Below are 60,948 nucleotides of genomic sequence, written 5' to 3'. Positions count from 1 at the left end.
TGCACTTAATTCTTGGGAAAAGTTGTCCCTTTCTCTAGTTGATCAGTGTCTTCTCGCCCTGCCCCGCCCCCCACCCCTACACCTAAATATGAGGCCTGATAACTCTTGTAATGTTGAATCATGTACTATGAATGCAGGTACTAGTATTCAAATAACTGTCAAATCTCTTGGTGGTTTTTTAATTTAACTGCAAACCTCAGTACTGAGTTGCACACACGATGTAGAAAAATGTTATTAAATGCATTGCCTTTTGGCCTCAACTGTCTTCGACTTGTCTTCTTCCTAGGATCTGGGCTAAAAAATGAAGAAAATGCAGAAGAAAAGATTTGAAAAGAGCATGCCATGTAAATGCAATAATGGTCAGTTTTATATTATGAAAAATGAAGCAAATGCCAGTGTCTCCATGTGGGAGTTGGGGTTGTGAGATCCTGTATTTTTTCAGTCTATTTATTTATTCTTAAACAAAACCCAGAGAAAATCTGCCCTGGTAGGAACCAGACACCAGATGAAGTCTATGTCTACACTTAATGCTACAGCAGCATAGATGTAGCACTTCATTGTATACACTCACTATAGTGACAGGAGGGGTGCTCTTGTCACTGTAGTTAATCCACCTCCGCAAGAGGCAGGTCAATAGAAGACTTCTCAACCTAGTTACTAACATGATCTTCTCTGGGGTTTAGGTCATCTTAACTATGTTACTTGGGGTGTGGATTTTTCATACCGCTGAACAACATAGCTGGGTCAAACTAACTTTTCAGGGTAGACCAGCCCTTTAGCCCAGAACTGAAACCTACATGGTAATTATAACTGCCTAAATTAATACAAATGCCTACAACTATTGCTATTCCTTAAAAAAACCTAGGAAATCAACAGAGAAAAACCTTTAATAAAGAATTAACGTTGCTTGGTGGTATATCATGCACTTCCAGAATGTCAAATTCAGTTAAACTCAAACCTCTGACAGCTAGGAAATACATAGTTAAGGTACATGCCAACACAACCTCAATTGTTCCTTCTGTAACCCACAAGGAGATTACCTAGATTCCTGGAGCTCTGTCTGCTGGTAGCTCAGGGAGGGGGAGCCAAGGCAAACTCAGAGTCTGCCCAGCAACCAATAGGGAGTGAGATGCCCCTCCCAGTGAGTTCAGGAAAGGGGAGAAGCCACTTTGGAGTCAGTCTGGAGCCAGCCAGGGCAAAGGCAAGGGCAGGACTGGCTGTGTGGGGAGCTGGTGAGTTCCAAGCCTGCATGCAGGGTTCCCCCTGAGAACTGGCCTCTAGGGACCTGAAAACAAGATCCCTCAGCTGGGTTTTTACTTCTCCACTGGTGATTCCCAGTTTGTAGAGTTTTGCTGGGAAACTTCCCTAGCCAGGCTGAGTTAGCCCTCCAGCTCCCTAGGTGAGACCAGTCACCACATGGTCAGCTCTACTCTGTCTGCTAGTTCAGGGCTGCTGCCTGCTGTATGTGTGTCTGGACGTTGGGCTAGGAGACTACAGTTTGGATTTTAGTACAGATTTTAGTACACCTTGAGCCCTTCACCCCTTTGTGGTGAGGGGAAATCCTGGGTCCGAAGCAGCCTGATTCCTGCCTGAAGAGGATCCCTGCCCGCAGAGATCAGCCCCTCTGCAGTGACTGAGGAGTCCAGAGTAATCTCTGAACCTGAGGATCATTCATGAAGTTTGTGAATGCACCATCTTTGAGTTAGTCAGGGAATTTGTTTTGGGGACTTCCTACTCCCTGAACTGTGTCCTCAAGCCAGGGAGTAAGGGTTTGGGGATTTTATAAACAGCTGCATATTAAACCTGTGGAGGGATTTACCACCTTCTCCCATTTGTGAGTCCTTTGGGCTGTACTGAACCCAGTCAGCCACACTGCTAAACCACTGCAGATAAGAATTTTGTGGTTATAGGTCATCAAGGGCCCCAACAAATTACACGTACCAACGGGACACTAATCTTACATTTGCTACCTCAAGTCACGTGACTGGGGAAAGTCACAGGCATTAGCAGCGTGGGCAGTGGTGAACCTAACAATAGTGTTACCCTGTTATGTTATATTTGTCTCTTGTTTAATATAATTGTGTTCGAATATATTGTGTGTGTTTGTGTTATTTCTTGGAAGTCTGCAACTAGCTGGCAAGTAAGTGGGGATTACCCTGTGGTTAGAACTTTCCTCCCAAGCTGCTCTGGTGACCCTGCCAGGAAGGAGCGAGGGGGATGGAAGCACCACCAAATAAATTAATTGGAAAACATAAAGAAGATACACCCTGCTGAGTGGGTGGCGGGATCCAGAAGAACCCAGACCTGTCCATCAAAACCTGTAAACAGATTGGCATTAAAGAAGGTAACCAGGTGGAGAGGGGGCGCTACACCTCTTTAGGCAATGTCCTAATACACACAAACACATACTTGCACTCTGCCCTTGCAGATCATGGACATCACTTAGGACTCATGACCACCCTAGGTCAGAGTATAAACTGTTGTTTAGGTGAGCTGTAGTGAACAGAAGCTACCTATGCTCAAACACTTAAGGCATGGCTACATTTGCGAGTTAGAGCACATTAAAGCAGCCCAGTGCACTCTAACTCACGACATGTTCACACTGGCAAGACACGGAGAGCGCTTCGACTCTGCGGCTAGAGCGCTCCTGGTACTCCACCTCAGCGAGTGGAATAACGTTTGCGCCCCCGGTGGAGCGCTGCAGTGCCAGTGTGGATGCCCTGGTCTGTTAATGCGCTCTGATCAGCCTCCAGAAGTGTCCCACAATGCCTGTTCTAGCCACTCTGGTCATCACTTTGAACTCTACTGCCCTGCCCTCAGGTGACCAACTGTCAGACCTGGCCTTTAAATTCTCTGGGAATTTTGAAAATCCCCTTCCTGTTTGCTCAACCAGGTGTGGAGTGCTCTCAGCAAATCTTTCCAGGTGACTGTGCCGCCACGCACCAGGCAATCCCCAGTATGGAGCAATGGCAAGGTGCTGGACCTCATCAGTGTTTGGGAGGAGGAAGCTGTCCAGTCACAGCTGCGCTCCAGCCATAGGAATTACGATGCCTTCGGACAGATATTAAGGGACATGATGGAAAGGGGCCATGACCGGGACACTCTGCAGTGCAGGGTTAAAGTGAAGGAGCTGCAGAACACCTACCACAAAGCCCACAAGGCAAACAGCCGCTCTGGTGCTGCCCCTGCGACCTGCCGTTTCTACAAAGAGCTGGACGCGATTCTTGGGGGTGACCCCACCTCCACTTCGAGTACCACTATGGACACTTCAGAGCCCAGTCCAAGAAGGCGGGAGTGAGGGTGCTGAGGAGGAGGAAGACACCCTGGCATCCCTAGATGCATGCAGCCAGGAGCTGCTCTCAAGCGAGGAGGAAGGTAACCAGTCACAGCAGCCGCTGTTTGGGGAAGGACAAACACCAGAGGAGGTTCCCGGTAAGTGGCTTTTATTTTGGGAAGGAAGTTATTCGGTGCAGGCTCTTGAGGCAAGGAGGGTTAGAGCTGCATGCAGGCCTAGATGCGGAATAGGGCGTTGATGTGCTCTCTCACATTGCGGTAATCTGCCTCAGTGATCTCTTCAAAGGTCTCATCCAGAACTTGGGCAATGCGCTTGTGTAGGTTTCGTGGGAGAGCCACTATGGTCCTTGTCCCAGTCAGGCTAACATGTCCGCACCACTGTGCCGTGAGGGGCAGGGGAACCATTGCTGTACACAGGCAAGCTGCATGTGGGCTAGGGTGAAAGCCGCATTGTAGTAGAAGACCCTCCCTTGCTTCCCAGGTCACCCTCAGCAGCGAGATATCTTCCAGAACGAACTCCTGTGGAAAATGTGGGGACAGTGTTCAGTATAGGGACCCCCTGCAGCTGTTGGCTCTCCCCAAGGCACAGAAACTCAGAGGACAGTACAGTCATGAAAGAATCAGTCCCCCTTGACCTGTGCTTACTCACCATTTTGGAGCGCTCGCTTTGGGACAGGCAAATTATGCTATTGTGTAGACCGTGCTTGCCCTCCTTAAGTACAGGGGAATCATTGCTCTGACTGGTGTGAACAAAGCTACCTCTCTTAAGTGTTGCATTTTGCCTTTACAGATGCAACCTTGAGATCTCAGCCGTCGGTGTTTTCACCGGCTGAGAGGCTGCAAAGAATCAGGAAGAGGCCATGTAGAAGCAAAGAGGACATGCATGCAGCACTCCCTTAATGAAAATCGAAAAGTGCAGGAGTGGCGGGAGAGTGAAAGGAGGGTCCGCCAGCAGAATGTTTCGCTGGCACCAAAGCACAGAGCAGCTGATAAGCATCATGGCGCACCAAGCGGATTCGATCCAGGTGTTTGTAGCCATGCAGGCGGAGCACTACTGTGCCCTCCCCGCCCTGCAGCCCTTGTCCCAAAACTTTTTCCCTTGTGCTCCCATGTCACCTCCAACCCACTTTCCCCAGCATCCAGGTTCTTATTGCTACCAGCTGCCTCCAACACCTGTAGCTTCACCACCCAACCCTGAAAACTATGACTCTTACCCACTGCACTCAACCCCCATCACCATGCAGTATAGCCATCCTGAAGTGCAGCATTCATTGCACAGCATTCCAAACAGGAAGGCTGAGTATGATAACAGGACATACATAACTCTGTGATTGTACCATTCCCCACTCCTTTGCCCTTTCTGTTTTCCAAGCAGTTGTGTTTCTTTTCAATAAATGGACTTTTTTTTGCTTTGAAAACATTCTTTATTATTGCATAAAATAAAAGATACCTTAGCCCAGGAAAGCAACAGGCACTGCAAGTCAGTGTATCATATGTAGCAAACACAGATTACTACTCACATAAGAAAACAGCATGAAGAATCAGGGCCTTCATCTGTGCTACCGTGACTTTTTTTTCTTCCAGATTATCTTAAAATTACCAGCTCTCAGTGAGAGGTTGTTCCTGCAAGAATCCTATGGAAGACAGTGGGCGTTACACAGACACAGTGCTTGCACAATTTGGTTTTGAATTGCATGTTCTATGCATTCAATTATTGAATTCAGCTATTCATTGCTTAAACTACCCTCTGTTTTATTCTCTTCTTATCCCCTAAAACAGCTGGACCACAATCAACTGTGTTTCAGGAAGTTATCATTTGCTGCTTCCATTCCTGTCAACGCTTGTGCTGATAATAGAATGTCACAATGTCCTGTGCCCATCTCCAGTATGAGACGCTATATTGACCCCCACATTGGTCATCAGCAGGGTTTAAACCCAGAGCCTCTAGAATCACAGAAAAGACTTTTGCCGCTTGAGCTAACAGAATAACTGATAGTAGCTATCAGCAGTTATCCTCTGTGTGGACCAGCCACTAAAGGTAATGCAACAAGCAATTTGCTAAGTACACAACTATTGCTGCTTCTGCCCAGCAAGAAGTTTGAGAATCTGTATTTCTGGGTTTTATGCCTGCCTTTTAGGGCCATGGTGCAAGGCCTTGCACTGTAAGAGCTGTGAAGTGAACAAACTTATCCACACAAGACAGTGGAATAGCTGAGACTAGAATTCATGATATCCTGGCTCAAGTCCAGCACAATTTTCCTTATTTCAAAGGATATGATAGTTGCAGCAGTTCTCTGCACGGGGTTAGTGCATGCTCAATTGAGTTGGCATATTTGCAGATCTTTAGCCGCAAACCTCTAACAAGTTCTAATGAGCATGTGTGAAGAGCAACTTTTCAGACCCTGAGCAAATGGAGATGGATGTGCAAAATTACCCCAAAATTATCCTCTTGCTCCAAAGCATGGAGGCACTAGAACTCTTCAAAAAAAGACTGTTTGGAAAAAATATTAACACAGGGAAGATTCCAAGAATGACATTAAGGAAAAATAATAAACTGATGAAACCCTTTTGCTGATGCTTAAAAACATTGAAGCAGCCAGCTGGCATGAAAAATATCAATCCAAAGGGTTACAGTTTTTGGCAAAATTATAAACAACTGAAAATGTGGACTTATAATGGAAAATGTTAGGCAATGTTATCTGTAGGCAGTGCTTCACTGATACACATCACTAATTCTTTACTGCAGCATGTAAAGACTTCCCTCTCTTTGTATGTCCAATACATATTATTACATGTGATAAATGAAGGTGGGGAGGGATAGCTCCCTTTTATGGACATCCAGCCAGCAAGCAGCTGTAAAAGTAGCTGTTCTCTAATTGCTCTACCTGTAAAGGGTTAAAAAGTAGCACTGCTATGCATAGGTAAAAGGAAGTGAGTGGGCACCTGGCCAAAAGAGGCAATGGGAAGGCTAGAACTTGTTTAAATTGAGAAAAGATTCCCCTTTTGTCTGTCTGTCTGTCTCTCTGTTCTCGGGGGGAGAGGTGGACAGGGCAGCAGCTATGCTGTAAGAAGCTTGGGCCAGGTATGAAAAAATCTTCAGTATCATACCTAGAAACTACTCATTTAAAACCCCAGATATGTAAGTAGATCAGGAAATGTCTAGGAAGACACAATTAGGTTTATCCCTTTCATTTCTTTATGGCTTGTGGATTCCTCTGTGCTAACTCCAGGTGCTTTTGTTTTGCTTGTAACCTTTAAACTAGACTTCAAGAAAGCTATTCTTGGTGCTTAATCCTTGAAGCTGCTCTTTTAAAACCTAGCAATAGCCAGAATTCGCAGATGTATTTTTTTTCTCTTTTTTAATAAAATTTACCTTTTTTAATAACAGAATTGGATTTTTGTGTCTTAAGAGGTTTGTGCACATGTTGTTTAATTAGCTGGTAGCAACAGCTGATTTCCTTTTTTTTTTTTTTCCCCCCCATTCAGCTTTTCCCCAGAGGGTTGGGATGAAAGGGCTTGAGGATACCCCACAGGAAGGAATTCCCAAGTGCGCCTTCCTGGGCTCTCAAAGGGGTTCTGCACTTGGGTGGTGGCAGCATCTACCAACCCAAGGTCAGAGAAAAGTTGTAACCTTGGGAATAATACAGGCCTGGAATGGCCAGTATTAATTTTTAGAGGCCTTGTGGGGCCCCCACTTTCTGCACTCGAAGTGCCAGAGTGGGGAATTAGTGTCCAATACATGTGATAAATGAAGGTGGGGAGGGATAGCTTGAAGTGACAGAGTGGGGAATTAGCCTTGAAAATACATCTGAAGAACGTTGACAACACAAAGCACTTTACACCTTGGGACAGTTGGGCCATGATTGTCTACACACAAGGACTTGGGATTTTTTGTTTATTTTCCCCCCAAACATGTCCTATAGTTATGTCACCGCCATCATTAGTTTTAGTTTGTGCAATGTCTTCTAAAAATCATAGTTATCTTATTGGATTTAATCATTTGATTCTTGCAGATGCTAGTGAGTTGGGGTGGTGATAAACAAGTATATGTCCTGAAGGGTGAAAAGAAAAACGACGTTGGAAACTTTGGGCTTGTCTACACTGGGGGGGGGGGGGATCGATCTAAGATACGCAACTTTCACGTAGCTGAAGTCTAAGTATCTTAGATCAAATTACCTGGGGTCCAGACAGCGTGGGATCGACGGCTGCGGCTCCCCTGTTGACTCCGCTACCGCCGCTTGCTCCGGTGGAGTTCCAGAGTCGACGGGGAGCGCGTTTGGGGATCAATATATCGCGTCTTAACTAGACGCGATATATCGATCCCCGATAGATCGATTACTATCCGGCGAGTAGTGAAGACGTACCCTTTGGATTGAAGGAAACAAATTGCATGTGGTAAAAGTTGATTTGCAGGGATACAGCATAGCATACAGTTTCCAGGTTTTGTTGGGTTTTTGTTCCAGATTTACCATCGTCTTTCTTGCATAGCTGTTAAATGCTAATAACCGCTTTCATTACACTCACCGGGCTTAATTTATGTCCACCTTCGTCCCTGTTAAGCCACACATCTTCAGTGGATTTTGCTTCAGTCTACTGCACTGCAGCCATTAACTCTTCCCATTTAATAGTACCTCAAATGAATTTGGGTTCTGAAATAAACACTCAACAATCAACCACAGTATTCACCTGATGGAAAAAGCTTCTATAGGAAAGTGTTTGCTTATTCCACAAAACAAAACTCGAGCTAGAATTATGCAATAATTCAGATCACAAAATAATTGCAAGATTTCTCAGGGGAATCTAGCAAACAGTCAACAAGCTAATGGCAAAGTAGCTATTTAAAACAACAACAACAACAAAACTGAACAGCTGACTTAATACTGGGATCCAAAGAGAAATGCAGTGAGCCTGAGAAGCCATATGGGCCTGTAGAGAAAATAAGGCAGTCAGTGAAGTTTAGAAAAATAAATGAGTTTACATAATACTGGACTCCTGGAAAGACAGTCCCAGGTAGGGAAACATTGGGCCCTCAGGACTCAAATACCTTCTGAAATAGGCAGCAGAACACTGTATATTTATGTCACCAGATTTGGGTCTAGATAGATAATTTGTACAATATGAATTTCTCCAACTGGAACTGGAGTGTTGGCTATAATACAGACTTCTAAATTAACTATCCTTACTTGATTAAACTGCACTGTTTTCTTTTTTTAGCATTTCCCCTTTTTCACATTGTCTTGTTAGAATTAATTCTATGCAATTACATAAACTTACCAGAAGCTATATGTTTACACTGTAGATGCTTGTGATAGGCATCTTAAACTGCCTTAACCTGGTATAATTGGAAGGTCAATAACCTGTGTGTGTGCATGTATATAATATACATCAAAATACAATATCCCAGTCAGCTGATAGGCAGACTCTTATTATCCTATTACAATATCAATTTCACTGACAAGTTCTAATTATTCGCACCAGGATTCAAGTTGGAAACCCCTTGGAGGACCTAATGGACATGCTGTCGTGGGAGGCAACAGCTTCGGAGGGTGGAAGCCATCAGCTGCTGAAACACTATTGTAGTTAGCAACAAAGAGTCCTGTGGCACCTTATAGACTAACAGACGTATTGGAGCATAAGCTTTTGTGGGTGAATACGAAGTGGGTATTCACCCATGAAAGCTTATTCTCCAATACGTCTGTTAGTCTATAAGATGCCACAGGACTCTTTGTTGCTTTTTACAGATCCAGACTAACAGGGCTACCACTCTGATACTATTTTAGTTGTTTCCTACTAACTACTGTTTTTAGTTATACCCTCTTTTTGTAATTCCCTTGTTACTTCAGTGCATCTAATCAATAATAGGATGTTTTAATAATAAAGTGTGCAAAATTCCACCACTATAGAGAAATTGTAATGCATTTATATTTTCATACATTACTTTTTAAAGTTTAATGCAAGTGTCAAAATCTAATTACTGAAACCTGCAGGAAGCAAAACCCTTTTTTAATGTGGTCGCTCAGCTGGTCTTTCAGTGTGGGTTTTTTTTATGGGAAGCAGCTAAATATAGGAAATGTAGCTTACAACACTATATACTTACCAATTGTTTTACTGCTATAGGATTTAATGTGTGAAGATCAGGTGTGCCACCAAGTATTTAAGAAAAAGTAAGCTGACCAGAAAACTCAGATAGATTCATATCATGCAGTTAATCTGTTTTTTGCTTCATTTAAAATGCTATGGAATGCCAACTTGATACTGCCATGTCAATGCATTTCTGTGCATTTTTAATGAGACAAACATCCTGTAACAAATAAGCAAGCAGTTATGCATATTATTTCTGTATTGACTTTGTTGCTGAATGGGAGTGCAGGTGTAGGGAAACATGGGGAGGGTGCAGGGACACACAGGGACAGATGTGCCTGATTAAATGGAAAAGGCTAGGGGTCTGCCTTGGGGGGAGGCTCTCTAACTCCCTAACAATCTCTCCCTGCCCCAAAAAACCCTGTTCCATAGTTCTCCCTCCCACACCCAACAACTGTCCAAGTTCACACCCAGACCCCTTCCCCGCAATTACTTCTCTCTCTTTCAGCTGCTCCGTTACCCCTACTCCCCCCAAACCCTTGCACTGCTTCTGAGATGTGCAGGAAATATACTTCTGTATTGTTGTTTAAATGAATTATTACCCAAAGTTCTGTATTAATATGCTCAGTAACTAATCTATTTGTCAAATATTTCCTGAATCATTTTGTTCTCTGTATTGCTACAGACATACTTGCTGGCAGGTATTTTGAAATAATTACCAAAATAATTGGAACTGGCATGATTATTTTGTGTTTATTTTGACAAAATATGCAGAATTTTAAAATATTGGGTGCAGAATTTTTATTTTTTTGGTACAGAATCCCCCCAGGAGTATTCCATGGAATCCTATACTCATTCACTCACCTGGCAGGGGAGAGACTATGATTACAAGGTGGTTTTCCCAGGGTGAGGCTTATCCATTGTACTCCAAGTGTGGTGACCCCTGCCATATCCCCACTTGCAGGAAACATGACTGCATAAGTTGTGGTGGTGGTTGAGGAAATTGTGTCTAGACTTTCCCCGAAGGGCGGGAGTTGAGGGAACCCAACAACCACCAGCTGCCTCTGACTCCCTCTTTAAACCCTCTTCTCTCTCTGTGCAGGATCTTAAGTTTCCCCAAAGAAAAAAATCCAATAGGTCTTCCCCTCTACCCCCTCCCGCCAGGTTTCTTAGCACACTCCTTCTCTTCTTTCTCCAACACTGATTTTTCTGCTAGCTCTCTTCCTTCAATCTCTCCTTCTGCTCCCATGACCTATAGTATTACAAACACTGAAGTGTTTAAATGTCAGGTCCCAAAACTGTGACTGGACTTGGGTTTTTTATTGGCCTTTTAGTTTCTGAGAGATTAGGGTACATGTGGTGATTCAGGGAAAGTATGTACAACTTATTAATTCTGTCTGACATTATACTACTATGAAAATGCTGTATCAGTAATACCCCTCTATGTGTACCTACTATGAGCTGACTAGGTTGTCAGATCTCTGCCAGAGCAGGGACAATAATGGGTCATGACAACTTGACAACTCTAACCACAATGGTTATGCTAAGGAGGGTGTGAGAGTTGGGAAACCAGTTCTCTCCTACTTCCCTCAACAGGGGATGCGGTTTGGAGCAGTGGAAAGTTACCAAGCAGGCCAAAGCGACAAGTGATTAAGAAGGTTATAAAAAGGACTGGGGTGGGGGGAAGAGATAGAGAGGAGCCATGCAGACAGGAGGGGAAGGGGATTGACAGCCACCGTAATGGAAGGCAAGCTGAGGAGAGAAAGCTCCATGTTTCAGGATACAGGCCATATACTGGAGCAGACTTGCGGTTTAACCAAGGACTCTGACCCCAGTCCCAAGAATGCTGTGGAGCAGTGAGGAAACTGAGGCAGGAAAATGAGTAGTTTATTATTTTGTATAGGTCTGTATATTTCTCATGCTATTAAAGAGAAATGTTGTATGCAAGTCCTGTGCAAGATTTATGTGGGTTATGTGCTACACCTTATGTGGGCCCTTGAAGAGGTAAACCAGAGAGCTCACACCTTCAGCTGAAGCTCTGGGAGGGGGGGTGTTGATACTAAGTGGGGAGTCTGAGGAGTTAGCATTGGTTCCAAGGATTTGGCAGAGGGACTGCATGGGCTAAGATCTCAGGCTGGGATGCTAGGCAGAGGATCTGCACTCTGAGAGCATGCTGAGAGGCCCCAAGCTGGGATCAGTGCCTGGGCTCTGTTCAAACTCCAGAGGCTGGATTCCTTCACAAGATTCTGGTGAATGGCCAAGAGACGGTGCTTGAGTGGACTTGTGACAGAACACTCAGGTCATGTTTTCAAGCATGTGTCTCAACTATGAGGTCTAGAAACAGTGTTCTTTTTAATGAAAGCTGAGATTCCCATCATCACATGCCTCCAGGAGCTTGGTGTTTAAGAAACACCAAATATCATACAGGATGGCAACACTGACTTTTTATGCTCCTGCCCACGCTTGTTTTCTCTTTCATCAGGATTACAGTAACTCCTCACTTAATGCTGTAGTTAAGTTCCTGAAAAATGTGACTTTATGTGAAACGATGTTAAGCGAATCCAATTTCCCCATAAGAATTAATGTAAATGTGGGGGGTGTTAAGTTCCAGGGAAATGTTTTTTGCCAGTCAAAAGACATTATATACATATACAGCATAAGTTTTAAACAATTTTAAACAAACAGTTTAATATTGTACACAGCAATGATTGTGAAGCTTGGTTGAGATGGTGGAGTAAGAGGGGGGAATATTTCCCAGGGAATGCCTTGCTGCTGAATGATGAACTAGCACTTGGCTGAGCCCTCAAGGGTTAATATGCTGTTATTAATGTAGCCTCACACTCTACAAGGCAGCATGGACTGAGGCAGGAGGGAGGAAACACAATAAATGCAGAGCAGTAGCTACAAACACTTCCCTGCAAAAACTGAACATGATGATGAGCCCACGCTATGCTGGAGCGCACCACTCCCTCCTCCTGACAGCACATGCACGGCTGCACAGGTGCTGACCAATACCGGATTTATAATGGCGCCGGTGGCTTCAAAGATCTTATTTTGTTTTTGAATAAATGTTTTCATTCCCATCCCGGCAATACCACATTTACTATGGCATCAATGGTGCTGTCACGCTAGGACCATATCTGGAAGGGGTTCATCACAACCACATGGGGGCCCACCAATATGTTTGGGGCCGGGCCCACAAAAAGTTAATCCGGCCCTGGTGCTGACTTTCCAAAATGCTGGTGGGTGCATGCATGAGTGAGAGAGAGAGAAGTGCATTGCCCCTTTAAGTATGCTGACCCCACTTCAAGTATGTTGCCCTTTTAAGCAAATCAGCCTGTTCAGACAGGAAGCAACAGCTTCCTGCAAGCTCCCTCCTTTCTGTCTCTGAACCCTGTCCCCCCCTCAACCTGCTTTGTGGAGAGGGGATATGGAGTGGGAGGCAGGCGCAGGGGGACATCCTGATATCAGAACTTCTCCCCCTCCCACCCCTCCAGGAAGCTCCGGGAGCAGCTCCAAGACAGAGTTCAGGGCAGGAGCAGCACGGCAGTGGGGGGAGGGACAGCCGAACTGCTGCTGGGCAGCTGCCGAGCCATATACCTTACAGGGAATTTAGGGGAGCTGATGGGGGGGACTGCTGCCCCTCTCCTCCCCCCCCCCCATTCTAATCCCCACAAGGAGGGGCTGCTCTTCCAGAGAATCCTGCAAGCAGTGGACAAAGCAGGCAGCTGCCAAACTACGTTATAAGGAAGCATTGTGCAACTTTAAATGAGCTTGTTCCCTAATTGATCAGCAACAAAATTATGTTAACCGGGACAACATGAAGTGAGGAGTTACTGTATATCCTAACCAGTAAAAACACAAGACTGTTTTGATTTCTCTTATTTTTGGGTAAAAAGCAGGCTGGGGAAAAGTCAGCCTACCAACCCAGCCTCGACATGATCCCAGGCATTCTTGTGGCTTTCAGACTGTAAATGCTCTAAAGCAGGTACTGTTTTTCTTCTGTGTTTGTACAGTGTCCAGCACAGTGGGATTCCAATCCTGATTTGGGTATTTGAGCAGTATCCATAAGAGAAATAATTGTGAAATTAGAGCTAAAAATGGTCAGTCTTGTAATTATTTCCTTCATTGCTAGACTCAAATGATCTTTGTAATTTACTAGAGACAGGGTTGTAAGTCCTCTGGCAACAGTGTGGGTGGAAATGAACAGTGACGATTTATCACACAGTGGTGTTGTGTTTGAGTAGAAATCTGACGTTGATTGTACCGTTTCTATTTAATTTTGTTCTGGGTTGCCATGGGCATAGTATTAAGCCACAAGATGACACAACAACCTTTTGCATTTTGGTTGCTAATTTGAATTTGGCCCAGCTCTGTAGCAATTTAAAGTACATGAATATTGAAGTATCTATGCAAGACTTTCGTGAAATGGGTTGAAAGCCTTTCAGTGCAGTGTAAGTGGACAGTTCCTTACAGCACATAAAACGCCATCACATTTAGCTCGCGTTAACAGTCTCTCACTGGAGAAGCAAAAAACTGCATGGGCAAAGAGACTCATTTACCCTCTCGGGTTTGTGAATGGAGGCACAATGAGAGGGCTAGCATGGCATTGCTATTCTGAGCCTGATTCATAGTGGCACCAGTTCACAGGTGTAGGCCTGACTTGAGATAAGTAAGTGGACCTGGATGAGGCCCCATTTCTTGGGAGACAGGATAAGGGAGATAAATGGATCAGCAGGCTGGAAACATAATATTTGTACTAGCTAAGATGGGGTGAACACTCAGGGAACCATTTATAGTGGACAAGATAACAATGGATAAAATAAGCCTGGAACATAAGATGAGGTACAAGATATGCAGGGACAGCGCATTGTGTATGGAGATTGGTTCCTACAAAGTGATCAAAGTGAAACAAATGGAATGTAAAGTTATAAAGGAAGAGATTTGCTGTGTGACTTTGAGTGTGTGTTACGCCCTATACCGGGATGGGCAAACTTTTCGGCCTGAGGGCCACATCGGGGTTCCGAAACTGTATGGAGGGGTGGGTAGGGAAGGCTGTGCCTCCCCAAACAGCCTGGCCCCCGCCCCCTATCAGCCCCCTCCAACTTCCTGCCCACCTCAGAACCTCCGACCCATCCAGGCCCCGCTGCTCCTTGTCCCCTGACTACCCCCTCCCAGGACCGCCTGCCCTAACTGCCCTCCCGGGACCCCACCCCCTATCCAATCCCCCCTGTCCCCTGACTGCCCTGACCTCTATCCACACCCCTGTCCCCGACAGGCCCCCCGGGACTCCCACACCTATCCACCCCCCCCGCTCCCTGTCCCGTGACCCCCTGCCCCTTATCCAACCCCCTCGCTTCCCACCCCTTTACCATGCCACTCAGAGCACCAGGGCTGGCAGCCGTGCTGCCCGGCCAGAGCCAGTCACACCACTGCACAGTCTAGAACACCGGGGCAGGCCGGCATCTCTCACAGCCCTGCCACCCAGAGCGCTGGTGGCACAGCGAGCTGAGGCAGCAGGGGAGGAGCTGGGGGCTAGCCTCCCTGGCCGGGAGCTCAAGGGCTGGGCAGGATGGTCCCACGGGCCGGATGTGGCCTGCGGGTTGTAGTTTGCCCACCTCTGCCCTATACCCACCCCTTGTGTTTGAGTCTGATCAACTTAGCATCACTATGCTGTCTGCTAAATAGAGGAACCTGAGTGATGAGACTGGACCCAAACTAAGGTCCTTGGGGAAGTGGGTGGACAAGGTCTCAGAGGCACCTCAACAAGGGATGAAAGGTGAGGGAGCTTGCATGACCTTGGCTCTGGGGGCAGCCTGAGGCACCATGGCCTGTGCAGGGTTGCCAGGTGTCCGGTTTTCAACTGTAATGCCCAGTTGAAAAGGGACCCTGGTGGTTCCGCTCAGCACTGCAGACTGGGCTGTTAAAAGTCTGGTCGGCGGTGCTGTGGGTCTAAGGCAGGCAAGTCCCTACCTGTCCTGGCTCTGCGTTGCATCCTGGAAGCGGCGAGCACGTCTGGTTCCTAGGCAGGGGGGGCACGGAGAGCTCCACGTGCTGCCCCTGCTCTGAACACCAGCTCCGCACTCCCATTGGCCGGGAAGGTGGGGGGTGCCTCTGGGTGAGAGCAGCACGTGGAGCCTCCTGGTCCCCCCCGCTGCCCCCCCAGCTGGACCTGCTGGCCGCTTGCGGTGCCAGGACAGGCAGGGAGCCTGCCTTAGCCTCGCTGATCAGGAGCTGCCTGAGGTAAGCCTGCGCTCCAACCCCCTGCCCTAGCCCTGAGCCCCCCAAACCTGGAGCCCCCTCCTGCACCTCAAACCTCTTATCCCCAGCCCAGAACCCATACCCCCTCCTGCACCCCAACCCCCTGCCTCAACCTGCAGCCTCCTCCCACACTCTGAATCCCTCTGCCCCAGCCTGGTGCCCCCTCCTGCACCCCAAACACCTCATCCCTAGCCCCACCCTAGAGCTTGTACCCCCCCAGCCCAGAGCCCTCACCCCTTCCTATGCTCCAACCCCCTGCCTCAACCTGCAGCCCCCACCCACAGTCTGAATCTCTAGGCCCCACTCCCCAGCCTGGAGCCCTCTTCTGCACCCCAAACCTCTCATCCTCAGTCCCCCTGCCCCCCCGAGCCTGCACCCCCTCCCACCTCCCTGTCCCAGCTTAGAGCCTCCTCTCATACATGGAACCCCTCATTTTTGGCCCCACCCTGGAGTCTATACCCTCAGTTAGAGCCCTCACCAACTCCCACCTCAACCCCCTGCCCCAGCGCAGTGAGAGTGGAGGACAGCGAGCCACTAAGGGAGGGAGAATGTAGAGAGCGGGGGCGGGGCCTCTGAGAAGAGGTGGAGCTAAGGTGTTCAGTTTTACCTGATTAGTGAAAGCTGCCAACCCCCGGCCTGTGGGAACACACGGGCACGTCCTGCCTGCCATAGGCATGCCCCAGCCTATCTCCAGTGCCAGGGACTCTGGGGAACATCAGTGCAGGGCAGAGGGTCGCGCTCACTATGTGAACAAACAGGCCACGGCTTCTGTAGCAGGGATGATGAAGGGAGGCCCTAATCCTTATCAGGCAGGCAGGCAGCGGCGGCCATGACAACTCCTCGTTTCCCTCCCTTATGGAAACTACAGTTCCCAGCATGCACCGCGACGCACCGGACCTATGCAGCTGTTCTCGATTCATGGTGCAAAGACTACATGTCCCAGCATGCTTCTCCAACGAACTCTAGTTCCTACTAGGCCCCGCTCCTGGGGTTTGATAGCCGCACCCCCTCCCTCCGGGAGAAGCTGATCCTGCGTCGTACATTGATTTAAGTACTGTAGGTACGTGCGTCCGGCCCCCACAGACGCCATGGGACCAAGCAGTCTTGTTCCCGCGATGTTTGAGATGCGGAAACGCTTGTGTACGGTGTTCTCGTTTTCGTTCTACATGTCGCGAGAGCTGCAGAGCCGGAAGCTCCACGTCGGTCAGTTGGGCTCAGAGAGTGACGTCTCAGCTACTGCTGAGTTGGGGGCTGTGGAGCCATGGTGAGTCTGGCCGCGGGGCCAGCCTGGGTCGGGCCTTGTCTCCCCGGGGCTGGCGGGGGCAGAGGAGCTGGCCGCCGGGCTGGGGGTGGGCCGGGACAGACAGGTGGTGAAGGGCGTGCAGGGGTCCCGTCTCTGGGGGCTGGAAAGGAACCAGATCCCCCCACCCCCAGGCGCTCCCCGCTCCGGCAGGTCAGCGCTGTCCCCGAGGCTGTGCGGACGGTGCGTGGCAGGAATTAATCCCCGCTGAGATGCTGGGAGCGGATGTGCTGAGGGGACCAGGTCAGGGTGTCAGACCAGTGGTTCTCAGCCGGGGGTACGTGCACCCCTGGAGGTACACAGAGGTCTTCTAGGGAATACATCAACTCACCTACCTATTTGCCTGGTTTTATAATAGGCTACATGAAAAGCACTAGCAAAATCAGGACACATTAAAACTTCATACAAATGATGACTTGTTTATGTTGCGCTACATACTATATCACTGTTTCTCAACTGGGGTGAGGGGAGGTTGCGATTTATTTTATAATTGGTAAAAAATGAGAAAGCAATTTCTCAGTAATAGTGTGGCTGTGACACTTGCTTAAAATATCAGACATAAAAATACAAGTAGTTTTCAAATGAGGTGAAACTTGGGGTATGCAAGACCAATCAGTCTCCTGAAAGGTGTATAGTAGTCAGACAGTTAAAGGTGTAGCTCATTGGTACTAGAGAGACAAAGTGGGTGAGGTAATAGCTGTTATTGGACCAACTTCTGTTAGTGAGAGAGACCAGCTTTTGAGCCACACAAAGCTTCAGATCTGCTCTGTGTGACTTGAAAGCTTGTGTCGGTCACCAGCAGAAGTAGGTGTTATTAAGCAGTAAATAAGGTCATCATTTTTAGAGCTTCCACATTATGAAATGCCTCATTCTAGAAAAATTACCTCGGCATGAATTCAACCAGTGAAATTTTAGGTAGTTTGGTTTTGTATTGCCAGAGTTATAGGTGAAATCAAAATCTGGGTAGAATGGAAGGTTTAAAGTTCTTTTTTACTTTGTAGTGCTTCTTTTAAAACTATCATTGGCTTCTGTGTTTGTCTGATTTTTTTAAAGGAGTTGTTAGACTCGCTTCAGTTCCTAATGGACAGGTGTCTCCATTACACGTCACAGTCTGTGATAACTGGCTTCCTCACTACATTCACAACAGAAGTACAAAGGAGAGAATGGACCTTAAAACTTGCCAACTCTTTTGCGTTTGAGGTGGCTTTGTCTATTCCCTATCCGCTCAGTATAGGTTTATGGGCATACTGGGCAGGATGTTGTCTGGAAGCATGCACTGCCCTTCCTTTTCTTGAGCTTATTCTGTAGATACATTTTCCAGTTGTGCAGATCAGGACCTTTTCACAAGCAATATATTCATGTGGATTAAAGAAAAAATGCACAAGAACAATCCTCTACACTAACAACAAGGAGTCTGGTGGCACCTTAAAGACTAACAGATTTATTTGGGCATAAGCTTTCGTGAGTAAAAACCTCACTTCTTCGGATGCTATGCCACCAGACTCCTTGTTGTTTTTGTAGATACAGACTAACACGGCTACCCCCTGATACTTGATACCCTCTACACTAGTGGTCCCCAACCTTTTTCGTCTGGTGGGCGCCGGACGACAAGCCACCGAGGACCGTGGCCGGCGGACAAGCATCCCCCGACAAGTAGCGTCATCAAGAGGCGTCGCCACCAAAATGCCACTGAAAATCAGCGGCATTTCGGCGGTGACAGCTCTTGATGACCCTGCTTCCCGGCGGCATTTCGGCGGATGCTTGTCTGTCGGCCAGTACGCGGGCGCCGTGTTTGGGACCACTGCTCTATACTCTACTGGGACTCTGTCCTGCTCCAGAGAACTCAGTGGGAATGATGCCACTCAGAGCCAGTATTTGTTTATATTCCAAAGACTCTCTTACAAGAACTAAGTAAACAAGTAGATAGGATGAGGAGCGTGTGAGATGTGTGTGCCTGCAAAACAGAGCTGGCTGGTTTTATTTTAGGTCTAACCTTCAGTTTTTTTCTTATTTACACTGCAGATATGTTAAAACAGTTCCATAGCATTTTTATGTTGAAGAATAATTTAGCATTCTTAATTTTTCTGATCTCTAGCCTCTCCGACTCGATATTAAGCGAAAACTAACAGCTCGGTCTGACCGAGTAAAGAGTGTGGACTTGCACCCCACCGAGCCATGGATGTTAGCTAGCCTGTACAATGGCAGTGTCTGTGTTTGGAATCATGAAACACAGGTAAACTTTTTCTGCTGTATTCTATTTCTAATTAGAAACAGGAGTGTGCTCAGTGTAGCAATATGGTAATTCATTGATATGTGTATCCTGATGATAGTGATATGGGAAGTGCATTTTTCTGCAGCAAATGTATGGAAAGAACTTTTAATAATAATAATATAATAAAATCACTGTTTTTTGTTTTAGAAGGCAAAACAAAATACTATAAGTTGCTGAGTCACCAAGTGTCCTCAAGAAACTCATGGGTTTCATGCCACTTACAGTTGAGTGCCGCCATTAAAGATCAATGTACCGAAGGGCGGTGCATTTTCAAATTGTAGCCTCCGAGACAAATCAATACCGTGATATAAAGCAGATAGATTAGGATGTTAACCCAGCACTGAGCTTTCTGTTTACATGCTAAATGCCTTGAATATTAAGAGTAGTAGGGATGGGAAGCACAAAATTGATCTTAAACTTATTTTTTCCTGTTCAGTCTCCCTGAACTTGAGGCTCATTTGTTTGCAATCTGTGTGATGCCTCAGCATATATTGTTCAGGTGATATCACAAACATTAAGAAACAGTCTAAAGAAAGATATAAAGGTCTATGGCAGGGGTCGGCAACCTACGGCATGCGAGCCGATTTTGAGTGGCACGCTGCCTGCCTGGTGAGAGGAGGAGGAGGAGGCGGAGGGGCCGGAAAGCGCCACGCTGGGGGAAGAAGGGGAAGGAGGGAAGCTTGGCTGCCACAGGACCAAGCTTCTACCTCCTGCCCCTGCAGAACCCCCACCCACCGCTCTCCCCTGCAGGGGCAGGAGGCAGAAGCTTGGTCCTGCGGCAGTCACGCTCCCCCCTCCCCTGTTTCTTCCCACAACGTGGTGCATTCCGGCCCCTCGTCCTCCCCCCTCTCCCTGCCGGCGACGGCCCTTGTGAGGGGGAGAGGAGCAGAGCAGAGCCGAGCGGCAGCGTGCTCGCTGCTCCGTAGAGCAGGCAGAGAGAGGTAGGGACGGGCCTTGGGGAAGAGGGTGGAACAGGGCATATCCCTTCCAACCCCCCTGCCATGAACCGCTCAGGGCAGGGGGCTGGGAGCAACCCCACGAGCTGAGCACCCCAGCCTTCTGCCCTGCACCCCCCCCAGCCTTGTGCCCTGCACCTCCACACCCCCCCCAGCCCTCTGCCCTGAACCCCCCCACACCCAGCCTTGTGCCCTGCACCTCCACACACACCCCAGCCTTCTGCCCTGCACCTCCACACACACCCCAGCCCTCTGCCCTGCACCCCCACAGCCCTCTGCCCTGCACCTCCCCCCAACACCCAGCCTTCTGCCCTGCACCTCCACACCCCCCCAGCCCTCTGCCCTGACCTCCCCCCAACACCCAGTCCTCTGCCCTGCACCTCCATACACCCCCCCAGCCCTCTGCCCTGACCTTGAGTCGCCCCGCTCAGCCCGCTGCAGGCCTAGGTAAACAGAACCCCAGGCTGGAAGTGGGCTGAGCAGGCTGGCGGCATAAGATCAGCATTTTAAATTTAATTTTAAAGGAAGCTTCTTAAACATTTTGAAAACCTTGTTTACTTTACATACAACAATAGTTTAGTTATATAATATAGACTTATAGAAAGAGACCTTCTAAAAAACGTTAACATGTATTACCGGCACGCAAAACCTTAAATTAAAGTGAATAAATGAAGACTCGGCACACCACTTCTGAAAGGTTGCCGACCCCTGGTCTATGGAGATCACATAAATTCCAGGGTTTATTGACTATATACAGTGTGATTTATTTTTTGCAAATTATTTTCATTTTAGTTTATTCCAGAAGGTATTAAATGTTTTAAGACTATGCAAAGCTGCACCAGAGTGTAAATACCTCCCCTTACCTGACTTTCTTATGTTTACACTTGCATCTGTTAAAAAGGAGGACAGATCCCTTTGTCTAGGAGCTCCTTGACCATTCTTAAACTTGCAACTATTCAAAAGTGGTCTGTTTTAAGAAATGCTGAACAGATTTTGAAACTGACATTTTCTCAGTAATATATCCCAATATTTCTAATTTTAGACTCTAGTGAAGACCTTTGAAGTATGTGACCTGCCAGTCAGAGCTGCAAAATTTGTGGCAAGAAAAAACTGGGTTGTGACAGGAGCTGTAAGTTGTCATTTTTTTTGTCGGTTTCATATACATTCCCCCACTTTTCTCTTTACTTCATTGCACTCTTACACACCATCCAGAAGTGTGGTTCAATGTTAACTTGTACACTGGAAGAAGATAACAGTTTATAGCTGTTCGTTTCCCCCAAAACATTCTCCTAAAATCCATTGTATAGAATGGCACTTTAAAGCTCAAACTTTCATTTTAAAAACAGAAAAATATAAATTGGTGGTTTACTTTATATTTTGGCCCGATCTATATTACCAACTCAAATAATTTCTGGTTTCAGAGTAGCAGCCGTGTTAGTCTGTATCCGCAAAAAGAACAGGAGTACTTGTGGCACCTTAGAGACTAACAAATTTATTAGAGCATAAGATTTCGTGGACTACAGCCCACTTCTTCGGATGCATACAGAGTGGAATAAATATTAAAATAAATAATTTCTGACACTTGTTTAAAAGATGTATTATGCACAGTACCTTAACAATGTCCCTGTAATTAGGCTAAAGGACTTGGACTATTCAAGGTAATACGATTTTAAAAGTTTACCTGTTGTTTTCTATGCTTTTTCCTCAATTATGTTTAATACAGAATCTTTAGAGAAATTTTTGTTCACTTTTAGAACATTAAGCCACTTTTATCCATTGAATGTACTTCTGTCTCCATACTAAAACGTTCTTAATAAATCCATCCTAGTCTTGCAGTTATGAAAAGTCAGCAAAGTGTAACAGTTGACGTCACAAAGTATATACCTTACAGGCTGTAAAATATGTGTGTGTGTTTATCTATCTTGTATATAATCATAGTTTTTTTTATATTTTCAACCCTAACATTGCATTACTAAAGAAGAAAGTCTGAATTAGTTTTGTATGCATATTTCTGTCAGCCTTTTTAATATTTACAGAAGCAGAGTTGCAGATACAAGCATGTGTCAATGTACTTATCTCTGTTTGTAACCACTGAAATAAACATTATTTCCATGTTACATTTTTAATCTGTCATATAAATCATATTGCCCTCGTATCCAATCACTGAAACGAAGTTCTATTTTAATATGCATCCAGATGTGCATGCAATGTGTGTGTCTGAATTGATAATTAAAGTAGATATTGTGTATGCCCAGCATGTTTTCAGTCTGTTACAATTTCTGAATAAGTCTTCAAATGGGTCAAATGCCCATTGAAAATTGTCCATGATGCATTCATATTTTTAAAATAAATTTATTAACTGGACAGTCAACTTGAAAATCACTTTTTTTTTTTTTGCCTGACAATTTTGTATCTACTATAGAAAAAAGTAAAAGCTAAGATTTCCATAAAAGAAAATTTAGTAGAAAAATTAGTACTCTTACTTTGCTATCAAATTCTTCGAGTTTCTTGTCACTTTTCGTTGTCTTGTTCATTGTCTATGCTCTCTGTTCTATGCATTGGCAAGGCGGGAGGGATAGCTCAGTGGTTTGAGCATTGGCCTGCTAAACCCAGGGTTGTGAGTTCAATCCTTGAGGGGGCCACTTAGGGATCTGGGGCAAAAATCAGTACTTGGTCCTGCTAGTGAAGGTAGGGGGCTGGACTCAATGACCTTTCAAGGTCCCTTCCAGTTCTAGGAGATAGGATATCTCCATTAATTTATTTATTTATAATGACACTTCTACATGTCTCTGGGGGGAAGCTCACGTGCAAGCTTTTTTCTAGCTTTGAAAGATGTTGCCTGCTAGTGACAGACGTTAGAAAGCTGATACTGAAGAGGTAACAAATAGGCATATACATGGAAGGAGAAGGGAGTAGGCCCAACCCAGCATATATCATGTTGCTTCCTTCAAAACATTTAGGATAAAGTTTTTAAAAGTACCTAGTCCCAGTGACTTTCAGTGAGACTTAGGACTTGTCTACCTAGAGCAGCAATGTCACTAGAGGGGTGTGATTTCTGAGCTGCACCAATGTGTTGCGCACTAACTGGCCCATGCAGACTTAGTTTTTGCCAGCAGAGTCTATGCAGGCCAATGCACTTTGCTGCTCCTTGTACACAAGCCATTCAAACTTGAAGGGTATGTCTACAGAGCCTGTGGCTGCGAGCCTTCCATCCTGGGTTGACACACTCAGGTTTGCAGGGTTGGTGCTACCATGTCAAAAATTGCTGTGTACAGGTTTGGCTCAGGCTGGAACTTAGGCTTTGAAGTCTAGGGAGGACAGTGGGTTTCAGAGCCTGTGCTGCAACCCAAGCTGCAACTTTGCAGTGCTGTCTACGCAGGTATTTTTAGCATGGTAGCACGAGCCAAGTCTGTTGACCTGGGATGGGAGGGCTTGCTGCCCTGCCCTTTGCATCTAAACCTTTTGAAAACTTTATCCTAAATATTTTTATGCTCCCAAGTTAACATGATTTAAAAGGGGTGAGAGGGATAGCTCAGTGGTTTGAGCATTGGCCTGCTAAACCAGGGTTGTGAGTTCCCTCCTTGAGGGGGCCAGTTGGGGATCTGGGGCAAAATCAGTACTTGGTCCTGCTAGTGAAGGCAGGGGGCTGGACTCAATGACCTTTCAAGGTCCCTTCCAGTTCTAGGGGATAGGATATCTTCATTAATTATTTATTTATATTATTATAAAAATTGATTAAAAACGTAAAGATTTCAGGACATCATATTTAAAAGCTTTAAAATAGTGGTGTTCATCCCTTTTATAACTTTTTGTTTTCAAGGAGGTACGTAACCAATAAAGCAAGAGACTAAATCATATAGAAAACAGTGAGAGAAACAAAATAGGCAATCTAAGGGCTTGTTTGTTTTTGGGGGAGGCAAGGAGGACTTTGTTTTGTTTTTGGGGTAGCATTATTTCCTAAATAGTCAGTTAAAAAGAAATCTAAGTTGGCAGTGCCTTTTTCAGTTATCTTATATCATTGATATCAATGTAAATTTTCCCCATTGACTTTAATGGGAGCAGAACAAAGCCCTTAATGCATGGAAAACATTTTTTCATGGTCATATAATGTGAAAATGTCTAAAGGAAATTTAGATTTTCCTTAAATTAAAATAAGTGACCTTTTGGGCTAAGACCATCTTTGAGAAACTTTGATTATAGATGAATTCTTCATAGTTACAAATGCCTTAAAATAGGATCATGTAATGTAAATTTCTGAACCAAAACTATGTCAGAATAATTATGCTGGCATTGTTTCCTTTCTTGAGACTTTTTTAATGCAGTTCTTTAAGAACTTTTATGGATGAAGAATCTTTGAAGATGGAATATTAGCCTTTATTTAATGTGAAATACTTTTATAGAGAAGCTGATCTTAGTGTCTTTATTTTCTTATCTATAGGATGACATGCAAATTAGAGTTTTCAATTACAATACCTTGGAAAGAGTTCACATGTTCGAAGCACACTCCGATTATATTCGTTGCATTGCTGTACATCCTACTCAGCCTTTCATTCTAACTAGCAGTGGTAAGAGAAATTTTCAGTATAATTTGATTGTTCTCTCACAACTCTGTTCAGACTGTTATCTTATAAACAATGAGAAACTACATGGTTTGTACTGTTATTGCTGAAATAAGAATTCTTGAGCAAGTAGCCTACTTCTCATATGTCATCTCAAATTATTTCTTTCCAAGCTAGTTTCATGTTTTTAATAGAATCTCAACTTTACTTAGGATTTGAAATGTAATAGGTTAAGCTCTTGTCAAAGAAGAACTGAAGGTCTAGTTGCTTAATGTCTGCCAAACAATAAGTTCATTTACATGCTAATGATCTGCTGTTTGGCAGATTGACATGTCATACTTGGGTTTGGCATATATCAAGATTAATTTCATTTTGCTGGTTAAAACTAGAAGCACTGTAGAGTTTTCATAGTAAGATTGTAACATGAGTGATATTGGAGTTGTCCTATTGTTTTACACTTAACGTGCTTTCATCAGACAGAATTGTTGGCTTCATGCTGTGCCCACAACATTCAATCTAGATTCCCTAGTAAGCAAATTTAACTGTTATCTTGATCCTTTAGTATTGATGTGTAGTCCTTAGAAGTGTCTGAGATGAATTGTGCTCTGACTGAGCCTGACACTCATCATCTTCTATAAAGGAGGGAAAAAGGTAGGCACTGGCCTGTCAGATTTTCTTTAGGAAGTTAAAGGGAAGAGCTAGTTTTCCAGATGCCTAGAAGCAAAAAGAAGAATAGCTGGATTACACTCTAGAGATGGAATGGAGGCTTTATGCAGAGTCAAGGATCTGCCTGCAAGCAGTTTTTGCTTAATTCAGCATGTCTTAATGTGTGCCAAATTAGGCTGTTCATCCCTTTTATAACTTTTTGTTTTCAAGGAGGTACGTAACCAATAAAGCAAGAGACTAAATCATATAGAAAACAGCAAAAAACAGTGAGAGAAACAAAATAGGCAATCTAAGGGCTTGTCTGCGTGAACAATTAGTCTGCAGCAAACTGGGGTGTGAATCTACTCCATACTAGCCTGCCATGCACTAACTGTCCATGTGGGGACTAGATCAAAGCACAGTAAGGAACTGTTAGTGTGCTTAAGCAGGGTTGACACGGACAGTTAGTTTGTGGCAGATTAGTGAGGGGTAGATTCACACCCCAGCTTGCTGCAGACTAACTGGTCATGTAAACAAGCCCTAAATCCTTATACTAACAACAGAAGAAATTCTCTTCAGGATTCCAGTGTTTGCTTTGATGCTTGTCTTTGAAACTTGACCCTTTCTGCAACTACTCACTTTTCAGAGTTTCAGACTAGGTGCCTCCAAGATGTTTGTAGGTCACTGGAGCTGTACAGGAGCTATGGGCTATGTTGCTCACAAATTCCCTTTAGATTTCACTTTCAAAACATAAAACAAACTGTTTAAAAACAATGGTTGGCAGTCCTGGGGAAGTCTTGGGTATGACAGCTGACAACGTATACCCTCCTAATTGAAGAGATAGTGTGTTGAGGTTTTAACACACATTCCTTTCTCCAAAATATTAACTAGTCCCTGAAGTTAGAGGTGTTAACAAAAATACCAGTATTTGAAACAGTAATTTAAAATCACTTTCCTCTCAATTGCTCAGCTTTCACTCTGACTTTTGTGATGTTTCACTAAATTGCCAAAGTGGTTTTTTTTTGTTTTTGTTTTTAAATCTTTTCACACCACTGCTACCTTTTTTTAAAGAAATCTTTCAGACTTTCATAAAAAAAAGTAGAACAGTCCAATTCTCCAACACCAATGTCCTCTTTAAGAGAACACTGAATGGCTCTGAAATGGGAACTATTACTAGGTTCTTATCTCTGGCAAGCTAGATAGTCCTCTGCATTAAACTGAAGCCTGGTTATTTATTTTTGGGGGGCATGGGTGGTGGTGGTGGTGGCGGGGGGGGGGGGGGGGGGGGGGAGAAGGGACGGGACAAAAACAAACCCTTGCATTCCCTGTAGTCATCCTCCGCCTCTCAGGGTAAACAGTCTTCTGAGTAAAGTCCATAAATTATTTTGATAGTAGCAACACTTCCCTTTAGGATGGACAAACCTTGAAAATTGGGTTTCTAAGAATTTTGTTTTAAAAAGATAGTTTTAAATATTCATATACTTAACTTGAATTTTTTTTTCCAGATGACATGCTTATTAAACTCTGGGACTGGGATAAAAAATGGTCTTGTTCTCAGGTGTTTGAAGGACACACTCATTATGTTATGCAGATTGTCATAAACCCAAAGGATAATAACCAGTTTGCCAGTGCCTCTTTGGATAGGACGATTAAGGTATAGTAAATATACTTTTTAAAAACTTCATTAAATAATTACCAGACAGAATAAATACAACAATACAGCTGTACAGACAATAGGAAAATTTAAATTAATAAAACAAGTATATGTGCAGTAATACTGTATACTACATACAAGGACATATATAAATTGGAATGACCTCAGTCAAGTTATAGTTTGTTGAACAATCATCAGAGCTTGCATAAAGACTTTATATATCTGTGAAATCTCAAGATTAGTTATTGTATTTGATCTTTGAAATGTGAATCACTGGCAGAAGTGTATGGACTCTTGTGATTCCATTTGGGTTACCAATAAGTGTTGGGGGGGTGAAACTTTACTGTCATAATCATCCACTTTCAGAGCCCATTTTAGGGAAATGCAAGATAGCAGAGTGCCTATACTGAGAGTCTCACTTCCCTTTCCTGCAATAGACCCTGAAGATTCTCATGCACAGTGGAGCCATTACTGGGTTCATGGGGCCATCTGGGCACTGAGATTTCCCCATGTTCCCTTGGAACCTTCGTTATGTGTTAGGACTGTAGAAAGGGCCACCTATGCTTCAAGACTCCTTCAGCTGTTACGATTAATGGGTATGTGTGAATGGGATTTGGTATGGTAGCAAGGAGGCAAAGTTTTCACCTAGGGCCCCAATGTACCTGAAACCTGCCCTGATCCATTTAACAAACCGTCATTTAGCATTTTAGATTTGTGACTCTAAAATCCACACTAAACTACTAAAGGATATATGTATAATTCTGACTTGAACTGCAGATTTCTGAAACAATAGTAAGCTTATACATATACGGTGACGTATGGTGTGTGTGTAAATGTCATATATACATGTGCAGGTTTTTCAGTCTACATACATGCAGAGGGATTCGTGACGCCATGTGGATTGCCACAGGCACGCAGGGGCGAAAGAAAATGCAGGCCTGTTATTTACCAGGCTGCACATGGCAATAGACTATATTGGTAAGGGATGCAAGGAGAGTATGGGTCATGATGCAAACTGCAGGCAGACACACACACACAACTAAAATTAATCAATTTAAAGTTTATTGGGGATAATTACAAGGGGTAAGGGAGCAGCGTTTGATTAGCTAATAGAGTTAATGAAACTTAAAACACACAATGACTAAAATATCTACTAACAATATTTATAAACAAAGATGCAGCATTTAGTAATAACTGATGCTTACAAATACAAACCAACACATAACGACCGGCAAACGTAGAAACTCTGTTTGAAACACGTGAGCTGAGAGAGAGGCTTCGAGGTGATCAGGCTCGGTTACGGGTGTACACAGGATACACAGGATTCGTTTTTCTTTCTCCTCTCCCTGCCTGCACATGGCAGGCAGGCCCATAAAGTACCAACTATGACATCATAGAAGTGTCATAGGGGACGGGGCCCAAACCCTGTTTGTGTTCGTTTCTGATTGGCACAAGCAAAGTTTACACCAAGTAGGGGAGCAGGTGCCTCAAAGTCTGGCTTCGCCCCCAAAAGGTGAGGAAATGCATATTCTTTTAGAATGCGTGCAACACTGAATGACAAAAGAAGAGGCCAGGGCAATACCGGTACGGGCAAATTTTACAGGATACAGACAGGAACTCATCTCAACAAGACCATTGAAGGACAAAGCTATTTTATTGCTTTGAAATATTGGCCCAAAGTGTAATTAGATGTTGGTTTTTTTTTTTACTGCATTTAAGAAATCAGAATGCTGTAGTACAGACTCCTTAGCTGAATCTTTCCTGTCTCTCGAGTTTTAAGAAGGCACTGTTCAGAGCTCATTCTGTCTGGTGGTGCTGGCCCAGGAGGATAAGATCAATGCTTAGGGATGGTGATCTTTTTCTTTGCAAGGTGTGGCAGCTTGGTTCTTCTTCACCCAACTTCACTTTGGAAGGCCATGAAAAAGGAGTGAACTGCATTGATTATTATAGTGGCGGAGACAAGCCTTACCTCATTTCAGGAGCAGATGATCGCCTTGTCAAGATTTGGGATTACCAGGTACAATGTGTTCACCTCTTCGTGAACACTTTAGTAGATTAATTTGGTTGGGCACCATCAGCAGCAAAGGCATGGAAATTGAGGGAAAGGGATGGAGGAGAAAAGTATTCTGGAGTTTTCCATGTCTTTGAATAGAAAATAGAGAGATTTTGTGATGTATTTTCTGGAAAAACAGTACATTAAAACTAGTACGATAAAAATTATGAGTAACATTCTGTTTTACTGGCTGTGAAATATAGAAATCACCTTAAATCTGAATGTTAAAAGTTAACTTTGTCTTGAATAATATTGGATTATTTTCTTGTAGAGTAGTGCATCCCATTTTTTTTATTTTGTGACCAATCACCTTGCAATGGATTGGGTACCCACATGCTCTGTCTATCCCCTTACTGCAGGGGTTGGCAAACTTTTTGGCCTGAGGGCCACATGTGGGTATGGAAATTTTATGGCAGGCCATGAATGCTCACAAAATTGGGGGTTGGGGTGCAGGAAGGGGTGAGGGCTCCGCCAGGGGGTACAGGCTTTGGGGTGGGGCTCAGGTTGAGGTACAGGAGGGTGCTCCAGGCTGGGACCAAGGGGTTAGGAGGAGGTTGGGGTGCAAGCTCCAGGTGGCGCTTACCTCAAGCACCTCCCAGAAGCAGCGGCATGTCCTCTCTCTGGCTCCTACGCTGAGGCGTGGCCAAGCAGTTCTGCACGCTGCCCTGTCCACAGGCGCTGCCCCTGCAGCTCCCATTGGCCGTGATTCCCGGCCAATTGGAGCTGTGGGGGCAGGAGAAGCGTGCAGAGCCCCTTGGCTGTCCCTATGCGTAGGAGTCAGAGTTGGGACATGCCACTGCTTCTGGGAACCACGCAGAACGGGGTAAGCCCCTGACCCTGCTCCAAGGCTGGAGCCCCGGAGCAGGGCAAGCCCTAGACCCCACTCCCCGGCGGGAGGTCGAGGGTCAGATTAAAATGTCTGGAGAGCCGGTTGCGGCCCCCGGGACATAGTTTGCCCATCCCTGCTTTACTGTATGTCCAGAGAATAATTGTCTCCTTTTGTATCCACTTGTTCTTTCTAATCATTTTGTCTGTTTTCTTCTTGTTGTTGCTTTCCATCTTTCTGTTCTTGCTTATGTCCCTTGTCCCATCCATCTGTGATTTCCTGCTCCCTCTCCTCCCACTAGCTAGGTATGTGTTGCTTGGGTATTGATGGGGGAGTTATCCATTCATAAGTCTGTGGCCTGAGCTGAATGCTATAGGAGCAGAGAAGAAAAGGTTGGGCCTGTGGGACAAAGATAGCACTAGGCTTGGTTTTCCCTTGTGACTCTATGCAAATCTATGTTTGGCTTTCAGGATTTGAAGCAAAAAGCACAGGCACTAATGAGTCTTGTATTAATATATTGAGCCACCTTGCTCTCAACTAAGTGTTTTGTAGATAGGAACCCAGTTAGCTTAGGAAACAGAGAAGCAGCTACACTAATGGGAACAAATTCATTTTTGGTGGTTGGGGGTTTTGTCTTAAGACAGACTCTAGAGTATGCTGTTCTTTGAACACATTGAAGCAGAAGTAAAGGTTACAGAAAGAAGGCTAGAAACATGCTTACATAATTCTTATATTAATTTTCTTTGAAGATAGTGATCTGAGAGAATTGCAGTGTTAATGTTTTGTTTCCTTGATCTTAACTCTTCTTACAGAATAAAACCTGTGTGCAAACACTGGAGGGACATGCTCAAAATGTATCCTGTGTCAGCTTCCACCCTGAGCTGCCAATCATAATCACAGGATCAGAAGATGGTAACTTTAAGTTTTCTGACACTTAATATACATGAACAGTAGGATGGGTTACATACCCTTTTGTAGGCTTGGAAGGATTAGTTTCCTTGTTTTCTTTTTTATTTATATGGCTATAGAACTGGTTACTATTGGTTTTAATTCCCTTTGCAAGGTCCAGCTCTGCTTGGCTTTTGGCAGTTCACTTTATCCCTACACTTTCTGACCTTCAAGAGCTGGCTTTCCTTGATCCATCCCATGTAGGCTTTTTGCTTTCTCTTAATCACTGGTTTGAGATGCTTGCTCATCCAGGTTGGTCTGCAGCCCTTCCCTCTGAATTTTTCCCCTTGCTTGGGATGCAGGTTTCAGATAGTTTCTGTAGCTTTGACTTAAAATAATTCCAATCTTCCTCCACATATCCTTGAGTACTTCTTTTGTAAACCCCCCAAAACGGTGAATTTAACCCACGGGAGGGGGTGGAAGGACATGGCTAAGAGGAAGGCAGGAACTGCAGGAATACTGCTGCTGAGATGCCTCAGGCATCTGCAAGCAGTGAGGCCCCAGTCAGTTCAACTCCATCTCACTATCTCTGCACAGCCATGTGAGAGCTGCCTGCCAGCTTGGAGCTCCTACTTTCTTCTCCCTGTGATCCCTCAAGCTCCCACCAAGAGATTCTTCTGTGCTGATTTCCCTCTTTTGGCCTCTGTGACACTAGTGGGAGATACCAAATATCCCCCCGGCATCAGTGAGACTGCTGGGATTGAAAGATTAAGGTTCTATTTCACTAAAGTTTAAATTACAGGTGTTAGTTTCATATGTGGTCTTTGGATTTTTGTTGTTAAATGCCATAATGTTTAGTAGCCCTACTACTGAGAGAGGAGACTGAAATTCCATATATCTTTTTCTCCAGGAACTGTCCGCATTTGGCATTCGAGCACGTACCGCTTGGAAAGCACTCTCAATTATGGCATGGAGAGGGTGTGGTGCGTGGCCAGTCTGAGAGGATCCAATAATGTGGCTTTGGGTTATGATGAGGGCAGCATTATTGTTAAGGTATCTTAATATTAAATTGGAAAGCATAAATGAAAATGGTGGCCCATTGCCACAAACTTCTGTTGCTAAACTATTCTTTGATACCTCTGAAGTGATTTAAAAAAATGGGCACTTCAATTTATTGGCATATTCCAAAAGCGTCATAAGTATTTATTAAATTTGAACAACTTAATGGGCTGAGAATGCTTGTTTTTTACTATCTTTATATGCTGTTCTTATTAGCTTGGCCGTGAAGAACCTGCCATGTCTATGGATTCGAATGGAAAAATTATTTGGGCTAAACATTCGGAGGTACAACAGGCTAACTTGAAAGCTATGGGAGATGCTGAAATTAAAGATGGAGAAAGATTGCCACTGGCTGTAAAGGATATGGGGAGCTGCGAAATCTATCCCCAGACCATTCAGCACAACCCTAATGGACGGTAATTGGTTTTTGTTTGTTTGTTTTGTTTTTTTTCCATTTCAGAATAGAATTCTTGACATTTTTAAATTTAGAAATATGCCATACAAGAAAAATATACCTTCCAGATGACTGATCTACTTCTAGTGATGCCCATTAGTCTGTGCACACAATTTCCACACCAAAACATTCTTTTTCTCAATCTTTAGGTTTGTAGTAGTATGTGGGGATGGTGAATACATCATTTACACAGCTATGGCTTTGAGGAACAAGAGTTTTGGTTCTGCACAGGAGTTCGTATGGGCACATGATTCTTCAGAGTAAGTGTGGTTTTTATTTTGCGTTGTATTAAACAAATGTATTTCTGCTAATTTCCAGACTACCCAAACTATAAACTGGTCTGAAAGTTAAAAGCTGGATTGGGTAACGAGCATTCTATAGCTTGGATTACATGAAACTTTCTATATTGAATGCACTTTTAATTTTGAAGAAATATCAAATATAGTAGCCTACATGTCTAGTAGTATAGCAGTTCCTTATGGCTGTACAGTATAACATTTTGCTATCTCGTTGTCTGGATAATTGTTTTGTAATGGTGCATTTTTCTCTGTGTATTTAGGTATGCAATCAGGGAGAGCAACAGCGTTGTAAAGATATTTAAGAACTTCAAAGAGAAGAAGTCCTTTAAACCTGATTTTGGTGCAGAGGGTGGGTTTTATTTGTATTTCCTAAGTCTGCTAGATTACAGATATTAACTCTTTTGCTGAAAAAATGTTTGCTAGTGAAATAGTAATTCCACATTTGCTATTTTTGCAGGTATCTATGGAGGTTTCTTACTGGGTGTCAGATCTGTTAATGGCTTGGCATTTTATGACTGGGATAACACAGAATTGATACGCAGAATTGAAATTCAGCCCAAACATGTGAGTTTTGTCAGATGCCACTCTGAGTGTATGTATATAACCTGTCATATCAGGGGTGCATTTAGAATATACTACAGGCTTTTCTGAATTTGTCAATCTCATGAAGCTGTTAAAGATAAAAATTATATTTTAATTTTTTATATTTTTTGTAGCAGAAAGACTCTTACGTAGACACTGTCTCTTAAACCCCTACACTGGATGTGCAAATGAACAAATATTTTGATAAAACGTGTGTATCCTCCTTTATTAGCACAGCACCTTTAAACCTAAATGCTATTTCTTGTTTTTATTTAGATTTTCTGGTCTGACTCGGGTGAGCTGGTCTGTATTGCCACAGAGGAATCATTCTTCATTCTGAAATATTTGTCTGAAAAAGTTGCAGCGGCGCAAGAAACTCATGAGGGAGTCACTGAAGATGGTATTGAAGATGCCTTTGAGGTAACTGCTGTTAAGAGTGGGAATGCAGTTAGGGCAGTGCCCAGTGAAGTCAATGTCTAAAAAGAGAACTTATCATTTTTCCACTTTAACTCCTACAGCATTGTGTTCTAATACAGGGGTTCTCAACCCCTTTCTTTCTGAGCCCACCCTGCCCCCCAACACGCTAAAAAAATTCTACAGCCCACCTGTGCCGCAACTGTTTTTCTGCATATCCAGTAGATTAAAAGCCAGGGCCAACGTTAGGTAGTAGCAAGCAGGGCTGTTGCTCAGGGCCCCACACCACAGAGAACCCCATGAAGCTACGTTGCTCTGGCTTCGACTTTCAGCCCTTGGTAGGGCTCGGGCTTCGGCTTTTTGCCCTGGGTGCCAGCAAATCTAACACCGACCCTGCTCTTTGGTTTATTTTGGCGGACCCCCTGAAACCTGCTCGTGGGCCCCGGACTCCTGATTGAGAACCACTGTTCTAATATACTGTATATACTCGTTCATAAGCCGAATATTTTTGGTAAAAAAGTGATGCATCAAAGAGCGGGGGTCGGCTTATAAACGGGTCTACACCAAAATTTGATGATTTTAAAATCTATGGAATCATTGAATTGAATATATAATACATTGTCGTTTTGTTTACCTGGAGTGTTTGCAGGCATGCAGCCCCTCAGCTCCCATAGATGCAGTTCGCCGTTCACTTCCCGCAACTCCCATTGGCTGGGAACAGTGAACTGTGGCCACAGGGAGCTGAGGGGCTCCAGGCCTGCAGATGCTCCAGGTAAACAAAAACGTCCCACCAGTGACTTATCCTGACAGGCTGGGAGCCAAAGTTTGCTGACCCATTTATTGATGTCAATACTGCAGCTTTTTAAAGTTGCAAAGGCTTTGTTTAGTGGACTAGATTGGCTTGAAATGGACCTCATAAGTCTTGAGCCAATATGAAAATATAACGTGCAGAATTGATGGAATCTCTAATAAAATTGAAATAGCTTGTTATCCCTACAGACATGCCAATCTACAGGGATACTTTGAAATAAACAAAGAACAATAATTTGACAGTGATAAAGCAGGTGACATTCTTATATAAAGTCCTACAAAATCTATAACTACAATAATAATCTATTTTCATGCTAGTATTTAAAATGAACAATGGTGAAATCAAAAGAAAAAGGTCTTCTAACGTTCAAACAAAGTTGTTGAATATGCAGAAGCAAACAATAATTGCGTCGCTGCTCGTGAATTCTGTATCAATGAGAAGCAAGTAAGAGAATGATGAAAAAAAAACCACTAAAAGACATGCAAAGAAGCAAGAAAAAATGTCAAACGAGGTGCGCTTCATTTCCTGAGCTAGAGAAAGATCTCAATAATTGGGTTTGTTGAATGTTGACAAAATGGGTACATTGTCACTAGAACTGGAATTCGTCTGCATGCTCTGCAAATGTCGAAAGACGGTCAATAAAGCTATAAGTGTTTGTCGCATCAGCGGGTTGGTGTACTCGCTTCATGAACCGACATGGTCTCTTGTCTTTGTCAGCGAACAAAGACAGCGCAAAAGCTGCCTAGAGATCTGGAAGGAAAAAATCGAATCTTTCCAAAGGTTTATTATAAAATATTGAAAGGAATATGCATTTGAACTGTCACAAATAGGAAATATGGGCGAAACACCAATGACATTCGATCTCCTGAGCAACAGAACGGTAACTGGTGTTGGTGAAAAAACAGTTCTAATTAAAACCACTGGCCAAGAAAAAATCCATTTTACAGTGGTTTTATCATGTTTGGCAAATGGATCAAAGCTCCCTCCTGTTATTTTTAAAAGAAAAACCTTGCCCAAAAACATGAAATTTCCTTCTGGTGTCATTGTACGTGCCCACGAAAAGGGATGGATGGATGAAAGTGAGACTATTGAATGTGGAATAAGAGCCCCGGAGCACTTTTCAGGAAAGCTGCTATGCTCTTTTGGGACATGTTCAGAGCACACAAGATGGATGAGGTGAAAAATGTAGCCAAAAATATGAAAACTTCTTTGGCTGTAATACCTGGAGGCTTAACTTCAGTTTTACAACCACTTGATGTCTGCCTGAACCAACCCTTTAAAGACAGGCTACGCAAAATGTGGTCTGAATGGATGTGCTAAGGCATGGCGAAGTTGACAAAAGGTGGGAATCTTATGAAGCCCAAAATCAATCTGCTCGCCCCGTGGATCAAGGACGTGTGGGTGTCCATTTCCCTAGGAAATGTAGAAAAACCATTTAGGAAATGCTGTATCAGCAATGTACTCGACAGTTCAGAAGATCATCCAATGCCATATTGATGATGACACAACAGAGGCTGATGATGAGAAGGAATCTGACTCTGAAGACAACACTCCCGACATCTACGATGACAATGCAGGTGCAGCTGTGACTGAAGCCGAGTTTAATGAACAGTTTGGTGAATCGGAGACTAATTCAGACTTTGAAGGATTTTAAGACTTTTTAAAATCTCATATTGTTCTAAGTGACTTGTTTTAAATATCCATTTACTGATTTTAAATATTGACTGTAAATTTGAAGGTGAATACATATTTGTTCAGTTATTATAACAGGTTTTTCATTAGATTACATTAAAATAATTCTAGCAAAATTTTTGAGTTTCTTGTGTGCCAGCTTTTAAAATATAACAGGGGTCAGCAAACTTTGGCTGCCAGCCTGTCAGGGTAAGCCACTGGCGAGTCGGGATGTTTTGTTTACTGGGAGTGTCTGCAGGCACAGAGCCCCTCAGCTCCCTGTGTCCACGGTTTGCCGTTCCCAGCCAATGGGAGCTGCCGCCAGCGGCTTACCCTGACAGGCTGGGAGCCAAAGTTTTCCAAACCCTGAAATATAGGGTCGGCTTATGAAAGGGTCATACAGTTTTTTCCTAGTGTTACTTAACCATCTTGGGGGGGTCGGCTTACAAACGAACGGGCTAATGAACGAGTATATACGGTAACTAAAATTATTATTTTCAGACATAAAACTGCATGAAATAGTGTAAATTCTTCTTTAATTTTCAAATGTTGTTGAAATTTAATTAAAGTTCAAGACTGTTAGTGAGTATGTGCTGAATGATGCTCTTAACGAGCACTTCATAAGAAAATGCTGTGTCCTTGTCTAACAAGTAAATCAGACAGCAGTATTAACAAGAATAAAGTCTTTTTTTTTTTTTAGCTATAGCTGTACATAGTCCAGGTCAAAAACTAAATCATTAATCCAGTTTTTAATAATCCTCCATGAAAGCTTTTTACTGAATATATTTGTAAATGTTAAAACAAATGTGCATGTTTCCAGTTTGTATCTAGAATTCCATCTTTAACTTGCACTATTGTTGAGGATGGAGTGTTTAAACTCACATGGGGGGTAGTTTTTCATGGCTGTCCCAGTCCTAATGTTTACATGTAGCTGGTGTTTTTTGGTTTTTTAATCACCAAAAGCGCTTTATTTTTATTTTTTTTGCGGCAGGTTCTTGGTGAGATTCAGGAGATTGTAAAAACAGGGTTGTGGGTTGGCGACTGTTTTATTTACACCAGTTCTGTGAACAGACTGAACTACTACGTTGGAGGAGAAATTGTCACTATTGCCCATTTGGATAGGTGAGTATCTAGTTTCTATTCATCTGTCAATATATTTTGTAATGCTTTTTAAAACATGTTATGAAACAGTTCAACTTGTCACTAAGTTGTTTGACTTCTTAGCATACACCACTTTTTCTAACCACATTAGTTTAATGTATATTGAGTAACATTGCTGCAATATTCCACTGAATAATAAAAATTGTCTAATAGTACCTATATCACTAGTAAAACTGCAGTAAGCTTTTAGAATAGTAAGTACTGTCTTGCTATCATAAAATCTACTGAATCTTCTGTTGGATACCTACAGTAGATTAAAATTCATTGTTTTTGTTATAGGACAATGTATCTATTAGGGTATATCCCCAAGGACAACAGGCTTTATCTGGGTGATAAAGAGCTAAACATCGTCAGTTACTCCTTGTTGGTCTCTGTGCTCGAGTACCAGACAGCAGTAATGAGGAGAGACTTTGGTATGGCTGACAAAGTTCTTCCTACAATTCCAAAGGAACAGAGGACCAGAGTTGCACATTTTCTTGAAAAACAGGCAAGAGAACTGTTTCTGCAACTGTAAACAGTGTAAATGTAAACTGTAATTCCAGTTTAACCTTTCAGTTTACTCAGTAGGGAATTCTCACATTACTGCATGCATAACCCACTTATTTAAAAAAAATTGTTGCTAAATATTATACATTAGTAATTAAGAATAAAGCAGTCTTTTCTGTTCTTTATACAACAGTCAATTTGGCTTGGGGAAAGGGAGATGATTTGGTGTTCAGAATGAAATTTCAAGGATTGCTGATGAACTTAGTAGACTACAATTTGACTCTTGAAAAATCTGTTTAGGGCTTCAAACAACAAGCTCTTGCAGTATCCACAGATCCTGAACATCGCTTTGAGCTTGCTCTTCAGCTTGGAGAATTAAAGATTGCATACCAGCTTGCGGTGGAAGCAGAGGTAAACATAAGATTGATTTTAACAAAGTCAATCTCATACTGCAAAACCTACATGTCTTGGGATGAATTTAACAGAGGGCTAGGCCTCATGTAAAGGGAGGGGATCAGGATCTGGGGATGAAGATCAAATCCTTGAGTCTGCACTCCCTCCCCCCGCCCTCCAGCGACCAGAGGAAACTTTCCTGGAAGTGCTCTATAGGGAATTGAACTCTGTGGGTCGGGAGGGAGGATGTTGTGTTTGCTGTCCCTCTGGAAACCTACCTGAATTCCCTGAGAATACATACTGGGTCAGGGTCATAACCTTACCTTCCAATTTTGTGTGCTCTTACTGGAGCTACAGTGGAGACCAGAAGAAAGGGAAACACAGCCAAGAATTGGTACAGGAGAACAGGACTTCTGAATGGATGGGCACTGACTCCAAAGACCTTCCAGTTGCAAGTGCTGAACACCAAGACCCAACTCCACTTCTAATGCCCAATATAGATGATCTGGCCCATAACTAACTTTGAGGATAGTCTCGATAATTGCCCACTTCAAGTGATCTCCTACAGTATTTGTGAACCTCTTATGCTTAGCAGTCTGCACCAATTTTGATTGATCTTTGACACGCTGGTTATCTTTCCAGGACCTGAAGAGGATCTTTGTGTAAGCTTAAAAGTTTTTCCCTTCCACTAACAGAAGTTCATAGAATATCAGGGTTGGAAGGGACCTCAGGAGGTCATCTAGTCCAACCTCCTGCTCAAAGCAGGACCAATCCCCAGACAGATTTTTGCCCCAGATCCCTAAATGGCCCCCTCAAAGATTGAACTCAAAACCTTGGGTTTAGCAGGCCAATGCGCAAACCACTGACCTATCCCTCCCACCCATTGTTGATCCAATAGAAGATGATTTATCCACCTGCCTTGTCAGTTGTGTTGTTATTCTGTAATAGGAACAAAGTGTCCATCTTAAAGTTAAGGATGGACAGATAATTAAGTTACAATATGCTTTTTTATTATTAAAAATATTTTGAAAGTCTTAGTTTTAAAACAAAAAATTCCTAAACACCAGGTTTGGCAATACTCTAATGTGTCTTCTTCATCTTGCTTTCCTCCCCTTACTAAAGGGAAGATCCTACTAGTTGCCACATGAAAGTCACTGAAACTGTGTGTGTATAAAATAGTCTGTGATGCTACAACTTTGTTATTCTATAGCTGTTATATTGGCATCTTGTGAGGATATTTGAACTCCAACATCCTGAGTGCAGGGGAAAATACATATAAGCAAGCTACAATTATGTTACGGAGGTCATGGAATCTGTGACTTCCGGAGATCTCCATGACATTTTCTGCTTCAGCTGCGGGGCTGGAGCTGTCAGCCAGCGGGGACCCAGAGTTCTCAGCTGCCACGGGCAGCTGGGAACTCTGCAACTCGGAGTCTCCTGCCCCATAGCTCCAAGCCGCTGCAGGGGGACCCCCATAGCTCCCAGCTGCCACAGCGGCAGGGGCCCCTCTCCCCCAGCCACTGCAAGCCACAACAGCGGTGGGTGCTGCCCTCTCTCCCCCACCCCCCCTATTTTGTCAGTTATTTTTAGTAAAAGTCATGAACAGGTAGCAGGTTTCTGTGAATTTTTTTTTATTGCCTGTGACTTGACGGTGACTTTTATTAAAAATAACTGTGTCAAAATCTTAGCCTTACATATAAGTGAAGTTGGGATAGGAGACCTAAACTTGACTGAATTTATACTCCTCCTAATCTAGTTTTCAAAGAAGTCTCTTTAAAAATAAAAAAATAAAAAAATGTGAAAAATGTGATGTTCTTTAATTTAAATCACTTAAATATGGAAAATCTCTTACAGTCAGAACAGAAGTGGAAGCAACTTGCTGAGCTTGCCATCAGTAAATGCCAGTTCGGCTTAGCCCAGGAGTGTCTGCACCATGCACAGGACTATGGAGGTTTATTGCTATTGGCCACTGCTTCAGGAAATGCTCACATGGTGAACAAGCTAGCAGAGGGAGCAGAAAAAGATGGCAAGAACAATGTAGCTTTTATGAGCTACTTTTTGCAGGGAAAGTAAGTAGCAAACAAAGGCTTGAATTGTGTTTATGTTCACTATTTTTATAATACTCAGACTGAAGTGGACCACACTTCAAATTCCTAATCAGATAGCTGCAACAGGTATGCTACAACAATTGCTTATGTGGAAATAGAATATTTTCCTGTTGTTTAGCTATCCCTTATGAGATGGAAGAGGGCCATCATCATGTGACTAACAGACAGTTCTGACGGGAGTTGTTGCTGTAATGCAATGTAATTGGACATGCTTATTAGTGCTCAGTAGCACGGGTACAGTGGAGGATCTGTCACTTCCATTTTAGGGAGAAGTTTGATAACTGACACCCCCCACACACACTTTTTTTATTTTATTTTAAGCAAAAGACTGAAATTTGTTGGGGTCATACAGGTATGGAAGCCTTGATATAAACTGTTTGCTCAAAAATTTAAGATGGGAGGAAAGGGGACAGGGCATCATCTCAATCAAGAATGGCAAGAGACTGGTGGCTCTAGACATTTTGCTATGCTCTGGACTTTCAATTGCTTTATTTTAAACAAATTCAAAAGTGCTCAGTTTTTAACGTGACAAGCTTGATATTTTGAAATTTCTTTTATTAGAAGAAAAATCTTTGACATTTCATTACAATTCTACTGTCTGCTAAAACTTTGAGTCTTACAAAGAGCTGTTTTGTTTTGGTAAAATTATAAAGACATTTGAAATTGTTGGCCTTGTCAGAACACTTTACTCAAATCCCTGTACCTCCAGAACAAGATTATAAATCTTAATTCATGGTGCAGAGATGTTAGATCACACAGAATTCCTCTTCAATGAGAGAAGGAAAGATGTTTCTCATTGCAGCCAATGGCAAAACCACTGTTGACTTCAAGTAGAACTAGGCTTTGTCTTCTGTATCAGCTAAAATAATACTAAAGACACTAGTCTGTAAAGTTCCAATGGGTCATAAAGCATTTTTTTAGTTAGTGGACTGGTAACTTATTTTTGTTCAATCAACTTGGTATTACTTTGAATATAAGGTTTACCTAGTATTTTTCTTAGTCATATTTGAGAGAGACTAAAAACACCAATAAATTAGATCAATGCCAGATTAATCCTTGGCAGAACTCTTGATTATAATGTTATACTAGGATTGTATTTGACCATAAAACTCTCTCTCTCAAAATGAAATTCAGGATTAAAGTTCCATGCTACATTTTGCTTACTCTGGGGTGCCTAACAGTTACTGCATGTGGCATTTCAGAAAGACTGATGATCTTACATCTTACAATAAAATGTGGTACTTCAGGTTTGAGCAGAAAGACTTAACATTTGGTTTTCATTATTTCAGCAACTTTATGATAAAGTATAAATTAAATGCAATACTTGGTTTTCTGTATTTTAACAGAAAAAATAGTATTACTCTGACAACTTCAATATTTAACCTTCCAGGGTGGACTGTTGTTTGGAACTCTTGATTAAAACTGGACGTTTGCCAGAAGCTGCCTTCTTAGCACGTACATATTTGCCAAGCCAAGTTTCAAGGTAACTTTTTAATGTATTTAAAGTAGAAATACTTTCCTTTAAAAACTTTTACTTACAGCATATATCTGTTCGATTAACAGGGTTGTAAAAATGTGGCGAGAGAATCTCTCTAAAGTCAATCAGAAAGCTGCAGAGTCCCTGGCTGATCCCACAGAATATGAAAACCTGTTCCCTGGATTAAAAGAAGCTTTTGTTGTTGAAGACTACGTAAAGGAAACTCATACTGACTTACGGCCAGCTAAGGAATACCCACTTGTCACTGTAAGTAAAATATTTTGTTTTCATTCATATAAATGATGATGATTCCATACTTGGAGTTATGATTTTACAATTTTTTACTGCAAGACCTTTCATGTAAGACTATTTTTCTCTGCTGTTTTGATAGCCAAATGAAGAAAGAAATTTACTGGAAGAAGCAAAAGGTTTCAGACCTTCAGAAGTAGTAGTATCCCAGGTCAGTGATATAACTGGGCAGTAAAGTTCCAGGATGAGGAGGATTTGGTATTGTGCAATATAGCAGCTGCTCTGGGGACACTACACCCACCTTTAATGGACAAATTATTGCTCTAGTTTGCTTTTGTTACTACTTTGGGTCATGTTTCTCTTGCCCCCTCAAAATATACTTTCACAAGTTTTATTGACCTCTTGAGCTATTACTGACAGATCGTTCCACTAGCATAAGTTGCTGTACTTCAGTTGGAGCACTAAAAATAAGTATGTGACATCAAAAACAAACTAAGTTTGGTATTGTGAGCTAAACGACGGTTCTTTGATTTCTGAAAGATGGGTGAGAAATTTTTAGTGGTACATCTTGTATGGTGGTTGCTGTGAGTACTAGTGCAAATATCTAATAAATTTCAGCAGGATGAATCGCTCAGAGCTAGGTCTTCCTTTGTGGTACTGTTTCCAACATTCTGAAACTTAAGTGGTCTTAAGAAGTGAGGAACACACATTTTTAATCACATGACTAGATAACTTCTTTGATAGCCAGTATACTACTATAAAATGGCACAAATTGCCAGATGGGGAAATCAGTTTCGATTTCTCCTGCAATAATTGGAAGGTCTGCCTTTTAAGCAGTTACTACCTTTTGAGAGCTTTAAAACACACAACCAACCAACCCTGTCCCTGAACTCTTAATGAGAAAGAAAATGCTGACCTAGTCCTGCTTTTTGTTCTTCAGACTTACGCCATTAAATATTCCCCCTTCCAAGCATCCTGTAGAAGGCCCAGGGAGTAAATTGAACCTGCTCCTATAGGCACATTCTTTCTTTAAGCCCCTTCATTTTCAGTTTAAACCAATTTTTAAAGTAAAAATCACCAGTTTTACAAAATATTTTTTTTCTGATTTTCACCTTACTTTTGTATCATTCAAAGATATAAAAACTTATTAGGAAAATACAATACATTAATCGGTGTATATGCAAAGCTGCCTTTTGAAGTAAGGTTTAGTCTAGAAGATACACATACACAAACAAACAGGCACAAGTGCGTGTGTATCTGAACGTACTGATGAATCTCATGCCCACCATTTCAAGTGGTTAGCTAATAGTTTAAAGATAACCAATTTTAGTGTGTCAAATAACTCCGTCTACAACAGTAAACTGTTTAATCCCCAAATAAAACTTTCAATTTGAATAGAGGTATTGTTTTCTTAAACTCTGAGGTGGCATTGTTTTGAGTTCTGTTTTAGTTATGCAGCAAACCACTAATCTACTGAATACTTTTTTCCATCCTGCTGTCCACCAAAATAAACTCTGATATTTACCTAGAAAAATGTTTGCACTGATTTTTGTTGTAGTAAACACTGATAAAGTCCCAGGAAAAATAAAAACCAAAACCAAAGGGCCCTATTTATCTTTTACCATCGTAAACCATAAAAAACTCACTTTGAAAATATAAATTGAGAACAAAATTCCAAAGTGAAAATCTGAGAAGCTTCCATGCTGCTGTTGCATAAGAAGTTGCATTATTTTGTGGTCTCACTTGTAAGTGACTTCCACTTTAACAAGAGAAACCTAAAATCAAATGTCAGCAACGGGAAAGTGCTGTTCAAAAGCTACTTAGGGAAACCTTAAACTTTAAGTGGAAGAAACAAACCCTTGCGAGAAAGTATGATTTGCTAGCATCTTTAAGTTGGACTTTTAGGCAGAGCTTTAAATAAATATAAAAAGACTTGTGAATATGAAATCTCATTTTCATCTCATAAGGAATCTGAAGAGGAAGAACTAGTTCCATCTCCTAAACCAGTAGTGGCTCCTCCAGTTACAGGAAACTCTGATCCTCTTCCAATGACAAAAGATGAAAAGGTATACTTCAGTTTCAAAAGTATAGCTCGGAGATGGGAAGGAAAGTTAATCTGAAATTTACGAGTTTTGATATTTTATAATCTCCATCAGGGAAAAAGTGATACATAGATTAGCATATCTGGACTACGTACTGTAAAGTTTCACTATATTTTGTGAGGATGCTAACTTACCACTAGTCAGTGTTGACGTTTGCAAAATACCCAGCTAAGAAAGTGTGTGTGTGTGTGTGTGTGTGTGTGTGCGCGCTCTGTCAAAACTAGGTCCCACTTAGTCCAGCAGCTGGCCTTTGCTTGTTTATATGACCAGACGCCAGTTCCATATGGAACAGCTGCACATGCAGTAGTAGAGTATGTTTAACCGAAGGTATCTACTCCAAGTAGCAAAGCAGTTCATATTTGTAGTTTAATTGCAGCAGTATTTCTGGCTAGGTCTAAAGAGCTGCATCAAACTTTGTTGGCAAACATAACCCACTAAAGGATTTACAACATATATAACTATAGTAAAATTTCTTTCTTCCTGGCACCTAACCCTAAATGCTTTCCTTCTCTCAGGCACTACTAGACTTGGATGATGATTTGGATAACTTGGATCTGGAGGATATCGATACTACAGATATCAATCTGGATGAAGAGATCTTGGATGACTGAACTTGATTTTTATTTGTGACCAAATCCTTTAATTCATAATTGTTACACAGAGGAATTACATTTATATGGACTACACAGATTGGAAACTAGCTTCATTTTTATACTGAAGCTGGACAACATAGGTATAGTATACCTATCAGTTGCACAAAAGAGAATTTTCAGATTGCAATGTTTTGAAATTCATTTAGTGTAGCAACTAAGCAGCTCTCCTTAAGCTGTGTCACATTTATCAAGAGAAACTCAAAATAAAGTGTTTTAAAGAGACACTTAAGAATTCCACTTGTATTCTTGCTTACCTCCATTCCAGGGAATAATGCTTATAGTGAACATTATATTGAGGTAGTAAAGCAACTATGACCTACTGTCTGAGTGGAGTGAAAGGCAAGCAAGCTAAGATACAATTTCCTTGTAGTGCTGGTTAGCCTACAACATGCTACTTTTTCAGGGGAGCTAAGCATCTGTAACTACAGCACATGGTCCTAAACTTTAGGAGTATTTCTCTTCAGATGGGCACCTACAGAGTTAGACAGCAGTTGCATACTTTCTAAAGTGACAGGTATCTGGTAAAACTGGATTAGTTACCCCCAGCTGCCTTAGGTGACTTAATACTCTAACCACTGCCAGGCAACTGCCTATGAAGGTTTAGTTGAATAAACTTTTGTCAACTTACATCAGAGGTCACATGTAGCTTCACTGCATTAAGGGTTAGACATATGGGGCTGACACCTAATTCAAGTCAGAGTCCTCTACCGCCCCACTCTTTAAACTAACCTGTGCAAAGAATTAAAACTGCTGTACTTGTACTCATCTTGTCTTGAAATAAATTAACTTGAACACAAGTTTAACACAAAATTGCATGCAGAAGTGTCCCTTTTCAACTATATCAAGGTATTACATAGTAGTCATCCTCTCTCATACTTAGTGACTGCATTCACCTCTTCCATGTGTAGTCTGGTGCTTATCTAAAGGCCAGTTTTTCAAGTGTAAAAACAGACTGCTTGTTTTAGTACTGACCTGTTTAGCAAGAGTGACATTTTCTAGTTGCAAAATTCTTGTAAAGGAATTAATTTGCATTACCCTAGTGATTCCTTGGTAGCTACAGTTTGCTATTTTATGAAGAGTCCAAACCACATACCTCAGTTACTTGTTTATTTTAGAATTTTATACAGCATTAGCAACATTTTGTACTTATCACATGTTAACATAATAGAATGCTTGAATGTTAACACTTTATTAAATAAGACTTATTTCACAAAGCTGCTGAACTAGCCAGTGCTTCTTGATAAGCTTGAAGAGCCAGCTCTATATATCCTACCTTCTTTGATTCTGTTTTCATGAACACCTGTTAAAGACAACACCTATTAAAATGGTGACACAGGGTACAGAAGAATTTATTGTACAATTTCTGATGTATAGAATGAGAATATTTCTTGTGGCATCTCAGCATAACAATTTTAACAAAGTAAGTGGTAAGTCTGGTGTAGTGATTTCTTATACATACCTGCTAGTTAAAGAGAGTTCCTTAAAGAGGCTTTGTGGCTAGCTATAAAGAAAGTAGGTATCAATGTGAACCTCACCTTTCCATTATTATATCCAAAGCAGAAAAGTGTACTATACCTTGATTAAATCTACTCCATGAGCTTCCTGTTCTTTTGCTTCTTTTGCTGATTGACAGTCAGGATGGAGCATATGATAGAGGTTGATTAAGCCTGTAGCATCATCCATTCTAAAAACAAGTTAAGACTCATTTCTCAGTTTTTTGGAAATATCGTAGCTTTGTGTTAGTACAAGCGTATGAAAGTACACCTCTACCTCGATATAACATGAATTTGGATATAACATGGTAAAGCAGTGCTCTGGGTGGGGCAGGGCTGCGCACTCTGGTGAATCAAAGCAAGTTCAATATAACGCCATTTCACCTATAACACAGTAAGATTTTTTGGCTCCTGAGGACAGTGTTATATCGAGGTAGAGCTGTATGCAGCCCTTAACTAAGATCCAAGCAAAAATCTGAACACATCTCCACAGTGTCACATCTTGGCACTCTTTATGCTATATGCAGAATAAGAACGCTAAGAGATGCTGACTGAGGGTGCAGAGAAGCTGACCCATGCTATGTCTTGTTTAAGGCCTGTGCTATTAGTCCCTCCCTAACATATGTTTCAAAATACACAATGGCTCTGTATTCTGCCAAAAAGGGAATATTTATCTTCACCAGTCCTGGAGTGTAAAATGGCTAACAATCCAGCCAGTTTCCAGAGCTTTTTATGATCTAAGGTTAGTTTCCCTACTAAAAATAACTGACTCATCTCCCAAAATTTAACTCAAAAGCAAATGAGAATTAATCATGTTATCTACATTTAGGACTACTTATCACTTCTCAAAAAAGCAGCAAAAAGGGAAGACAGTTTTTCAATAACTGGAGTTCTTCAAATAGATTCCCTTTAAATATTTTCCAGTCCTACATAATTGATTTAAAGCCTCACACACTACTGAACCTTTAAAAAAAAAAAAAGGTCATTTTCCCAAGATGAATTTCAGCGAATGTGGTAGCCACTATCACAAGAATCCCATCTCCCATTTAAAACTAGGATTTTAGATGGTACAACACACACTCCAGTTCCCACTGTTTCACTTGTCCATTAAAATAAAGTATCAGTCATAATATATGTCTCATCTATTTAAGAACATTTATCAGCTATCCCTGGTCTTGCACCAACATTTCCATCAAGGTTGTTTTGGAGCTATTAAAGATTGATTTGTAAATATTAAGTGTATTAATTAGCTATTTAAAACCCATACAGTAGTCTAGTGGTAGCTGAAACTGCTCTGCTGGAATAATTTTTTTTCAGATGTTCAAGAAAATGACTGGGATGAGACATATTTAGTGCAGGTGCTCTTACACAAGTAAAATACCTCATTAAGGCCCTGGAAACTCCAGGGCAAAAATCACCAACTGCCCAAAAAGTCAGTCATTGTATACATACTCAAATCGGGGAAATAAGGACTAATGATACAGTAACTCCTCACTTAGTCATCCTGGTTAACATTTCATTGCTGATCAATGAGAGAACATGCTCTCTTATAACCTTGTTTGGCAGCCACCTGCTTTGTCCACTGCTTGCAGAAAGAGCAGCCTGTTGGAGCTAGCTGATGGGGGCTTGGAACCAGGATGGACCAGCAGCCCATCAATTGCTGGCAGTTAAGCTGTCCCTCCCCCCACTGCCATAACATGTGCTGCTGCTGTCCTCTACCTTGGAGCTACTCCCAGGAGCCTCCTGCTTACTGTGCAGGAGGCAGGAAGATAAGGGCTAATGTCAGGGTGTCCCCCTGACCCCCCGCTTACCCCATCTCCATAGAGCGGAGGGAGCGTGCTGGCAGGAAGTGCTGTCTCAACTTGCTGATCTACTTAAAAAGGCAATGTACTTAGAGTGGGGTCAGCATACTTAAAAGGGCAATGCACATCTCTCTCACACACGGGGTGAGTGTCTGTCTGCCCTGCTGTCTCCCCTCCCTCCATTTGTGCTGTCTTGTAGAGTGAGAGGCTACATTAACAAAGTGTTAACCCTTTATACTCAGTCATTTGGTAAAAAAAAAAAAAAAAAGTGTCCCTGGAACTTACACCACCCAACCCCCATTTACATTATTTCTTATAGGGAAATTGGATTCGCTTAACATTGTTTCGCTTAAAGTCGCATTTTTCAGGAACATAACTACAACATTAAGCAAGGAGTTACTGTATTTCATTTTCACCCTGTCCTCCTAAAGTATAAGGCCAATCCTAAAATTCCACTTAAAATCATGAAGTGATCAGTTTACAAAATATATATGTAATTTAAGATTGAGTCTTAACACTCCACTGAATTAAAATGTGCTAAAGGTTATAAAAAAATAAAAATAAATCAATTGCAGTTTAAGTTAAATTCTGCAGGAACTAAGAGGTACAGATCAGTATTGGCTCAATACAACCCATAACTTTTTTGCAGGTATATCCATTCGCATAAGCCAAAAAAATCACAGCAAAAAATTTTTGCAGTAGGTATTTTCATGACTATTTGAAATCAGATTTGATTTTAACTGTGTTTTTATGCTAGGGAAACAAAGCAAAGCTAGTGTCCAAACAGCACTTACAAATTTCTCTGGATCATATCGATTAATAAGCCATCTGTCTTCTTCCTATTTACCAGATACCACACCATTCCTCCGAAGTGTCTTGTTGAACGTAGATGATGATATTTGGCATGTTTATCAATGTCCTCATATGTCTGATGATGAACCTACCCAGAATGAGATTTTAATTTACAATCCTGATAACCTCCAAATCTTGCTAAACTGCCAGAAGAGTTACAAAGATTTAGAATAGTGCTGACAGCACACAGATGGCCTCAAAGCAATGTCAAACCTAGGTTATTGTATGTAAAAAATCTTAATTTTAGACAACTGCACATCACATTGGGAGATCCCAATTCTAGGGGGTAAATTAGAGGGAAATACAGTTACAGCTAACATACTTTCATTATTGTGGGAAAATGTTAGTCTGAAGCCTTCAGTCTACTCCTTAGCTATGCTTAAGTGACAGGTTCTACACACTAAGCTTTAAGGAGGAAAACAGAAAGCAGGAAGGAAGCAGAAGATGTATGCTTGTCATATATCCATGCAAGGAACCAGCAGAGCACCTGCAGTCTCAGACCTCACAGCTTCAATAGATGCTGTGAGGTAAAATGTGTTAATAATTTATGAAAAATTTTTTTTTTAGAAGTCTCAATTTGCCTTTTCAACAATATCTACTTAAACTTATTTTTCACACTATATCCCAGTTTGAACAATAAAAACAGACAATTGCGCTTTGGTTTGTAAATCAGTTTCACTTCCAAGTTCTGACATAGCAGGAAGCTTCAGTGTTTGGGTTAAATGGTTTAACATGGATTTCAAGGAACTACTGCTGTAGTAAGATGCTATTCAGCATAAGTAAGGGTGAAAATCAGGCTCAAAATGACTAATCTTATGGTAGAGTACAGGAAAGGTTATTAAGAAGGGAAACAAACTGCTAAATATGGAACTATGTTCTCGTACATTTTCAATGAACACTAAAGTTTTACAACTATATCGTGCACTTGAATTAAGAATACAGGTTCCAAGAGTTAAACAAAATGGATAGGTAGGATATTAAATTCTTCTTTATTCCAACTAGGAGTTACTGAGCACATGGCAATTTTGAAAATCAGGCCACTGGCATGGCTTAAAGTTAGGAACTAATCTTTATAAATCTTAGCTTGTTCCCCTAAATAATTTCAAGTAGTTAGTACTAACAAAAGTACCATTTACTTTTTTCACTTGGAATCTTAAGGTCAATATGTGTCTGCTCCAGTCAAATTTTGTAAACATAAGACAACTCCACTCATTTGAGTAGTCTTACTGAAGTCAATGGGACTATCTATATAAGTAAAATTACACACATGCCTAACTATATGCAGGAGAATATTTCTTAATGTTAAGAACAGTATAAAATTAAAAACATTCATATTTCAAAGCTCATATTGTTGCTGGTTCATTGCTCACTATGGTTAAGTGACACTAACTTATATTTTCCCAGAAAATTTTTGTAGCTACTCTTATCACTATAAGAAGTTAAGAGATTTTTAGTTGGCTTACTTTGTGTACAATGGAGAGAAAAATATTGACAAAGAACCTATAGCTGGGGTAAGTGTATCTGAAGCCATTTTTAACGTATTACATTCACTAGATATCAAGTTGGTAGTGTCCCTTTAACTTACCAGAATTTTGTACATGTTATACAGTTTTGTATGTGTTCACTAAAGTTGAATTTATTTTGAAATGGTAAACATCTTGTATAGCAGTGTTACAAAAAAAGGAACAGTTGCATAGATAATTTACGAAGTGAAAATATAGAATAAGAGGTAGATACAATTGGACAGTGATTTTTTTTTGTTTTCATAACATGCTGGTCTCATAGAAAAACACATTAAAAGAGCCTTACATTTTCCAGCTGCATTTTTATATCTATGCAGCTATTAAAAGGCAATATGATTTTTCAATAGCTGTGGTCCACTGAGAATTCATACTCTCATACAAATGAAAACCTACAAGTTGTCATTGGCATTAGCCTTCCTATTAGAAATAAAATGGACTTACTCTGATATAGTTAGCTGAATCTGGCTCAAACTGTGCAATACACAGGTTAAGTACATCTTCATGACGGTCCTCACGAAACACAGTCTAAAAAGATAGTTGTAATAAAATTTATTCCTGAATATTACCCCTTATTCTAAAATGAAGAAATTAAACAGTCAGTACGTTTCTATTTTAGGTAATGACACCTCTCAGGAAATGTCAATAGGTACAAGGCCAAGAATGACAAGCCACCTGAGTGCAATAATTGCCCTTAGATTCCTTACTGCAGTAATGAAATGAAATATATAAAAGTAAAGAAAACAAACAATTTATTTGCCAGAAGCCACATTGCATTTTCAGCTTCAGGTCAGGCATGTAATCTTATCAATACACACAGTAGTTAAGTGTGGACCTGTAACATAGACAACTCATTCCATATGATTCATCTGCACAAAATTTGTTTGTTCCTGACTACCAGAGCTGTAAATTTATGAAAGTGAGCTATGCTGATAAGTATCTTTAGTACCTGCATGCACACTACAGGTTTCTAAACCAGTATCATTGAACTGGTACATAAAACAGGCCTTTGCATCACAGTTTTAAACTTTCAATTTCAGTATCACACTATACCAGAAGAGCAGCACGAGTGATGAATCTCCACAAAGCCAAAAACAAAATTACCATAAGGTTTTCATCCTTGAATATTGGTGGTGGAACAAGTTTGCGTCCCTCTCTCGGGAAGTACACCTGAATCATCCTGTCCCGTTCTTCCCAGGTGGCCTTACGTAACACACCACTTGTTTCTCTAACTACAATGAAACGCTCCTGAAATCAAGGGGGAAAATTTTTTTTTGCACATTTTAATCACCATATTTTTCTTAATTTTTCCCTTAGTATTCAGAGGTGAGGTGGGGGAAATCTGGCTGGGAAAAATCCTCCTGCACAGCAGCTCAGGATAAGCAGAAATGCTAGAAAAGGGCTTTCCTGTTCACAACTGTAAACTTGTCCAGTGTCTTTCATATTTATGCTTGTTAGTCATGTTCTAGAAATGGAAAAAACTAGTAACAAGGGAAATTCACTGAACACTTACTGAATAATTGCAAATATCTGGCTTTCTTCTGAACACCCAAAAATGAGATCTCACTCCCCTCCTTTCCTTTCAAGAGAAATTCCTGCATTACAGCATCAGAATGTAATTTTTAGTTTTGCTGGCAATAAATGTTTCCTCATCATTTTATACTGTACTTACCTGGGGTTGAACTGCGATAACATTTTATTGAAACTCAAGCCTGTTCCTTTGAAGTTACAAGTAAAAATAAGGTAAATAGTCAAGAAGCTCTTTTGCAGAATATACTAGTGAGTTACTCACACGATGTGGAGTGCTATAAGTTATATCTGTAAACACGTATTTAACAGTTTCATTTCCTTCCAGGATCCTGTCTTCTGCTAACACATCATCAATTGGCTCTCGCTCACTCAGAACAGGGGGCATTTTTAATAGTTCTTTAGCTTCCTCAATGGCTTTTCTTGTGGCCTAAAAAAGAAAATCCAATAACTTTACAGTGAAATATTACACTGTGTTGGAGAGTCATTCAGCACAGGGAAGAACATGTTTAAAAAATAAATTCCCTCAACTTTTACTACATTGAAATGTATTCTGGAGAGACACACAGGCTGACTAAAATACTATGCATGCGTTTCTTTGTGGACAATAGATTCAAAGAGAATACTGAATGTGTTGATGTCACCTAATTTATTTCAGCTAAGTCCCTAGATAGATTTTTAACCAAGGTGCATTATAACATCACCACATGCTTAGGAGAGACCAAGGATTGTGGTAGTAATAAAACAGGCTTAAGTTAGGAATCTCAACCATCCAGAGGTTCAGCCAGGGAACAGAGAAGACACTGTGGCCAAAAAACTTTTAGGATTTTAGGTAGTTTGGACATGAAACAAACAAACACACACACACACACACCCCCCAAAGGAAAAAAAATGAAGTTTAATTAATAAAATCATAATTCTAGAGCAGGGGTCGGCAACCTACGGCACGCATGCCAAACACGGCACGTGAGCCGACTCTGAGTGGCACGTAGCTCCCTGCCACGGTCCCAGCCCCCAGCCCCCCTGCCCTCCCCTGTGGAGGCAGGAGGCAGAGGCTTGTTTCTGCAGCAGCCACGCTTCTCCCCTCCCCTGCTTCTTCCCCCAGCCTGGTGCTTTCCTGCCCCGCCTCCTCCACTTCCCTGGCCAATCAGCTGATGGCCCTAGCGAGGGGGTGGGGGAAGAGCGGCAGCATGCACATGGCTCCATAGAGGAGGCAGAGAGAGGTAGGGACGGAGCCCGGGGGAAGGAGGTGGAACTGGGCATATCCCTTCCAGCCCCCTGCCATGAGCCGCTCAGGGCAGGGGGCTGAGAGTACCGCCACGAGCCAAGCACCCCAGCCCTCTGCCCTGACCCCCCACACACACCCCAGCCTTCTGCCCTGAACCCCCCCCCATCCCAACACACACCCAGGCTTCTGCCCTGCACCCCCACAGTCCCATCCCTCTGCCCTGACCCCCCCCACACACACACACAGCCTTCTGCCCTGCACCCCCTACACCTCCCTGCCCTGAACCCCCCACCCCAACACACCCAGCTTTCTGCCCTGCACCCCCACACCCCAGCCTTCTGCCTTGCACCCCCACACACCTCCCCAGCCCTCTGCCCTGACCGTTGAAACCTCCTCACACACACAACCTTCTACCCTGCACCCCTCCCACACCCCAGCCTTCTGCCCTGAACTCCCTCCCGCAGCCCTCTGCCCTGACCCCTGAAATATCCCCCCAGGCCTGGGGTCCCGGCCATAGGCCTTGCTCAGCCCGCTGCCGGCCTAGGTGAACAGAACCCCAGGCTGGCAGCGAGCTGAGCAGGCTGGTGGCATAAGATCAGCATTTTAATTTAATTTAATTTAAAATGACGCTTCTTAAACATTTTGAAAACTTTGTTTACTTTACATACAATAGTTTGGTTATATAATATAGACTTATAGAAAGAGACCTTCTAAAAATGTTAAAATGTATTACCGGCACGCAAAACCTTAAATTAGTGTGAATAAATGAAGACTCGGCACACCACTTCTGAAAGGTTGCCGACCCCTGTTCTAGAGGAACAGAACTATATGCAGTTTACTCCCTTCCATATACAATAAACCAAAACCAAAGAGAAAAGGAGAGAAACTTCAGGGTAAAATATCATCTGAGATACTTAAAAGAACATAACTAAATTAAAATCCAGTCAATTAAAAAAGTTAAAAGCATTTTTGGTAGTACAATACATCTGTGCCCAAGTTGCCATGCCTTTTTTTCTGTTAGTTTACTATAGGTTTCATTTTCCTTTAAAAAAAAAATTATTTCAACCTGCAGTTATGCTGAATCTCAACTTTTGCACAGGCCTTAATGATTGCGAAGTCATCAACCTACTACAGCCTTTTACTATACAAAGACGGACTGCTAAGGACATAACTGGTAAGAAAGTCAGGAGGTTGATTAGATTTGGTACTGAATTTCAGAGACATTAAACAGATTAAAAAAAATGTTTAGAGTTGTATTTTCCTGGTAACATTTCGCATTAATCTTTTGAAAAGTGTATGTCTACTGACATTCAACTCCCCACACACAAGAAAGTAATCAAAGAACTAGACCGTCACTTAGAGTACCAGTAAAATATATATTATTTATAAAATGGGATGGAATGGTGTAGTGGTGGACAGAATTTCAAATGTATTTTAGATATTGTTTAATATAGGTCTGATAGTATGACAGCAGTGTTCATTAAAATTTACAAGAGTTTATCTTTTGATTAAACAAATATCTTTTTTTTTTTTAAAATGGCATCATACCTCTGCTAGTTGTTTTTCTGTCATTAACTTGTAAGTGGGTGGCTTAAGCTCCTGTTTAATGGGACTAAAAACCTTCTGTAAATCCAACCCTGTCATCTTAGAGAGTAAACTCTGAACCAGTTCATCCATAAAACAAGGCTTTGTGACATCTGACTTTTTTTTGTCTGAAAGAAATTTATAAAAATTAGATTATTTTCTTTTGCTTAGACTAACATCCAATAGACTCAAAGGTCTGAATACCAGACCTGTGTAGTTTAGACATATGCCAGTCAAGAATGAAACAGACCAAGAAGTGAAGTGTGCAAGTGACAAGTTCCTTCAATACTTTCAAAATACAAGGCATTAGTCTAGAGCAGTGGTTCCTAAACTTTAACAACCTGTGAACCCCTTTCACTAAAACGTCAAGTCTCACGAACCCCCTCCTAAAAATGAATATGTCCAGGGATTTTCAACTTTACCTGAGTATAAATTATAAAAGTAGTGATCTTGGAAATATAAAATTTGTTTTTATGACATGCTTATTACACACTATTTATTATTAATTATTATTCATCATTACAGTATTTTATTACATTATGAAAACAGCAACACTCTTCCAAGATCTCATTTTCCTTTTATAGCTTGTATCACTTTGAATAAGCCTGTTATAAAGACAAGGCTCCTATGTTTCATCAAGGAGTATCAGATGTGAAACAGCATGAAGGTATTTAAGAAAACAACTTGAAGAATTCCTCCTACACAAGCATTCAGGTCTTGAGCAGTCCAGGCAAACAACACATGTTACAACAAAGCTTAAACTTATTGTTTTTAAAATTATTATGAAGAACACTAGCTGCCTATTTAATTTTAAAAACAGCAAAAAATATCCACTTCCCTTTCCATTTCTTATAAGTCTTGAAGTTTAAATCTCAGTGTGACAGATATGCTTGCTTTGATCTGCTTAGCTCTTGGAAGTCCAGGGGCTCTGGGCTGCTGGCCCTATTGGGTCCCTATGGACAGCTCTGTCCACCATTAGGAAATTTTCCCCCAAGAACCCCTGTAACGTTTTTTGGAACCCCAGTTTGGGAACCACTGCTCTAGAGGGTAAAACTCCAAAACATACCGACTTTTCGCAAGTTAGGCAGTGCTCAAGAATGAACCACTTTGGAGCATTTTCAGATCTAAAACATATTGAGTTTGTGTTCAGAGTATCCTGTTCCACCCAATGTCTCCAAGCGTTCAGAAGATGAAGGGGTGCATAGGTGCTGGAACTAGTGCTGCCACACCCCCGGGGGCTTGAAGTGGTTTCCATCGTGTATAGGGTTTACAGTTTGGGTCAATGGCTCTCAGCACCCCCACTGTACAAACTGTTCCAGCACCTTTGATGGGGTGGCACAACTGTATCACTGCAGGCTCTCCAGAGTCAGCCTGCACTAGGGTGACCAGATAGCAAATGTGACAAATCAGGACAGGGGTGGGGGGTAATAGGTGCCCATATAAGAAAAAGCCCTGAATATCGGAACTGTCCCTATAAAATCAGGATATCTGGTCACCCTAGCCTGCACTAGCGAGCCAGTGCTTTCCCACCCAGGGCGGGGACTTGGCTGTTGCCCGAGGTCCAAGAGCCCAAGCGGACGCGGACGGAGGCGAGGTTCGGCGAGCTCGCAGCCCTCACGCCGGCGCAGGACGCGGGGTTGCGCTAACACACCCGCCAGCTCGCTTCCCGCCTCGCTCCGTGTCCCTCCCCAGGCCAGGGGCTCGCGGCGCGCCCGGCAACCTACCGGCCTCCGAGCCCGCGTCCTGGCCGTACCCGCGGCTCCCCAACAGGGCTCGCCCTGGGCGCTGCAGCCCGAGGGGAGCTGCCGCGCGGCGCCACAGACACCGCCACCTGGGCGCTCCGAGAGCCGCCATGCTGGTGCCCTAGTCAGTCCGCCACGCCCCCACAAAGCGGCTTCCGGGTGACCGCGCTAGGCATGCCGGGACGTGTAGTCCCAGGGACACACCCCCAGTACTAGGCCCCAAGCGATGGCGGGAGGGGAAGAGCCTGAGAGGGGGCGGGTCAGTGTCTGCCATGGGAGACTGCCAGAGGCGGAGCCCTTGAGAATATTAATATTCATTGAGGTCAGTTTCCTAAGGCCAAATAGGTGTCTTTGGGAGGGTGGAGGCAGGCGTAGAGATGCACTAGACATGCAGTGTTTGGGAGCAGGCGGAACCTCTGGATTGGAATGAAAAGTCCAAATTTTGGAAGTTTCCTGAGGGGGGGAGAAAGTGGATTTGAGGTCAGAGCAGTGGCTGAAATGCAATAGACAAATAATCCAGCCACAACAAATCAATAGATTTCTAAATGAAAAATCATTTTGAAATGAAAAAATCAAAACACGCCCTTTCGAGACAGTTGACTTATTGAAACTCTTATTTTTAAAATTTTGTTACCAAAACAAAATTTGGTCAAACAGACACATTCTCATGGAGTGTTTTCATTTTGATGAATTGATGTTGTCCAATGGAAAAATGTTTTGACAGAAAATTTTCGACCAGCTGTAAGCAGCAGTTTACTTCTGTCTGCTATGTCAGTCATTAGGCTGATCACTGCTGGTTGTTTCTCCCCATGCTTCGTTCTGCAGTTTTGGGAGCTGGGTCTTCTATATAAACTAGTATCAAAAGTAAGTGTGTAAGATATATTTTCTGAAAACACAACAAAAAGCCCCCAATCCCTTGTGGGGATTGTGGGCTCTAACCGGAAAGGGGTTAATGAGAAAGTGTGTGCTCAATCAGACCTGCTGTGCTATACCCGTGAGAGATGATAAGCCTGGCAAGAGGGGACTGAATGCAGGAAAGCTCTGTGCAGTGATGGTTGGTTTAGAAAAGGAATGAACCTTTTGTGTAGTTCCACTAGAAAGAAAGCCTAGCTAGGTCTCAGTAGACATCCAGAGACAACCTGAAAGAGAGCCTGGCTGGGGCCAGGATCTTTCTAACTGCTCTTAGATTCCAGAATCTTCTGGGGGTTGGGGACTGGTAGATAGGCCTGATGCAGGACTTTTATGCTTGCTTTGTTCTCTGTTACTAGTCTGTTTTTCCTCTGGGATCTATGGAGATATGAACCTAGGAAGGGGCTATGGGAAAAACCTAGAGACAGACTAAAGTAAGAGGTAGCCCCAGAGGGTTTGACTAGACAGACTTGCTACAGGGTCCCTGGGATGAAAGCTAGAGTAAAGGAAGGGCTTGGGTTCCCCCACATGTGCCCCGAGGAAGGTGGCCTGAAGATCCTTTTGCAGGTCTGGGCTCAGGCTGAAGACTTAATGTGAGATTGATGGATTCTTGTTCTGTAGGACTCTGTTACCCCTGAAGGGGTGGGACTGTATGTGACGTAGCTGGAGGACTGAATCACAAGAAGTAGTACACCACTGCAGGGCTGCAGCAACTGTTTGCAGGTGTGCTGGAAGAGAAGACCCTGCTATGCCATGCCTAGCCATGATGGGTTGTGCTGGCCGGTGAGTCACACTTCTACACCTTGTATCCCTAATAACATCATACTTACAGAAACTTGTTTGTGGCAGAGCCTGTGGACTCATCAGATGCAGAAAAGAAAAGGTAACTAAAATAACCAACATCCTGGGGTTGGTTCTTAAGATAATGTTATTTAGCACAGGTTCTCTTTTGACTAGCTGGTATGGACCACTGGCTAAATGGGTTGGTAGCTTATTGTCAAAGCAGGAATTACAGTAGTGCTAGTTTAACCTTTGGGTGAGCTAGAGTTCACTTCATTTCCCATCTCCAGTGCCTTAAGAAAACCCCCAACTCCCATAGAAAGTAGTTGGCGACCTGAAGTTCAGTCTCTAGTGATTTTCAGCAAGGATTGCACAGGGTCAACTTCCCCACATTCAAGTCCCAAAATGAACTAAAATGAATTTATTTAAATAACTTTGTTTCTTTATCATAAGATTTTATAATCTAATTTTGACAGCATGACATGGATATTTTATAATCCACAGACATTACCTTCACAGTTATACATAAACAAAGAAAACAAATTAAAATCTGAACAGTTCAGTCCCCAGAGAAATACAGTGAGAAAAAAATGAAAGTTCCCAAAAGCTTAGGTTTTGTTCATCTAAGTCTCAGTTAGAGGCCTTCATCACCAAATCTATACAGTCTGCTGAGTCTAAAACAATATCTTCCCTCCACTTGCTTGTAGGAATCTTCAGTTGGAATCCATGCAGACTCTTCCTCTGCTGAAATCATTGTTAGCCAGTCAACTAGCTGATTAACCGCTCAGTTAAGTGTATAGATTTAAAGAAAACCCTGTTACAAGAAAATACAAAACTGAGATTAGCAAAATATAAATGACTCTTTCCCCATTACTACATTTAAAGAAAAGTTGGTGACTCAGACTAGTTGAGACAATTTAACTAGAACAGTTTGGCTAAAATCAAAACATTCAAAGCAAACAATTAAAAAATAAGTTATTTTCCCCTCCCAATTTCCCCTTGCTATAATTAACATTGCCCATGCTTCCCTGTTAGAGGGTAACAATATCACTAACCTGCTGCAAAATGCTTCAGAGTTAGGGACAACAGCCTGCTTTCTGCTCCTGGGCTCAGCTTCTCCTTATGGCCTCTATGCAGCCCATGTATTTAGTCTTTAGAAAGATAAAGTAATAAATGCCAAGCATATTTAAAAACAAATAACATTGTATCCCTCAGTAATATGAAATTTACAGAACTCTTTATGTGGCAATCCTGTCTCCTAGAGGTATAATTGGCTGGAGGATTAAAAGACATGAAACAGCAAAAAACTGTTAAAACATGTGTGTTGTTTTCATTTTAATACAACCAGCATCCTGTGACTTACACAAAATGTTATTTGAATGTTATTCTCCCACTGGTTTGATGGGTTGCTGTCTCTTGTTGGCATCATGTCACAGCAGGAATTACATCATCTCAGAGAGGGGAGGGGGAAGAAAAAGGGACATTATGTTTTTAATAGTATGCTTCCAGTAGGTGTAATGGCAGAGTCTGTTTCATGATTGGCAGGCTGATGAGTTTAGGTAGGTAAAAGAAAAGGAGAGAGAAGACAAAACATGGATTTTTATTGTCACAAAGTAATCCATGTTCTACAAATCCTACCTTATTTCTAAACAATTGGACTTGGCATAGTTTTCACCTTGGGTAGCTGGTTGGTCATCTTATGCTGTGGCCTCTTGTTGTCTTGGCATCTTAACTATGTGTTACAAAGAAGAATGTGAGTATCCATAAAAATTATAAATATCTAAAAGTATGGTCTTCTTTCTTAATTTCATACTTAAATGACCAAGCTAGAGCCACTGTCTGTCTACTTTTCTGGCTTATGTAGTGGAGTGTTTCAAAGGAAAAATGAAAATAGGAGATTAAATTTACAGGTTTCTGTTATTAATTTATATTCTACGATACATTAAATTTGTGGAACGTGTAATATGGTACAATTTCCATCTGACTAGCTGGTTTGGTGCCTTCCTCGTTGTCTAAGTTTGTCTTCTGAGTTTGACCATGTATCAGAGAAGAAAATTTGAGGTGGTATTCATAAAATTAAGAAGGGACTATTACTTTAACCACTTTATTTCCCTCTTTACATCATATGTTAGGGGTGCAGTCTCTCTACTAGATGGTCGGTTTTTTGTCTAGCATATTAAATATTACGATCTAGTAGAAAAAAATCAAAATATGTATGTTAATGGGTCTTAACATTATTTCCTTTAAAATATAATTATTGACCAACTTTAAAAGTTCTGCAGCACTGGTTTCTATCTTATGGAGTAGAGCTGGTTGCTCTGATTTTTTTCTACTGTTTTTCTTTTCGGAGCCTCAGAGATTTTCTACATTTCACCAGCTGGTGATCATCAGAGTGCACTGCACTGTGTCCATGTCTGCTTCCGCCCAACATGTCCCCCAAAACACTACTATACTAGAGCAGTTAAAAATACATATGGACATAAAACTGGATCTTAATGTCCATAGAGAAATGTCTAACTGCCTTTTATCTTTAAGCCCCAATCCATGATCAAAATACATGCATTTCTGGGAGCAGAGTACAGACAAGTTTGTGCTGTCTAGAGTGTGGGCTCTTGCACATCTCATTCAATTTTTTTAAAAAAACGAGTCTTACACTAAGAAATGATGAGTCTTTTTCCCTGAAATAGCTATCCTGGGCATTAGGCACTCAGCAGCTAAAAAGTATGGTTACTTACCATACCTACTCTCCAGACCAAGGGACTAGCAGTCTTTATCTTCTGTAAATTGAACAGCGATATCTGCC

The 60,948-nt window shown here is 42.2% G+C and overlaps 2 protein-coding genes and 1 non-coding gene across 3 annotated transcripts; 2 read left to right on the top strand and 1 right to left on the bottom strand.

Moving 5' to 3' along the window:
* The first annotated feature begins 10,231 nt into the window (after positions 1-10,231).
* On the top strand, positions 10,232-10,393 carry LOC128843814 (U1 spliceosomal RNA). Its single transcript, XR_008446344.1, has one exon. It is a non-coding gene; the product is annotated as a U1 spliceosomal RNA (small nuclear RNA).
* A 6,429-nt stretch (positions 10,394-16,822) lies between these two features.
* COPB2 (COPI coat complex subunit beta 2) lies at positions 16,823-44,932 on the top strand. Its single transcript, XM_054038803.1, has 22 exons — positions 16,823-16,900; positions 19,032-19,169; positions 21,207-21,293; positions 24,603-24,729; positions 26,874-27,022; positions 28,893-29,039; positions 30,714-30,813; positions 31,700-31,842; positions 32,065-32,264; positions 32,452-32,562; positions 32,862-32,950; positions 33,059-33,165; positions 33,460-33,603; positions 37,071-37,201; positions 37,520-37,727; positions 38,027-38,137; positions 39,974-40,188; positions 41,618-41,710; positions 41,791-41,971; positions 42,096-42,164; positions 43,921-44,019; positions 44,571-44,932. The coding sequence occupies exons 1-22, from the start codon at positions 16,898-16,900 to the stop codon at positions 44,664-44,666; spliced, it is 2,748 nt and encodes a 915-aa protein (XP_053894778.1). The 5' UTR covers positions 16,823-16,897; the 3' UTR covers positions 44,667-44,932.
* Positions 44,933-45,801: 869 nt separating this feature from the next.
* Positions 45,802-56,595, bottom strand: MRPS22 (mitochondrial ribosomal protein S22). The gene is made up of 8 exons (XM_054038804.1): positions 56,439-56,595; positions 54,679-54,842; positions 52,168-52,332; positions 51,480-51,623; positions 50,820-50,903; positions 48,798-48,943; positions 46,284-46,392; positions 45,802-46,008 (listed from the first exon to the last, which is right to left on the bottom strand). The coding sequence occupies exons 1-8, from the start codon at positions 56,566-56,568 to the stop codon at positions 45,916-45,918; spliced, it is 1,035 nt and encodes a 344-aa protein (XP_053894779.1). The 5' UTR covers positions 56,569-56,595; the 3' UTR covers positions 45,802-45,915.
* Between the last annotated feature and the right edge of the window lie 4,353 nt (positions 56,596-60,948).

Source organism: Malaclemys terrapin, chromosome 9, assembly GCF_027887155.1.
Source record: "Malaclemys terrapin pileata isolate rMalTer1 chromosome 9, rMalTer1.hap1, whole genome shotgun sequence".
Lineage (NCBI taxonomy): Eukaryota > Metazoa > Chordata > Testudines > Emydidae > Malaclemys > Malaclemys terrapin.
Note: the sequence above shows the minus strand (reverse complement) of the source record. Positions and strands in the feature narration are given on the sequence as shown.

What these genes read in the sequence shown, in the direction of transcription:
- COPB2 (XM_054038803.1), top strand. An exon ending in TTTGGAATCATGAAACACAG is followed by an intron (nt 19,170 to 21,206) that starts GTAAACTTTTTC and finishes TTCTAATTTTAG; the next exon opens with ACTCTAGTGAAGACCTTTGA. An exon ending in TTGCCAAGCCAAGTTTCAAG is followed by an intron (nt 41,711 to 41,790) that starts GTAACTTTTTAA and finishes TTCGATTAACAG; the next exon opens with GGTTGTAAAAATGTGGCGAG.
- MRPS22 (XM_054038804.1), bottom strand. Translation starts at nt 56,568, where the DNA reads ATGGCGGCTCTCGGAGCGCCCAGGTGGCGGTGTCTGTGGCGCCGCGCG. An exon ending in GGACGCGGGCTCGGAGGCCG is followed by an intron (nt 54,843 to 56,438) that starts GTAGGTTGCCGG and finishes AATTTCTTTCAG; the next exon opens with ACAAAAAAAAGTCAGATGTC. An exon ending in CAGAAAAACAACTAGCAGAG is followed by an intron (nt 52,333 to 54,678) that starts GTATGATGCCAT and finishes TTTCTTTTTTAG; the next exon opens with GCCACAAGAAAAGCCATTGA.